The 51,425-nt window shown below is 45.5% G+C and overlaps 2 protein-coding genes, 1 non-coding gene and 6 pseudogenes across 3 annotated transcripts; 5 read left to right on the forward strand and 4 right to left on the reverse strand.

The window, feature by feature from the left end:
* Positions 1-4,563: 4,563 nt before the first annotated feature.
* LOC147962411 (BTB/POZ and MATH domain-containing protein 2 pseudogene) lies at positions 4,564-5,148 on the reverse strand (annotated as a pseudogene).
* A 6,498-nt stretch (positions 5,149-11,646) lies between these two features.
* LOC125519498 (BTB/POZ and MATH domain-containing protein 2-like) lies at positions 11,647-12,713 on the reverse strand (annotated as a pseudogene).
* Positions 12,714-12,876: 163 nt separating this feature from the next.
* On the forward strand, positions 12,877-14,568 carry LOC147962412 (BTB/POZ and MATH domain-containing protein 1-like; annotated as a pseudogene).
* A 3,636-nt stretch (positions 14,569-18,204) lies between these two features.
* On the forward strand, positions 18,205-19,284 carry LOC125519500 (BTB/POZ and MATH domain-containing protein 2-like). The gene has a single exon (XM_048684292.1). It carries the CDS (start codon positions 18,205-18,207, stop codon positions 19,282-19,284), a length of 1,080 nt encoding a protein of 359 aa, XP_048540249.1.
* A 5,821-nt stretch (positions 19,285-25,105) lies between these two features.
* On the forward strand, positions 25,106-26,188 carry LOC125519501 (BTB/POZ and MATH domain-containing protein 2-like). Its single transcript, XM_048684294.1, has one exon. It carries the CDS (start codon positions 25,106-25,108, stop codon positions 26,186-26,188), a length of 1,083 nt encoding a protein of 360 aa, XP_048540251.1.
* Positions 26,189-35,045: 8,857 nt separating this feature from the next.
* LOC125519502 (BTB/POZ and MATH domain-containing protein 1-like) lies at positions 35,046-41,630 on the forward strand (annotated as a pseudogene).
* TRNAH-GUG (transfer RNA histidin (anticodon GUG)) lies at positions 40,246-40,317 on the reverse strand. The gene has a single exon. It is a non-coding gene; the product is annotated as a tRNA-His (tRNA).
* A 5,134-nt stretch (positions 41,631-46,764) lies between the features above and the next one.
* Positions 46,765-47,831, reverse strand: LOC147962413 (BTB/POZ and MATH domain-containing protein 2-like; annotated as a pseudogene).
* Positions 47,832-47,994: 163 nt separating this feature from the next.
* LOC125519499 (BTB/POZ and MATH domain-containing protein 1-like) lies at positions 47,995-49,686 on the forward strand (annotated as a pseudogene).
* Positions 49,687-51,425: the final 1,739 nt, after the last annotated feature.

Consider the following 51,425-nt stretch of genomic DNA (forward strand, 5'->3'; position numbering starts at 1 on the left):
TCCCGCCCCGCTGCCCAACCCCACCAACCTCCAAGCTCCATCCTCCCTTCCGCATGTTCGCTAGCTCGTTCTTCCGGCAACGCCTTATGTCTCTTTTGACAGCAAGCATTGCTTCCCTTCCTGCAATGGTGGTTCCGACCTCCGACCCGACTTCCTCCTCCTCGACTATTGCTCCAGCGACATGGGATTGCTAAGACTCGGCTAGGGAGAAATCCTTGCTCGACCTTTTGATGCAGGCAGCGGTGACTCCTATGGGTGTCGTTTCCCTCCTTGGAGGCGCTGCCATGGTCGCTTTATGTGTCCTCGGCGGTAGTTTTGATGATGTTGGTCATCTTGTTGGTTTGGTTTGGGCTGTGTCCCAGGGTGGCGAGTTTAGCCATGTTACTTTTCTGTTTGGACGGCCGTCGAGGATCTCATCACGGAGCTCGCTGACATATTTTCTACCATGACGTGCATATTGTGTTATTGCTCTTCATGGCGCGCGGCGGCATCAGCGCGTGTGGTGGTGAAGATGACCTGACCCTCGGAGTCCTTCTAGGATGCATTGCACCGGACTCCTCGTTCATGATCAGAATGCCAGCCGCCCGCAACGTGTCCTCCCCCGCTGCCGCTGAAGCCACCTCTACTTTCCTTTGCCTCTCGCCGCTCCGGTCGGCGGTCGCATCGGGTGGGTGGCTCCGTTCGCTAGCGCCCATGGGGAAGCAGAGGAGGAGGAGCGGGCTGGCATGGCGATTTTTCAGGACAAAGATTGGTTTGGGGTGTTGATGTATGTGTGCGGGGATGCGGAGCGCTAGCACTGATTGGTAGACTATGGCGTCTGCTCGGCAGAACATCGATCCGAGAAATTGATTCAGGTGACAGACCATTAACTTAATATAGACGGTAGAATATGTTTTAACTGATTTGATCGGATGGTCCTGCTTATCTTGTGTGCATTTTGCTGCGTGGCTTTAGGAGAATTTATGTTTGCTTTTCTAATAGTAGGATAGACTTTCTATCGGATTTGTGTACCACACATGTCAACAGCCATCCAGCCATCGGTTTCATTCCATGGTTTGCAGCCATAGTTCACAGATTCGTACGAAAATCGGAAGCCAGGTTGTGGAAAGTGTAGCGATCTCTTGGCGTGACGCTTGAAGTGGAAGTGGATGCCATAAAAGTGGAGCAGTACACAAGTAGGCACCCGAGGAGACTTCCGATCACACAAGTAAATAAATTAATTAAGGGAAACTGAATCCTCGTCCTTGGAAGTGGAAGTGGAAATCATAAAAGCTGCATGCATGTAGCAGCTCTTCAAGTGATTGACTCTCGATCTCCTAACTAATTAAACGCGTGCGCGTACAGCTATCAACATATACGAGGAGAATCGAGGCGTTGCGCTCCTTCATTTCTTGGTGCTATATATATTCACTCGTGCTAGTATGCGACATATACTTGCAGTCACTTGCAGATTCATCCACCATGCACTTCGTGGGTGAATCCGTCATCACCGACGGCAAGCTGGTCTCATGGGTCATTCCCACTATCCCCACCAACGTCTACAACGCCGCCAGTGGGTACTACTTGCTCGCCCTCCAAAGCTTCTCAAGCTCGCTCTACTACGGGAACGGACCTGTCGAGTCTCGCCATTTCACGGTCCGAGGCCGTTCTTGGTGCATCTCCTACAACCCCAAGGCCACTGACGACTGCGTATCGCTTCGTCTTTTCCTCGCCGAGGATCCCACAGCAAAGCCCGTGACGGCGCACTTCCAGTTCAGTTTAGTCGACGAGACCGAGAAGTTCATCAGGTTCGGGCCGGTGGCACATCCCCATGGTGACAAAAAGTTCACGTTCCGAGGCTCCGATTGGGGCTGCGAAAAGCTCGTCACAAGACAGTTCATGAACCACAACCTCATCTACGACAGCTTAACCTTCCGGTGCGACCTCTTGGTGGCCCCGGGTGATGCGATCTAGGGCTGAAGAAGGCGTGCAATGGTTTCCTGCGTCGTCCTTTCCTTGCCATGCTGCCGTCTAAGTAGTAGCCCATGCTAATTCAATGGATCTTTATCTTTATATATTTCGTTAATCTTCTAGTAGTAGTACTATTTACTGTATGTCCTTGTTTACCGGATGCTTCATTGTATCCGTGTCGGGCTTGCAAATCCGCTGGTCAATTGGGATATATTCAGAAATGCTTCTGCGCCTATCGAGTTTGTTGCTGTGCAGCTATATCGATGTAGTAATCTGCAATAAAATCGTTTGAAACTTAGCAATTGTCGCTGCAAAAAAAGAGGAAGTACCGTGTATGTTCTAAAACATAGTAGCCGTCAACTGACTTGTCAGTAGGTTTATTATTGAAATAAACATATAGAAAAAGGGACGCATCTAGCGAGCGGCAGGCGCTCTGCAGCGGCTGTCACTTTTAGCAAGTTCATGTTTCCATCAAACAAAAAAGAAAAAATCTTTCTCATCATAAAAAAGAAAGGACATGCAACATGTTTTTAATTACGGATTGGAAAGCACCCAGATATGAACACATTAATTTAGAGTTCCTTTTCATTTTAAAAGCCATAACTTTTAAATCAAACATCGAAATTAAGATCCACTTTCACCATTGGAACCCTTACGACATGGTCTTCAAAACTAGATCCTGCATGGGTATGTTTCGATGAATTTTTTGTGTGCAATTTAGTACCTCGTTTTGTGCAACTGCCTAGTAGTCGTTATGCAACTAGCTGACCGTGGATGTGCAATTTCACGCCTACCCCGTGGACACACAATTTTCACTGATGTCACCTCCATCCCCTCAAACTACCCCTTCCAGTGAGATGAGCAATTTCGTCCGTTGCTCAGGCCAACTGCCTAATAATTGACGTGCAACTTTCCGCTTGCCTGTGGATGTTCTTTCACTATTTACTGCATCCGCCAACTTTCTAGTAGTGGTTGTGCAACTTCGGATACTGCCACGGCCAACTGGCTAACAGTGATTTGCAACTTTCTCCTATACCCCCATAGATGTGTAGTTTCCCTGCTAGCACACGGTCCAAACCACCCCTACTAGTGAGATTCGCAACTTTCGCACTCTGTCTATATGTAACTTTGCACAACCCTCATGAATGTTAATTTTTTACCATTCAACCGTCCTTGCTTGTGAGATGTGTAACTTCGTATGTTGCCCTGACCAACTACCTAGCAGAGTATGTGCAACTCTGTTTGCTACCCCCCAATTGAAAATACATGTCCACAAATAGGAAGGGGAAGGAGTGGCACATTGACTAATAGGCAGTTGGCTTGAACAATAGACTAAGTTGCACAAATCGCTTGCAGGGGAGGTGAGAGTAGGGTGTACCAACAGTGAAAAACTACGAATCCACGAGTAAGGAGGAGGATTGCACAACGACTACTTGGTAGTTGGTCGGGATAGTAGACTAGTTGCACATCAAAGTTGTCATGATTGCTACATTGCAACCTCATGAAAGTTGAATGATGCAGATCCAAAAATTGGTTTTGAAAAAAGTTGCACGATACAGTACTAAAGTTGCATAATATAGCACGAAAGTTGGCATCGAACAAAATTCGTCGAAACATGCCCATGCGTGATCTAGTTTTAAAGATCTCGTCACAAGGAATCCAACGGCGAAGACGGATCTGAATTTCGATGTGTGGTTTGAACGATATGACTTTTTAAAAAATTGAAAATCCGAAATAAATACATGTGGATATGTTTTTTCTATTCACATAATGCCATCAATCACATGCACTAAGAGACAAAACATGCCCATACATGCATTCGATAAGTGACGGAGCCAGCGTGATGTGCAGACAAGAGCCGACCGCTCGATTCGTCTAAGTAGTGCGTAAGCACTTTTTAGATTTCAGGTAGAAAAAAATACTCCATCCTTTCCGGTTTATAGGGCTCAATTCAACAATCTCACCAACCAAGATAGATGGTGAGTGGTGGAATATTTTTTGTAATTTGCAAAAGCACCCAATTAATGCTCTTGTTTTCTTCAAAAATTTATGTTTACCAATGTATTAATTGCAATGCATGCATACATAAAGTACATGCATTGGTCGATTTTCTCTTAATACTTGCATGCAATTATTTAATGCACCTTCGAATCTGAAATTGTGATGGGGAACAACCAAATTGAGCCTTATAAAATGGAAAAACTAAGATTTTGAGATAAACCCTATAGACCGGAAAGGAGGACGTAATAATCAAGGTTGTGCTGAAGCAAAACAAAGTATGGGAATATTGTGGAAGGAGTCCCAGTTGAAGACCATAGTTAGTGCCAACGTGCACATTGAAAGAGTGTATGGTTGAGAAAGCCTTTTTCGTTGAAGGGGTATATATATTGGTAGTAGCACCTAGGATAACCAACACAAACTAACCTAACCAGCTACAAAGTCCTAATCCTAGTACCATTGGGTAATTGTTTTGTGTACCAACCGGACACAAAAAGTCGTGGTTATGAAGTTTTCCTATGGATGAAAACTTGCGCACAAAATATACCAAGTCATGAGCCAAGGAATTAATCGCGAAGTTGCCTAGCTTTCCAACAATAAATTTATTAAGATTGGCTACTGAATTAGGCTAGGCGAGGGAAGCATGCTAATGCGAATTTCCTTCATAAGATGGGGGCAGATCCTCTTCAGATGATCAAACTCTTTTGTCTCTACGATAGCCCTCAGGTTCGCCAGATACTGGAGGTAATGGTAGCACACATTCTTCAGCCCGGGGCAGCTGTGCTGGTTGGCGAGTGTCAGGATGGTTGCCGTCGATCCAATGTTGATGTACCCACATAGGTTCTTCTCACACATCACCCTCAGCCGCCGGAGGTCATACCGATCCGCTGCGATGAGCAGGTGTTGCAGAAGTACGCCCTTGTTCTCATCCACCAGAGGAGCTGGCAGCGAGTAACTGTAGATGAACCCCAGCATCATGTGAATATCGCAGCGTGCATGTCGGTCGTCTATTTGCACGATCATGGCAGTGGACGATGTGCCTTCTTTCATGGGGCCGAAGAGCAATGTCCTGAAGAAAGTAGAGCGGGCGGCGAGAATGCACTTGTGGGCTTTGAACGTCTCGCCGCCCACCTCAAAGATGACGTTCGTGCCCTCAATATTGAGGAAAAGGTCCATAAAGTTTTGCTACATGTCGAGCGGTGGCACCGGGATCAAGGAAGAAGTTGCAGTAGGGAGCACATCCTCGTCAAGGACCATGATATCGCACCGGATGGGGAAACTGTTGTCCTGACGAATTTCTCCAAGAACTCTGTTTTGAGGACCTTCTTATGGTGGTCGTACTGGTCTGGGAACTCAAATAGTTTACTACCACCATGGATACGAGCCGGCTCTTGCTTGTTGGTCTCTTCGACGAAACTGAACTCGAAATGTGCCTTCACAGGATCTATAGTGCCCTGGACAAGGCAAAGTTGTGGAAGGTTTCGTAAAGCGTCTCAACTCCCGTAACATGGGAGCCTGCATGTATTTATATTGATATTGGCAAGGCCAGCTCTCACAGAGGCATGCATCGATAGATAGATTACATCGTTGGTTGAAACAACCGAAGAGATAAGAGGAGAATTACATTAAGAGATAAACAAGTACTAACAAACTAGATCCTCCTAACTACTCTACGTGATGCCCAAGTCATATGTAACGTGACATGTTTAACACTCCCCCATAATCACAACTGTACTAAGTTGAGATTACGCTTAAACTCTTCAAAACTTCTGGTAGGCAATGCTCTTGTGAATCCATCTGCAACCTGATCTTTAGAGGGTATAAATCTGATCTCAAGCTGTTTGTTGGCAACACGTTCTCTTACAAAATGAAAGTCTATTTCAATATGTTTTGTTCTAGCATGGAAAACTGGATTGGCAGACAAATAGGTAGCACCAAGATTATCACACCACAAGCAAGAAGATTTATCTTGTGCTATTCCAAGTTCTTTGAGCATGGACTGAACCCAAATGACTCCTGTTGTTGCATTTGCTAATGCCTTATATTCTACTTCTGTGCTTGACCTGGAAACAGTAGCTTGTTTTCTTGCACACCATGATATCAAATTAGACCCATAAAAGATAGCAAAACCACCTGTTGACCTTCTGTCATCTAGACAACTAGCCCAGTCTGCATCTGAGAAGGCACTGACAAGTGTGGAAGAAGACTTACTAAATGTAAGACCTGTGGTTATAGTATTCCTTATATACCTTAGGATCCGTTTTGCTGCTGTCCAGTGAGCTATGGTAGGTGCATGAAGGAACTGACACACCTTGTTAACTGCAAAGGAGATGTCAGGTCGAGTAAGAGTCAGGTATTGTAGACCACCAACTAAGATCCTGTAACTAGTAATATCCTCTTGGTTCACTGGCTCGCCTTCTGTCAGAGATAATGATTCTGAACTAGACAGTGGTGTTGGAGAAGGTTTATAGTTTTGCATGCCAATTCTACTTAACAGTTCAGCGGCATACTTTGCTTGAGATAGATGAATACCATTACCATGTTTCTTAACTTCAATACCCAAGAAGAAATGCAGATCTCCCAAATCCTTGAGAGCAAACTCAGAGCCTAGGTCCTTGAGCAGTGCTGTTACAGCTCCATCAGAAGAACTAGTAACAATAATATCATTAACATATATGAGAACAAATATGGATGTCTTATGTTTGTTATAGATAAATAGAGACGTGTCGGATTTTGATGAAACGAAACCAAGAGATTGAAGTTTCATGCTCAACCGTGAGTACCAGGCCCGAGGTGCTTGTTTCAATCCATACAGTGCTTTATCAAGCTTGCAGACATGAAAAGGTGCATTTTTGTCTTCAAACCCAGGAGGTTGTTTCATGAACGCTTCCTCTTCCAGAACACCATGAAGGAACGCGTTCTGTACGTCTAGCTGTCTGAGACTCCATCTCCTGGACACAGCTATTGATAGCACAAGGCGTATCGTTGCAGCTTTAACAACAAGACTAAATGTATCTTCATAATCTATGCCATACCTTTGCTTGAAACCCTTTGCTACAAGTCTTGCCTTGTACCGATCTACAGTGCCATCAGATTTTTTTCTTGATTCGATAGACCTACTTGCAATCAATTAAGTTTCTGCCTTGCTGAGGAGGAACAAAATGCCACGTCTTATTTTTCTTCAATGCCATGATTTCTTCATCCATGGCCAATTTCCACCTAGGATCACCAAGTGCTGTTATCAAATTGTTAGGTTCACCAGTTGTACAGGACATACCAAACTTAGAGAAATTTTTCTAATTTAAACGAGCTGTTATTACCTTTTGAAGTCTTGTACGCGTAGCCACAGGAGAAACTCCAGCGTGTGCAGGCGCAGAAGATCCCTCGGATGCATCAGCTTCAGGCGCTGTCGCCTCTAATCCCGAGGCAGATTGTGTCGCGCCTGCTGGAGACAACTGCGGCGTGGGCGACCGGGCCGGACTGGTGGGGCCTGGCGAATCTGGCGCGGGCCAATCCGGTAAGCCAGGCGCAACCGCCCGCCAAGCTGCATCTGGAGATTGGAGCGGGCCCGAGCCATCGTTGTCGCGCGCGGTAGTGCGCTCCAGGCCCAAGGCGGGGCCAGGTGCTATACGCCCAAGTCCCGGGGCGGATTCTGGCCCCTGCTGCGATGGAGATCCCGAGGTGGATACGCCTCGGTTTGCGCCTGTGTCTCTAGCTGGGGGGCACATAAAATGAAGGCTGTTTTCTTTGTGATTTGCACCATCTGAACAATCTGCAGCAGTAATCTCAGGCATAATATGATGATTAGGTACAAGTTGATCAGTACTATTATTTACTCCCCCATGATCAACGCCGGATAAGGATGAGGGCAGAAGAAGTATTTCTTTGCGAAGAAGGGCACCGACATTTGGGTGGAGTTTGGCAAAAGGAAAAACGGTTTCATCAAAGACGACATCCCTAGAGATATACACACGTCCAGTAGAAACATCAAGACATTTGACACCCTTGTGTTGTGCACTATAACCAAGGAAGACACATTGGGTTGATCTAAACATGAGTTTACGATTGTTGTAAGGGCGTAGATTCGGCCAACAAGCACAACCAAACACACAGAGTGAGGAGTAATCTGGTTTGGTGTGAAGAAGACGTTCAGTGGGTGTTTCATGATTGATGACACGGCTAGGCAGAATATTGATGAGATGGACGGCTGTGAGAAAGGCCTCATCCCAATACTTGAGTGGCATGGATGCGGCAGCAAGGAGGGAGAGACCTATGTCAACAATGTGCCTATGCTTACGTTCAACGGAACCGTTCTATTGATGAGCATGGGGGCAAGAAACGTGATGAGAAATTCCTATCCGTTGAAAGAAGGAGTTGAGTTTCTCATACTCACCACCCAGTCCGATTGCATAGCAAGTATTTTGCAATAAAATTTCCTTTCTACTAAAGCTTGAAAGTTAAGAAAAACTTGGAAAACATCGGAACGTTTCTTAAGAAGATATATCCACGTGTACTTGCTGAAATCATCAATGAAGCTCACATAATAGTTGTGCCTACCAACAGAGGAGGGAGTCGGTTCCCATACATCCGAAAAAATAAGTTGCAAGGGTTTTGTAGACACACTAGTGGAAATTGGGTATGGTAATTGGTGCCTTTTTGCTCTTTGACAAGAATCACAAATAGTTTCACGATCATGCTCATCAACAAAAGCGAGCTTATTTTTGCTAAGAATTTGATAGACAATAGAGAAAGACGGGTGGCCTAAACGATTGTGCCATCGTTCTGAAGACACCTTGAATGCTCCATAGGCTTGCTTATTTGACTTGGAAAACTTGGGAATCAACGGGTAGAGACCTTCCACACATCTACCGCGATAGAGGACCCTCCTCGTGACCTGATCCTTTATCAAGAAGAAAAAAGGGTGAAACTCTATGAAGACACCATTATCAAGAGTAATACGATGAACCGAAAGGAGATTTTTTTATGCATTGGGAATGTGTAGGACTTCATCTACAAGAATATCACGATGTGGGGTTTTAATAATAGACTTGCCAACATGACTTATCATCATACCTGGACCATTTTCTGCAGTGTGGACTTGCTCTTGGCCATGGTATTTCTCATGCATGGTCATTTTCTCTAGCTCGGAGGTGATGTTCTCATTTGCACCGGAGTCAAGATACCAGTTGGAATCTGCTCCATATGAGGCATCTGCTGCAGCTGCAACTCGTCTCCTCTGAGAGTTGTCGTGTGCATAGCGCCACTTACACTCCTTTGCAATGTGGTTAGTTTTTTTGCAAATCTGACACTTGTTTTCATATTCTTCATACCCGGTGAAACGGCCGCCTTGACGACCTTGATTGTTGTTGTAGTTATGGCGTGGGGGCCCATTGTTGTTGTAGTAGCCCCCGCCACCGCCGCCATTGTAGCCACCACCAGAGCCGCGGTAGCCACCACCGCCGCCCTGGTTGTAGCCGCCATCACCACCTCCGCTGCTGTTGCCGCGGTAGCCGCCGCCACCGTTGTTGTAATTGCTGTTGCCGCTGCCGTTTCCACCCTTGGGTGAGTTACGGTAGCCACCCTTGGGAGCGCCGCCGCGTCCCCGTGAGGCACTGTTGGCCGAGGACTTGAAAGCCCCGGCGCCTGTGCCCTGGAAAAGCTCCATGCGCTGATCAAAGTTCGCCACCATGCCGAAGAGATCATCAACAGATAGTGGTTCGGTGCGGACATCTAGGGCTGAGATAAGTGGTTCATAATCCATGTCAAGGCCAGCAACTATGAAGGAGATTAGTTCTTCCTCTAGGAGGGGTTTTCCTGCCATAGCAAGTTCATCTGACAGGGATCTCATGTGACCGAAGAAGGCAGCAGCAGATTGGGATCCCTTCTGGGCGTTGGTGAGGGCGGTGCAGCAGATGTTTATTTTCGATCTGGATTGGGCTGCAAACATGTTTGTGAGAGCGGACCAGATGGCTTGTGAGGTTTCCAGAGAGGCAACTTGCACTAGGACTTCCTTAGAAAGATTCCTGAGCAGATAGGCTACTAGTTGCTGATCTTGGATTAACCAAGCAGCATAGGCTGGGTTGGGAACGACCTGGTCCTTCCCTTTGGAGTTTTTTTGAGATGATTTTGGATGATGGTTCAGGGATGGTTCCATCAAGGTAACCAAAGAGACTTGCCCCAATGATTTGGGATCGGGCTTGGGCACGGCAAAGCACATAGTTGGTGCGGGTTAAGGGTTTAGAGATGGTGTTGTTGAGGCCGGCTGAGGGAGTTTGGCTTGGGGAAGCCATGGCGGGTAGGAGAGGAACGATGGAGGCTAGACGAGGTGGGAGAGGAGGCTGTGTATACCATGAAAGGTTTCGTAAAGTGTCTCAACTCACGTAACATGGGAACCCGCATGTATTTATATTGATATTGGTGAGGCCAGCTCTCGCAGAGGCATACATCGATAGATAGATTACATCGTTGGTTGAAACAACCGAAGAGATAAGAGGAGGATTACATTAAAAGATAAACAAGTACTAACAAACTAGATCCTCCTAACTACTCTATGTGATGCCCAAGTCATATGTAATGTGACATGTTTAACAAGTTGTACTGTTACGAGGCCGCCATAGGCATGGGGGCAGTAGTAGATGCAGCAACATTGACCGCCGATGATGAAAAAGCAAGAGCCGATGGATCCGCGGGTGTGCGAGACAAGCAAGTGGTATCCGTTTGCTGCCCCGGCGTCGATGCTAGCGGAAGCATTGTCCCCGAGGAGCTTGCTGTTGGAGATGACAGATTTACCCATGAACGACATGATGATCGATGAATTTGCTGTCAAAGCGCTTCTGCCCACCGGCCGTATCGTGATACAAAGAAGCCCAGGATATTTATTGCGTCCGAGCCCGAATTCAGTCCGCTGCAATTCAATTATTTGGTAACGAATTTACCCATATATTCAATTATCCGCTGGAGATTCAAGGAATACAACCGCATCTTAGCCTAGCCTCTCTTTCTCTCTCTCTCTCTCTCTGCAAATATGTCATCGCACGTCGCCATAGTCGTCGAAGCATATGCCTCGTAGCATCACTGAGGCCGTCGAAGCATGCTATACGCACCACCAAGATGGGGGCTAGGCGAGGAAAAACTTATTCCATAGTGTTGCCGCCGCCCGTCTTCCTAGGCACGACACAAATCGTAACAGAACTCAAAGAAACATCTTAAAATAAAGCCCTCCCACTCGTAAGGGCCTTGATCCATTGTGTTCCATGTTCCTAAGGCCACGAGAGGCAAAGTAACACTAATCTCCTTTTTGCGGGGAGGAGGAATATTGAACAATTTTTAATACGCAATGAACTTTATTAATTAAATGATGAAGATCTTTTAATATACGGAGAAATTTTCTTAATATACATTGAATATTGTTTGATAAAAGACATACTGGACAATCTCGAAAATATATTTTTTTCTATTTTTCATAGGCTCTTAAATATATAGCTCCTAAAATACGACAATGGGCCTGTTGTTGAAAAACCTACTAAGACACAATGTGAAACAAAAACAGCTCATGGGCAGAGTGGGCCGGCAAATTTGTGCTGGCTTCAGCAAACCTGTTCTGGGCGGCAAAAAAGAGCTCTTGATTTTCCTGGTATGTATCGGTGTGAGCATGTTAAGGATCGTAATACTTTCTAACAATCGATGTATTAAGATGAGCTACTGAATTAGGCTAGGCGAGGGAAGCATGTTAAGGATAATTTCCTTCGTAATACGGGGGCAGCTCCTCTGCAGATGATCAAACTCTTCGGTCTCCACAAAAGCCCTTAGGTTCGCCGGACAGTCGAGGAAATGGTAGCACGCCTTCTTCAGCCCATCGCAGCTGTGTTGGTCGGCGAGCGACAGGATGGTTGCTACCGAGCTAATGTCGATGTAGTCGCATAGCTTGTCCTCACACATTGCCCTCAGCCGCCTGAGGTCATACCGATCCGCCGCGACAAGCAGGTGTTGTAGAAGAACGCCCTCGTTCTCATCCACGGGAGGAGCTGGCAGCGAGTCTCCATAGATGAACCTTAGCATCATGCTGAATACCTCAGCGTGCATGTCGTCGATCTGCAGGATTGTGTTCGTCGACGCCGTGCCTTCTTTCATTGGGCCGAAGAGCTGCGCCCTGAAGAAGGCAGAGCGGGCCGCGAGAACGCACTTGTGGGCGGTGAACGTCTCGCCACCCACCGGAAGACGACGTCCGTGCCGTCGCCGGACAGGAGAAGATCCATAAAGTTCTGCTGCATGTCGGACGGTGGCACCGCGATGAAGGAAGAAGTCCTTGTTGTCGCGCCCTGCGCAAGGACCATGACGTCGCATCGAATGGTGAATCTGTCGTCTCTGATGAATTTCTCCCAGGTCTCCTTTTTGAGGACCTTTGTATGGTGGCTGAACCGGCCTCGGAACTCGAATATCTCACTACCATCATGGATACGTGCCCGCTCTTGCTCGTCGTTCTCTTCAACGAAACTGAACTCGAAATGTGCCTTCACGAGGTCTATAGTGCCGATGACAAGGCAAAGTTGTAGTGTTACCAGGCTGCCGTCGACGTGGGGGTCATAGTAGATGCGCCAGTGTTGGCCGCGGATGATGAAAGGAAGAGACCAGAAGAATTTGTTGGTGCGCGAGTGGCCGTCAACGACAAGCAAGTGGTACCCTCTGTCTGCGCCCGCGTTGATGATGGGGGAGGCCGCGCTGAGGAAATTGCCGCCGGAGTAGACAGATTCACCCGTGAACGTCATCATGATCGACGAAACAGCTCTAAAGTACCTGTACCTGCAGAAATCGTGGTACGCAGATTAGGGCCAAGTCTGTCAGGTACGTACGCTATATATACAAGGCAACGCCACATGATGGAGGAACGAATAAGAGACCTAAACTCAATCTGGTGCAAGATCGAATCGGATGGTGCCAGCATATATCTCTGAGAAAATTCCTTATCCCGAGTATGCTGAGGCCCCGGGTTTATACCATATAAACATGGATTTGCTGGAGATTGGTAAAGGAAACATCTCTTTCTCTTTTTTAGCGGGCAGGTAAAGAATAGAACATCTCATCTTTACCTAGTTAAAATTTCTCATAGTTTAGTTTTTGCCTTCGGCACAACAGACATCAACCCGTCTTTCCTTTTCTTTTACCATCTCTCTGTCCTCTATCTATATTTTTGGCCCCGAGTAATGATATTTTATTATTAATAACATATCATTTTATTATGAAGAGGACGTCAACTTTATTATTTAGAGGATGTCAACTTTATTATTACGAGGATGGCATTTTTAATTACAGAGGTTGATATTTTTATTATTGAGAGGATGAAATTTTTATTAATGATAGGATGTCATTGCTATTATTAAGAGAATGGCATTCTTTTTCTTTTTGACCATGACAATTGCTCTGTGTGATTTTTCTGCGTAGGGTTTCCTTTTGTCTCGAAGTTTTTTTCTCCCATGGGCCGCTGCACACAGGGAAAAAGAATCCGGACGAGCCTTCGCGCGACTTCTCTCCACAAAGAATCCGGAAAGAGAATTTTCACGCGCGCACGAGTTTCTTTGGCGCGATAGTGGGTTTCGCTGCCGCTGGAGGACTGGTCTGACCATTTTCTTGTGTGCTAGCCTCATGGGACAATTCATTTTTCTGTGAGGTATATACTAACCTATAGTAAAATGTGATATTTTCCTCGGTGCTTAAGTAAACCCGCCTGGAAAATTCATTATCCTGTGAGATGCTTCGGGCCCCACAGGAAAAATGATCACTGTGAGGAAAACTTCAGTTTCTGGTAGTGGTATCACTTGCCCTTTCCCTGCAGGATGAAGAGGAGCCCGCTGCAGTAGAGCCCGTGAAGGCGCTGGTCAAGTTCAGTTTTGTTGACGACACCGACAAGCAAATGCCGACATGTATTCCTGCTGGCAAAATATTCGAATTCCTAGGTAACTCCGCGAGAAGGGAGGGCATGGACATATCAAGTACCTCAAGGACGACAGCTTCACCTTCCGGTGTGACATAATGATCCTAAGTCACACATGCAACACCTGTGCCTTCATCATGGTGCCACCATGTGACATGCAACTGAACTTCAACGACCTTCTCCTGTCTGGGAACGGCTCTGACGTGGCATTCCAGGTCGGCGGCGAGAAGTTCGCCGCCCACCGGTGCATCCTCGCTGCCCGATCAGTTGTGTTCACAGCGGCGCTCTTTGGCGCCATGAAGGAAGGCACATCGATGGTGGTACAGGTAGATGACATGGACGCGGCCCTCTTCAAGGCGATGCTAGGGTTCATCTATGGCGGCTTGCTGCCTACACCGGGCACCGAAGAGAATGAAGGCATCCTTCTGCAGCACCTGCTCGTTGCAGCGGACATGTATGACCTCCCAAGACTCAGGGCAATGTGCGATAAGAAGCTGTCTGAGCACGGCAACGACCATCCTGACGCACGCCGAGTAGCACGGCTGCGATGGGCTGAAGAAGGCGTGCTGCGAGTCCTCCGGTGTCCGGACAACCTGAGGGCGGTGGTGTCCACTGATGGCTTCGATCATTTGTGCAGGAGCTGCCCCACTCTTATGAAGGACATGATCATTGGACTGCTGCCGGCTAACTAGGACTTCATCATCATATTGATGTATAGCTCTTGTGTTCACGTCAATTTCTCACATCCCTTGCTTACTGTATTTGTCATTGCAGAAGGAAAGGGGAATGAAGGCTCTTCGACTTTGATCTAGGAAGACTCTTGGAGGCAGCAACCGAGGTGTTTAACAGGTCGAGGGGTGGGTGCCATTTCTCACACTGGTTCAGTGATGGATGGCGTTTTCTAGCTTTGGACGAATTGCTATCTAAGTAGGATTGGGGCTGCGAAAAGTTCGTCACAAGAGAGTTCATGAACTACAACCTCATCAAGGGCAGCTTAACCTTCCGGTGCGACCTCTGGGTGGCCTCGGATGATGTGATCAAAACCACCACTTCGAAGGGATGAAGAAGGTGTGCAATGGTTTGCTGCGTCGTCCTTTCCTTGCCAAGCTGCCATCTAAGTAGTAGCTCATGCGAATTCAGTGGATCTTAATCTATATATTTCGTTAATCTTCTAGTAGGATTACTATTTACTGTATGTCCTTGTTTACCGGATGCTTCATCGTATCTGTGTCGGGCATGCAAATCCGCTGGTCAATTGCTATATATTCAGAAATGCTTCTACTCCTATCGAGTTTGTTGTCATGCAGCTATATTGATCTAGTAATCTGCAATAAAATTGTTTGAAACTTAGCAATTGTCGATGCAAAAAAAAGAGAAAGTACTATGTATCTGAAACATAGCAGCCGTGTTAAACTGACTTGTCTGTAGCTCTTCCCGCCCCAAAAAAATGACTTGTCTGTAGGTTTATTTTTAAAATAATCATACAGAAAAAGAATAATAATCTAGGTTGTGCTGAAGCAAAACAAAATATGGGAATATTGTGGAAGAAGTCCCAGTTGAAGACCATAGTCAGTGCCAACGTGCACATTGAAATAGTGCATGGTTGGCGAAAGCCTTTTTCGTTGAAGGGGTATATATATTGGTATCCAAGCACCTAGGATAACCAACACGAGCTAACCTAACCGGCTACAAAGTCCTAATCCTAGTACCATCGGGTAATTGTTTGTGTACCAACCGGACACAATGTACCAAGTCGTGGTTATCAAGTTTCCCCCAAAATGCTAGATTTACGTAGGACCTACGGGTTGTTACGTAACTTGCCTGAAGAAATCTCTTAGCCCCCCTGATTTCATCCGTGCGTGTAGTAAAATGCCCTGAAAGCATACTAGTTATCTAAGGATATATAACTGATGCGCCATTTCATCCAAAAAACCGATTCGATCAACCTGCATTGTGTGGGTATTGTAAAATGCAATCATGCATATGTAAGGATAGATGATACCAAAATATAGAAGAGCTAATCATGAGCCAAGGAATTAATCACAAAATTGCCTAACATTCCAACTATAAATTTATTAAGATGGGCTACTGAATTAGGCTAGACGAGGGAAGCATGCTAATGAGAATTTGCTGAGTTAGACTCAATGTTACTGTTGAAGTTAGGCCCCTCCCAATGCTCCACCTTGTACAGGTGCTAAGTCTGCCATGTAGGCAAAAAAATCTGATGTGGCAGGACAATTAAGAGAAGAGATATGGGTTTGGTGACCCCAGGAAGAACCAATGCCAAGCATGCAAACCTAGGCCAAACCTTAGCTCCGTCGGGCCGCGACCCCGCCTACCCCCCTCCCCTCTGCCGCCGTCGGCGAGCTCCGTCGGGCAAAGCCCGGTGGGCGCGGCGGCTATGCCCTTCTCCCCCTGTGCTCGTGGGACGCTGGCACGGGGCGGCCTCCTCGAGCGGTGGCGCTGGACATCGCGGGGTTCAGCAGCTCGCGGGCCGGCTGGCTGGTGGCGGCGCGCAGGCGCCCTGGATCTGGCGCGCGGCGGGGAGGCTGCGGCGCTCCCGTCTCGGGAGGTGGCGCGCAGTCGGCCTCCTGTTGTATCCGGCCGGATCGGGCGGTGGGGGTCGGTCGGCGGCACATGGCATCGGTGGTGCGTGCCCAGCAGCTCCGACGCTAGGAGCTCGCTGGGCGACGCGGGTAGGGCAGCGGCCGGGGGTGGATGTTGCTCCGGCCGTGGGCGGCGAATTGTGGAGGTCCGGCGATGGTGGACTCCCGGTGTCTTGGCAGCTTCATGGTGGCTTGGCGGATCTGCCTGCGGCGGCGACCGTCTTCTCCGTTGTCGACTTGTCTGTGATCTACCGTTTCGGCCTTCACCCATCTCCTCGGCTCCCGGTCGCTACTCCCTTCGAAGGGCTGGCCCTTTCCCAGCTGCGGTCCATCGCTCGTCCCGCACCCGGTGCAGCAGAACCGAGCTCGTCTCGCGCACGGTGCAGCAGGACTGACCTCGTCCCCCCCCCCCCACGGTGCTGCAGGACCGAACTCGTCTAACGCTCCGGGCTGCAGGATGGGTCGATGGATGCCAGTGCTGGCCGACCTATTGGTTCTCGACACTGGGAGTGGACCAGGGGTGCAAAGGCGGGTCCTCTTCCGCTCGTCTCTTTGGTTGGGGTACCGGCGGGTCTCGGGTGCGGTGGTGTCAAGGTCTTGGATGCCGGGGCGGCGGCCCTGGTGGCGGTAGCACGGTGCTCTTGGGCAGAGCCCGTGTCTTGGCGCTACTCGGTGACCATGGCCGTGTGGGCGGCGTGGTAGCCGGGGTGTAGCGTTCAGTGGCGGTGAGTGTTGGCCGGGGTGAAACCTGCTCTATCTTCGGACGGACCGGTGACGGCGAAGCTCGTTCCCGTCTTGAAGGCGTCGTCGCGGCTCTCACCACCCGTCGTGCGGCTCCAGGGGAAACTCTGATCCTCGGATCTGGCGGTGGCGGCGCTCCGGTGTCGTATCCTTCCTAAAGGCGCCGCTTTGGAGTCCATGGTTCGTTGTATGCAACTTCATCTCTTCGTGGTAGTGTGCTAGGGGTGGTGTTGCTGAGCTCAGCGCTTTTGTATCCTACCTTGGGTGTGTGGTGTTGGCGTGCGTTTTTTCTGGATGATGTTGGTCTTTGCTTTATATATAAAGCGGGGCGAAAGCCTTTTTCGGTAAAGAGTTTAGTAGCTAAGTCATTAAATGAAGGGAGCTTAGCAACAACAACTTAAACACCAATGCATTGGGGACTATACTTGCTAAACTATTTAATGTGCTTAGCACCTTATCTAAGCCCATACGTCGAACTTCCTGCTCAGATTAAATGATACATCCTTATTCGGATCACTAGTCAGCTTCTCTCGAGATAAGAAGAGGCATCACACAAAATTGGCTTCTATTCGTGTGTTTAATCTATTGTTACAATCTGCTTCCAGAAACAGACATTGTTGCCATCTTGTATTTGTGGTCACGGTCACGTTGCATGCACGGGTTGGAAGTTCAAAGGCGTTGGTTGCATTTGACAAAGTGCGATTAATTCCAGGGTAAGTGTAGCCACAGTTCTCGTACGATCCTTGTGATCTTGCCCATAGTTCGAGCACTAGGTTCAAGTTCAACAGCTTGGTCTCCCACACGGCCGGCCGGCCGGCGACATAAGGCGATCCTCCGTTGGTTAGTTCGTTTGCTGTTTCACCTCTCTCTCTCTCTCTCTCTCTCTCTCTCTCTCTCTCTCTCTCTCTCTCTCTCATATCTACTGGTGTGCGGCATCATAACGTTGCAAATTACTTGCAGTTGCCGATTCATCAATCAATCATGTCCTTCGCGGGTTTATCTGTCATCGCCGACGGCAAGATCCTGAGCAAAGCAGCCTCACCTGCCATAGCTGGCACTAGCGGGTACCATTTGCTTGTCGTCGAAGGCCTCTCGCGCACTCCAGCGGGCGAGCCCTTTTTGTCACGCTGCATCACAGTCGGAGGCACTCATTTGCATATCCTCTGCTACCCCAACGGCAATAACACTGACAACGCCGGCTTCATCTCACTTAGTATTTTCCTCCGAAAGGTAGCCACTGGAACCGAAGAGCCCGTGAAGGCGCAGGTCGAGTTCAGTTTCGTGGACGAGACGGAGAAGCAGGAGCCGGCACGCATCCATGCAAGCAGAGTACTCGAGTTCCAACTCTGGGAGGAGACAGAAGAATTCCACAAGTTCGTGCGAAGGGACGTCCTGGAGAAATCCAAACACTTCAAGGACGACAGCTTCACCATCCGCTGCGACATCGTAGTCGTAGATCCGATATGCGTCGACACTTTGGCCTCTATCGTAGTGCCGCCGTCGGACATGCAAAGAAACTTCAACGACCTTCTCATTGCAGGGGAGGGCGCCGATGTTACCTTCCAGGTCGGCGGTGAGACGTTTGCCGCACACCGCTGCGTCCTCGCTGCACGCTCTACCGTCTTCAAGGCAGCTCTCTTTGGCCACATGAAGGAAGGCACGTCGTCGGCCGTCGTGCAGATAGACGACATGGACGCGGCGGTGTTCAAGGCAATGCTCGGGTTCATCTACGGAGACTCGCTGCCCGTGCCAAGGACGGATGAGAACGAGGGCGAGGGGGTCCTGCTGCAACACCTGCTCGTCGCGGCGGACAGGTACGACCTCCGAAGGCTTAGAGCGATGTGCGAGAAGAAACTCCACATCGAAGTGGGCACGCTGACCACCATCCTGGCACTCGCCGAGCAACACGGCTGTGTCTGGCTGAAGAAGGCAAGCTATGAGTTTCTCCGTAGCCCGCCGAACCTGAGGGCTGTCGTAGAGACAGAAGGGTTTGAACATCTCTGCAGCAGCTGCCCCACTCTTATGAAGGACATGCTCCTTGGCGTGCTGCCGCCTAATTAGTAGAAGTTCATCTTAATGCAATTGCTTGCTCTCTTATATATTTTGTAATCTTCTGTTTATGTCCTTGATTTGGAGGTGGTTCATCCAATATCTGCTGGGAATGCAATCCGCGAAGTTCTATTGAAATATGCAATTTCCCTCTCAGGAGTGGTTAAAACGAAGTTGTACTGCGTCCACAGTGTGATGAAAATTCTAATAGCTAGTTGCGCTATGCCGTTGAACATCTTTGTTTTTTTTTAAAAAAGAACATCTTTGTTGTTAAAATCTATCTATCTTCTATCCATCCATCCATCCATTTTTATACATCCCAGGTGCTAGAATCAAGCCTGCCTAAATAAACCGATTATACAAGTTTGTCACGTGCATTGTTTACCAAAGGTAGACAATGTGAGTCCGTAAAGGACACACAAAAAAAGATACAAACCGGCACCAAGCCAACACAAGCACGTAGGTTCCCAGAAACTTATAAAAGAAAAGCACGTAGATGTTTTGCAGCACGTAGGTGTTTAAAAAAACACGTAGGTTCAGAGAAAAGCAAATACGTACGAAGCATATGTCCACCTACAGACTTCCGTGAAGGACTCAAATTTGTAAATGCGTGCATCCATGTAGAGCGTGCTACAAATTAATATTACTGAATTTTCAAAGTATAACCCTATTTTACAAATGATATTCTTAATATAAAATACCAAAAAAATTACAGTACTGGTATGAATCCATGAAAAGCTAAAGATTGAAACAAATTGTACAGAGATATTATGTAATGATGGATACCCACTAAAAAGATAACACGCTAAAAATAGTTTAGTGTATCAAACATAGATTTAGCTATAAGATTTATATATAAGAAGATATTTATAGTTGAGATAAGTTTACGGGAAAATATTTATAGTATAGATTAAATCCAAGTTGGTTGGTGTCGACAGAGAACAAATTGATCAATTGCAATGTTCAAGACAAATGGAGTTTACGGAGAAGTTTTACACGGGGAAGGATCAAAATTTTAAAAAGTGTGTTACAAGGCATGCATGAAATCGAGAAGAGGGATGACATATCAATAAATATGTGCGATGTGTGCAAGTGAGCATATTGTATGAGCCAAGAAAAATGGTGTTGTTGCGGCAAAATAAAGTCTGAAGCAACAAATCATACCAATGTGCAAAAGCATATAAGTTTGTACAAAGCAACATGCATGGATACAATCTATGTCGAGACCATGCAAGGGATACATGTTTCAACAATTGTTGGTCGACATACACACCCTACAAGGGCAAGCGACATATATAGTTCAAAGAAGAATATAGATGCATCATAGCATGTAGAGACATATCAGTGCACACACACACACACACACACACACACACACACACACACACACACACACACACACACACACACACACACACAACAAAACAAAACAAATGCTTTAGGGCTACCAGAGGAAGGAGGAAGAGGAATGCAAAGTTAAGTATGAGTCATATATTTCAATTTAAGAAAATAGGGGTGAGGAGGTTGACACTAAAGGGTGAGGTGTGCAAGACATAACCTACAAATTAGTTTGAAAGTTCCTGATTTTGCACCATAGATAAAAAACCATTGACCTTTCGGGTCACAGAATAATGGATTTATTTGGCCCACGAACCAACATTTGCATAGTAAAATTGAATGGCAGTGCATGTCTGCGGAAGTAATATTAGCATAAGATACCAAAAATTTTAAGTGCTTTGGCTATTGGGTTTGCTCTAATGAGATATGTCTATATATCTAATAGCACATCAACGTCTAGCCGCGCAATTGCGCGGGTCACCCAGCTAGTTACAACTTATTTTATAAGCTTAAAATAGCAACCATAATTTAGTGATACGAAGTTATAAATCTTATGTAAAAAATCAGAAACGCTTTTATCCTGCTCGCGATGCAGCCACATTGAGACTTAGGAACTTAGCAATTATGCATGATAAAAATCATTTTTTTAAAGACCACTCTAAAAAGAAATAAATGAATTTGTACACTTTGAATAGAATGTCGAGGTTAGTATTTCAGTTTTCTGTAACATGCATGCAAGCAAAGTGATCGGTGTGGTCATCTATATGGAATTGTTGTACGAAGGCCCATTTCAATAAGTCATAGCAAGCATAGCAGTTTACAACCTCTGTAGCACATGGGCCCACACACATGTGGGTAACTAATTCATAAAGATATAATTTCGAAGATATTAGGGAAGACAATTTGATTTTAAAAAAAATCTAGCCCACCATATCAAAAAGAAAGGGAGTATCAATAAGAATGGCATGATATTACAATATTCTTTGAGTAAATTTGGAAGTTAATTTGTGTCACTGGCTTTACTTCTTAGTATCCGATCCATACTTCAAATAGAAAATTTGTTTGCATTTCAATTATAAACCGTTTTGTATGTCCTTCGCATTCAAAATTTATTGGTCATTGTTCATTGATAATAAGGTCTTATTGACCTTTCTTTTGGATTCGTATCCTATTGTGTTGGAAATGTGCCCTAGAGGCCATCCTGTGATGATCTATGTATCAATGAACTTATCTATATAGTCCTTGAACATTATCGATGATATATATCAATAAGTATGTGACTTGTTTGTGAGACTATGTGGTGTATGATAATTGTTCTACTCGTTTCTAGTCGTCAAGGTTGTGGACTCACATTATTTAAGTAGCATGCAACATAGTGGATGCCTCTATCTCACAAACAATGTAGCATTGGATGCTAGCATGGTATTTGTGGACTCGAATCCGACTGAGATGGGTAACCGAAATGGAATGAACCTTGTCGGCCGGTCCACCTCTCTGGCCGCCTTCCAGACATTGCCAGACGTCCGCAACCCCCACCCACGTGCCTGCCCCATTTGACTACATCGTCGTCCACGCCGAATCCACTCGTAGTCACGTACCCTCTCTCCCAGCCGACGCCATCCATGGCAGACATCATGCCCGACAAGTATTCGGTCAAATGTCATTGAGCTTTTATTTTACCTTCTCTTTGTTTCCTAGAGTAAGCACGATGGCGGGGTACACAGTAGTGGAGGATGAGTTGTTGTGTGATGCATGGAAGGTTGTATCTGCTCACTTTTGTAGGCATGAGGCAATGGGGCTCAACCTTTTGACAGCACATGCATTCTTTGTTTCATTAGCAAAAGCACTTTGCACCCTACGACTTGCATGTGATCCCGTGACACAGTGTGAACTCACTAGCCCATTGGTGATACATCATCTTCAACTCATTGATTCACTCAATGTTGCAACGTGATAATCATCATGTTGTATATCCCGAAGTGCTGCAGTTTTGTACCACAGAACCGAGGGCAGGCCATTTACATTCATACATTGTTGGATGAAGCTCAAGGAGTACAGTGCATACGGATTCTGACTCGAGTATTGTTGAATTTGCAATCAATGAATATTGTGCCGGTGTGCCCATTTTAGAGGTCTGTGTTTGAGATGCCCTAAACACTTGGAAACAACATATGCATGCCAAAAATGCGCAAGGGAAAATAAGTGCGGGGAACACAGCATTTGAAATGCCTCTTGTGGTCTATATGCGACGTGACCCGTCCATATGTTTGGACATAAAATGAATGAAAAATGGATGTAAATTCTTTAAGTTTCTGAATACAGGGCAGTATACATGTTTATTTTATACGTCCGCGGATCCTTGCTATACGCCCGTGACCGCGGACATTAATATTTGCGGGGCACAGAGGAAGACACCTCATCTTCTTTCTAGCTCATGTTTCCCAATCTTCTTCTTCCATTCTACTCTCATCATCTAGATCTGCTCTATTGACATTTCTAACGGACGTTTGGGGGCGCGCTTCTAGGATGTCAACGGTGACAATCGTCAATGAGGACGACGAGGTCCGGCATTGCTTATGGATGTTGCCTGTGACGACGGGTGAGATGATAAAGTACCGTCTCCGTCGCCTCGACTGTTAGATGGCCAAGTATGGCGAAAAGTGGTCTCTCAGCGAGATCGCCGTCACCAGTGCCGCCTCCTCTTAGGCTCGCTGCCCTTTCCCCCTGCCCACGTCTTTGGTGGCTGTGCCCGCACTGCACATGACGCACGAGGAAGCCGAGCGGATCATCTGCGAGTGTCAGGTTGCAGCCGGAAAACCCTGCCGCGACGCCGCACCCTTCCACCGCCCGAAGACCAACGACGACGACAACAATAGCTCCGACGATGATGATGAGGGAGCAGCTGGCCAGCCCAACATGGCCTATGAGGTCACCGGTAAGTATAGGGTAGTGTAGGATTAAATTTTTGTAGGTTTTTGGTTTTGTCCGGTTTAATGTAAAAACTATGAAATTTTAAATTAATATCGTCCGATTTGTTTGAGTTTGCATCGCTTTCATTGAAATTCGTTTAAAATGTAAATGAACATGTGCGGCTATCTTTTTTTGCGAGAAAACTTTTGATATATTCATCTCCAATGATGACAATACAACGAACACTAGAAATAATAATTACGTCCGGATTCATAGACGACCTAGCGACAATTAAAACAATTGAAGCGAACCGTAGGCGCGCTGCCGTCATCGCCTCTCCCTCGTCGGAGCCGAGTAAAACTTATTGGAGTAGACAGTCTGAAGGTCGTTGTGCAAAGGCACCATAGGATCAACACACCAGAACCGCAACCATCGCCGATGAAAAGTAGCGTAGATCGAAAGGATCCAACCTGAAGACACATGAACATAGGCGAACGACGAACAAATCCATCAAAAATAGATCCGTCGGAGACACATCTCCACACGCCCACAGGCGGTGCTAGGGGCACCACCGAAGCAAGGGCTAGGCTGGAAGAATTCTATTCCATCTTCAGGAAGCCGCCACCATCTTGCCTTCCTGAGTAGGACACAAACCTTAATAGAACTTAAAGTAACATCTAGAAACGGAGCCCTCCCACCGACAAGGGTTGGGATCCACCGCGGCTCCATGACCCTAAGGCCACTAGGGACGAGGCAGACATGCGGCAACGCCGGCAGGGGGCGGAGAAAATCTAAACTCGGGACAGGAGGCGGTTTGCTATATGCGGTTATCGTTGGATGGCCGGCTCCTGCATCCGTGACCGTGGACTAATGCTTCCTGTCCGCAGACGGATGCCGGAGCAAATTTGCAAGTCAGCGCGTGCATCTTTTTTTTTAGAACTGCGTGCATCTTTTTATAAGCACAAGAACGAGGACAAGTCTCACCGGTGTGCCACAGTTTTTTTCCCACCCCAGAGGCAGACCCAGAAGGGGTTTTCGGAAGGATGGGCCACACCATGAGAAATTGGCCCAACACCATATATATCAGAAAAAAGTGCCGAGTAACCTTTGAGGCCCAGCAGGCCAGCCCAGTCAGCATTCCACGCTGGCAACACTGCAGGACAAGATCGACCGCACGACTCGTGACCAATCCAATCGTAGTAGTATTAGCCCTAGGACCTTACGGTGGCGGCGCTACAGCGGACCAGCAGACCGCGGCATTAGCGCAACGGCGACAGGCACGCAAGACAGGACGGCAACCGGCAAGGCGATAGTTCGGCGGTGCAGCATCCAGCAAGCACGGCGCTGATCTGGGCACTGCAGGACAGGTGCTAGCTACTTGCACTTCCTCTCTCCAATACTCAAAATTTTGAACCTATCTTAGCACTGTAAAATATGAAATTGGCTTGTTAGTGAATTGTTCACCTGTGCATTTGCAATTTTATATTTTGTTGGATTTGTTAGTGAATTGCCATCTCTCTCGCAGGATCGTATATGTGCGTCGTCATAGCTTCATCCCTTGTTGTTGCAGGTTCATCAATCTATCATGTCCTTCGCCGGTGTATCTGTCAGCGCCAATGGCAAACTCCTGGGCTCTCCCACCTCCCCTACCACCGCCAGCGACAGCACTATAGGATACCACTTGCTCGTCGTGGAAGGCTACTCCCGCATCAACAGATCCATCGCCATCAATTCTCGCTATTTCACAGTGGCGGGCCGCCACTGGAGTATCTTGTACCACCCCAATGGCCGCAAAAACCATGACATGGATGGCCCGGGATCACTTTGTCTTTACCTCGCCGAGGAAGGTGGAAAGCCTGTGAAGGCGCAATTCGAGTTCAGTTTCATTGATGGGAGTGACCAGCCGGCGACGACATGCAACCATGCGCATGCTCAGGAATTATTTGAGTTCCAAGACTGGAACCACATCCCGCACGAAAAGCTCATCAAAAGAGAGGCCTTGGAGAAACACCTCAAGGGCGATAGTTTCACAGTTCGGTGTGATGTCATTGTTGTGGCGGGGGATGTGATCCCCACCACCACTTCTCCCTTCATCACGGTGCCGCCCTCCGACATGCAACAGAATTTCACCGACCTTCTCGTGGCTGGAGAGGGTACAGATGTGGTCTTCCAGGTCGGTAACGAGGCTTTGGCCGCCCACCAGTGCATCCTTGCGGCCCGCTCTACCGTCTTCAGGGCGGCCCTCTTCGGCCCCATGAAGAAAGGCACATCTCCGACGGTGGTTCAGGTAGATGACATGAATGGGACGGTGTTTAAGGCGATGCTAGGTTTCATCTATGGTGACACGCTACCTTTCCCTGCGGCAGACGAAAACGAAGGCGTCCTGCTGCAGCACCTACTCGTGGCGGCGGACAGGTACGACCTCCGGAGGCTGAGATTGATGTGCGAGAAGAAGCTGTGCGAGCACATCCGTGTGGGCACAGCGACGACCATTCTGGCCCTTGCGGACCTGCACCACTGTGACGGGCTGAAGAAGGCGTGCTATGAGTTTCTCCGATATCCGGCGAACCTGAGGGCGGTTGTGGAGACGGAAGGTTTTGAACATCTCTGCAGCAGCTGCCCCACTCTTATGAAGGACATGCTCCTTGGCGTGCTGCCGCCTAATTAGTAGAAGTTCATCTTAATGCAATTGCTTGCTCTCTTCCATATTTTGTAATCGTCTGTTTATGTCCTTGATGATTAGGAGATGATTTGTCCAATATATGGTTCTGGTTGGCATGCATGTAATCCGCTGTTCAACTGAAATATGCACTTCCCCTTTCAAAATAATTTGAAACGGGCTGCTGTAAAACAGCTGCATCTATTAGCTAGGTAGTTAAATTATGTGTGTATTGATATGTACCTTTCCATCAAATATGAGAAATGCTTCTATCCTGTTTGCCATGCAGCCACATTGATATAAGTTCAATTTAACAAACCACTGAGACTTAGGCACTTAACAATCATTGATGCTAAAAAAAACATCTTTCTTTTTCAAGAAGACGCAAGAACTTTCACTAGTAGAAAAAGGGTCAAATGTGAAGCACATTAGTGCCGGTTTGAATTTGAGCCGGCACTAATGTGACCATTAGTGCCGGTTCCAACGGCTAGGCGGGCGGGCATCATTAGTACCGGTTCGTGGGCAACCTTTAGTACCGGTTCATGCCACGAACCGGTACTAATGAGGTTGTGTCAGGCTATGGTCAGGCTGGGGCCCCCACGAAGACCTTTAGTACCAGTTCATGCCATGAACCGGTACTAAAGTTTCTTTGTAAGCTTATTTTTAGTCCCACCTCGTCAAGAGAGAGGCAGTATGAGCGGTTTATAAGCCGTGAGTGCACAGACAATGACGAAGAGTTGCAATGCTCACCTGCATGTTGATTAGCTTCAAGCCCTGCGGAATAGCATAGATTGCACTGAGCTATGTGCAGTGCAGTCTACACTATTCCGAATGGCTTGAAGCAAATTAACCAGCATTGCACCTCTTTTTTATTTTTAATAACTTATTTGAACTCCGGACTTCTTTTGTATTCAGTATGCAGCATTCAAAGCGACGTCATCAATTTCCAACATGTTCTAACATCATTTGTTGTTTTTCGGTCATTTACCTAATTCTTTAGAGAGCTAAATGACCGTGAAATTGAAAATCACTACAAAATGAATCCTGAAAATGTTGAAACTTGGCATGGTATCATCATATCACCCGCATAGCATGGGCGAAAGAATAGAGAGGGTCACGGCAAAAACTAGACGCACTTCGTGTACAAACTGGACAAACTCTTTCGGAGTATCAGGGTTTCGGACGAGAACTCATCTGTTACACGGCCACTTCAATGTTTTTTAAACTTATTTAAACTCCGGGCTTTTTTTGTGTTCAGTATGCAACATTCAAAGCGACGTCATCAATTTCCAACATGTTCTGACATCATTTGTTGTTTTTCGGTCATTTACCTAATTGTTTAGAGAGCTAAATGACCGTGAAATTGAAAATCACTACAAAATGAATTATGAAAATGTTGAAACTTGGCATGGTATCATCATTTCACCCGCATAGCATGTGTGAAAGAGTAGAGAGGATGACGGCAAAAACTGGACGCACTTCGTGTACAAACTGGAAATAGAAGAAAATAAATAGAAGAAAAGAAATAATGCAGAAAAGAAAAAAAAACTATACAAAAAAATTACTCAAAAATAAATAGAAGAAAATAAATAATGCAGAAAAGAAAAAACTATATAAAAAATTACTCAAAAATAAATAGAAAAAAATAAATAATGCAGAAAAGAAAAAACTATATAAAAAATTTGTTGACGCGCTGCCCAGTGGGCCTGCCAGACCTAGGGTGTGCAAATGCAGGCCCAGAAGGGCCAGCAGGCTCACAGGGCAGCGCGCCCTTGTTAATTAGGCCCAGAAGTCTGCTATATAGAGAAGCTTGAAGGAGCAGCCGCGGCTGGGTTTATAAATCAGTGCGGCTGCCCTTCGCTCGGCGAGGTGGGACTAAACATTGTGCACCGCCGGTGGCAGCGCACAACCTTTAGTACCGGTTAGTGGCTCCAACCGGTACTAAAGGGGGGGGGGGGGTCTTTAGTACCGGTTCGTGGCACGAACCGGTACTAAAGGGGCCGTTTCCCGCCCCTTGGCCTGGCGAAAATTGGCCTTTAGTATCGGTTGGTGGCTCCAACTGGCACTAAAGACCCTTCCTATATATATGGAACCTACGAAAAAATCAGTTCATCGACCACCAGTAGTTCTTGTCGATCCAAACTTCTTCGCCGCGCCCGTCGCCCCATCGCGCGCCGCCCTCGCCGCCCCCGCCGCCCGTCGCCGTCACCGCCCGGCCCGTCGCCCCCGCCGCGCCTGTACATCGCCGCCACCTCTCGCCCGCCGCGCCCGCCCCCCGTCGTCGCCCGCCGCCGCCCCCCGATCGTACGTACACACACAAACACACAGAGACACACACACACACACCACACACACACGCACACACAGAGACACACACACACACACACCACACACACACATACACACACATTGTTTTTACTTATTTTCTATTTTCTGTTATTTAGATTAATGTTAGATAAATTACGTAGATAATAATGTTAGAATGTTAATGATTAGATGAATTATATGAAAAAGATGTTAAATATTAATGTCAAATATATTTTACATGAATTAGAACAAGTTGAACTAGTTGAATTAGTATAGCTAAATATTAATTAGGTATATATATGAGATTATTTGAACTAGTTGAATTAATATAACTAGTTTATTTTTAGTATGAAAATTAATAGAACAAGTTTATTTTTAGTAAGAAAATTTAGGTATATGAGATTTGATGATCTAATCAAAATATTACTATATAGAACTACCTACTTTATTTTAGTAAGAAATTAATAGAACTAGTTTATTTTTAGTAAATGCTTAGTTGAATTAATAGAACTAGTTTATCTAGTTGAATTAGTAGAACTAGTAAGTGTTTAATGTTTCACCTATATATGAACATATATGTTAGATATTAGATATAAATTATATGTTAGATATATATTTAATTTAGTTATATGAGATTTCATTATCTAATTAATTAGTTGAACTAGTTAGTTGAATTAGTTCAATTAATTAGGTATATTCTTCGTAAGTGCTTAGTTGAACTAGTTGAATTAACAGAATTAGTTGACTTAATAGAACTAATAAGTGTTTAATGTTTCACCTATGAACATAGGAATGTCGTCTGACGACGAACACAATTTCATTATGTGCGAATACTGCGAAGACCAGCGCGACCTGTGCGGCCAAAATTTTCTAGTTGATGATAGACGCTTCAGCATCAAGCTAGATGAGAACTTTGAAGTGGATACAGTAAGTCACAACGACAAGTCTTTTTTCGTAATTAAGCATGACTTATGCTTCATTTTGCTTCACCTTTTAATTTTAATTTTTCACTATTCTACTAGCGTATCCCCTGCCATGCAAGAACTTTGTCTTGGATAAGATAGGTTTCAATCCTAACGAAACTATGGAGGTAAAAAGAGTTTACTTGAAGACCGAGCATGGTTATACCTTCAACGTCAAATTATACAATGCAGACACATACACCTATTTTGAATGCAAAACTTGGCAAGCACTATGCAAGGCTTATGCATTTGAGCCTGATATGGTTATCACCTTTGATATTCGTCCGGAAGATGATATTGAAGGTAATAGAGACATCTGGGTCGATGTGCAGACGCCTCCAGTTCTACCATTATGTGAGTTTCTCAACCATATTTATGTCTTCGATATGAGATTATTTGAACCAGTTGAGTAATTAATAGATCTCAATTAATATTGACATCTTACTTCCAATCAAGCAAACATGTCCGGCACTTGGTAGACAAGACCATCCACTGTCCCGGGGCTGAACTAAACTGCGAGGAGACAAGTCATTATGTTTCATGGCTTGAGGATCTTGATGCTGTCAAGACAAATTTCTTTCCTGCACTTAGAAATGTTAGTACTCAAAACGTGCGACCAATAGTGTTTGTACTGAACTACGGTCACATATATTTAGGAAAGATGGTAAGATTTCTACTATTTCTCCTCAGTGCATCTTTTGCATACATTATTTTTTTAAGCTAAACTTCATTGCTAAGTATGTTACTATACGATGTTCTTCAACAGGGACTCCCGATGAATGTTGTGCCTGATTGGATCGAGACTAAAGGTACCATGAATATTGTTAGCTTACGGCCAAGATATCCTACAATGCACTTTAGTGCATTCAGGATTTCTAATAGCGAGGAATGCTTAATAGTAAAAGACTGGAGCAAAATTGTGAACGATCACAGAGAAGTACTAGGGGGCAGCAATCAGAAGCGCAACCCACGATTAGGAGATAGGTTCATCTGCATGCTCCAATATGATGAATCAGCAAAGCTATACATGTTCTATGCTATTTTACCCGAGAGAGAGAGCAGCAGGAGTGATTAATTAGCTAGTTCATGCTCTTAGTACTTGTCCTCTCATGTCCATGTTCTTCGTCCTGAACTTAATCTCAAAGAGTGATTTGCTTTTGTGGTGTTATGAACGCTTATAATATCATTACCATGTTGAACTCGATGATATCTTTGCTATGAAAACCGTTGGTGATGATATATATGATGCAAGAGTTTTTATATTAATTAATATGATGATGATGATGATGAGTTATTATATCATTTATGAAAGAAATTGCATATTAGTTTCAATTGGATGGATTCTAGCTAAGTGATCAAGTATATATATGCCATATCCATATTACCTCGATCACTTAAGTAGGTGATCAAGTATATATAATATGGATATGACATATACTTGATGACTTAGCTAGGATCCACACGCATCCAGTCAAACTAATCACCGAATGATTTAACGACTCATTATAATATAAAACAATCACTAAATTAAATTGAAAACACAAAATTAAAGTAAAAATAAAAAATAAAACCAAAACACACCAAAACATTTAGTACCGGTTGGTGTTACCAACCGGTACTAATGTCCTACGCGCCCACGGAGCTGGCTCGTGCCACGTGTTTGCCCTTTAGCACCGGTTCGTGCTGAACCGGTACTAAGGGGGGGGGGGGGGCTTTAGTGCCTACAATTTAGTGTCGGTTACCGAACCGGCACTAAAGCCCCTCACGAACCGGTGCTATTGCCCGGTTCTGCACTAGTGTTTGCGCACCTTTTGTATTGGGAAGAGAGGAATCGAGTCTACAGAAAAGATTTACATTGGTGGCAATCACAGACGATCACAAACGACTGCACACCATCCTAAAGTGGTCACACTCTCAGCCACTTTCCACCTAGCGAACTCCACCCTTAATCTTGGCTATCACTGAAGTAGGAAGCAAAGCCACCATATATAAAAAATCCTAGAGTATTTAACCGAAAACTAGCACAACTCAACCAACCATGGCAAAAAAGTTCACATTACGAACTTTGACAAAAAAAACTACCACTTTAGCTCTAATTTATACCGTTGAACATATTTGTACTTAAAATAAAAGCCTTTTATATTATTAAAATAACAACTACTCCCTATGTATCAAAATATAATAGTACGTTTTTTGACACTAAGATAGTGTAAAAAAACATCTCATATTTTGATACGGAGGGAGTATAATTAATTGATATATACCTTATGTAAACAATTAGAAATGCTTCTATCATATTTGCGATGCAGGCAAGCAGCCACATTGATATAAGTTGGACACAACAAATTGAGAATTAGGAACTCAGCAGTTTTCAATGATAAAAATCATTGAAAAAAGACAACTCTCTGAAAAAGAAAATAAATGATTTGTATATTTGAATTGAATGTGGAGGTAAATATTTTACTTTCAGAAACATGCAAGCAACGTGATCAGCATGGTCATCTATGGTATTGTTGTACCAAGGGCCATTTCAATAAGTCATGCCATGTTTATGATTTGTACAACGGCCCACACACATCTGCAGACAACTAATTTATAAATATATGATTTAGAAGATATTAGGGAGAAATGAGGTGGTACTACTGCATCCACAGTTCCACACAGTGTGATGAAACTACCCTTGAGCGATTTGTAATCGAGATATTCTCTCGTTCGCACTATTCTACTAAGCGTCGTCATCGTCAGGCCGAGCGGTCACCGGCAATGCCGCGACATCCATAGCTGGCATGGTGCCCGCCATCAATGCAAGCATCTCCTACGTATACGTCGTCTTCAACTAAGTCTCTCGGATGTCCCAACTTGGATCCTGTTCGTTTCTATATAAAACACAGCGTTGCTTTGCAGTCCGATTGTGCCAAGAAGTCCACGTGGAACCCATCGTCGGTGTCAACAGTCATCCTCGCAGCCGGAGACGTAACGATGAGGGCCAACGTAGCAAAGGTCATCAACATGCTTACCTTGAAGTTTTTTCATTTTAATTTTATACTATTACTTGAAGAACGCGAAACATTTTGTAATTATGAACAATTCTTGAAAAATGAACATTTTCTTATAAAAAGCTAACTTTATCCGTAAAAACCAACATTTACATTTTTCGAAAAACGAATTTTTTTTAAGAAACTACAAATCAGTTTTGGAAGTTTTTTTTTCGAATTTCCTAAAAGTTTTTATAAATTTCTGATAAATTTCTCATTTTAAAATAAATTTACATATTTGAAAAAAATATGAACAATTTTCAAATTTTTTTTTTGAAAATGTAAACATTTTATAGAAAATCGAACAATTTTTCAAATTCCAAACTGTTCTGACAAAGCCAACAATTTTTTAAATTCTGTATAATTTTTGAATATACTGAACATTTTTGCAATTTTGAAGTTTATAAAAAAATAAAACAGATAAGAAAAGAAGAAAATGAATAATGGAAAACCAGGAAGAAAACCAAATAAAAAAATGAAAAATCAGTAAAGAAACAACAGGAAAATAATGACTCAAAACCATGCAGATTCCTCCAGAACATTCCTAAAATCAGAAATTTTCTACCATTAAAGAGTCTGCCCACTCTTCTCGCGCCTGTTCGATACACCAGAAATTTGTCGCACCGTGCATCATATTGGAAATTCACATCAACATTACCAAGGTCATTCACGTGTGTTTCCTGTTTAGTGCACTACTCGTGGCCAGCGCACACAGCAGATAGCCGCTTCAGGCCGTGTGGTTAATTTTGGTTTGGGAACATACTAGAATCCTCTTCTGCCGACTGTATTTTCATTTTCCTGTTCTAAATCTGCTGGTACACTGGTTTTTCCTTCTTTTTACATTCAAAATTCTCAATAAGTTTTCCAATTTCATAAATATTTTTTTGAAAATGAAAAAATTGAACATTATTTTGGAATACATGAACATTTTCCAAATCTATTAAGAAATTCGGGAATACCAGAACATTTTTTTAAAAATTATGAACTTTTTGTAAATTCGTTAACTTTATTCAAATTGAGGAGTAGTTTTCTTTGGTGCAAATTCAGGGGTTCTGAGCATCGAAAAATTATTAATGGCAACAAAATGTTTTGTTTGGAAGTTTTTTCAGGTGCAACAAAATGTTCTGGCACCAACTATAGTAAGTCATCGATTGGTTTGATGGTTAGGAAGGTAGTTTTGTACCTTCGGGCCACCAGAGATCAAACTCCAGATTCGAGGGCATGTGTATATTGTTAATGCATATCATTCTTTCAATATAAGGCGACGTTTACGTCGCATGTGGTGACCTTAATGACTTTGTCAATGTGTGTGTGTGTGCGCGCGCGTGTGTGTGTGCGCGTGCGTGCGTGCGTGCGTGTGTGTGTGTGTGTGTGTGTGTGTGTGTGTGGGTGAAGGGGGGTGTTGTAAATATTGGCAACTCGTATTTAATAAATAAATTATAATACTAACCTACGCATTCTAATTCGCATGTCCTCTTACATGACTATTCACGCCCCCTAAAAGTTGACCTGGGACACCCATTTGAAATTATCACCAGTCCATACAATTGCATACTAATTCATTCTAAGGGCAGACATATAGTCACTCTCGAATCTTCTATTGAGATATTTAATGATAATTCTAGTAAACTAAACTTTGGCGAATATATATTATTCCGTCATGATAAAGTTCAAGGCCAACGATAGCAACAAAAACTAAAAATGTTTCTTTTATAATTATAACTTGCACACATATGTATGTGTAAGACACTACTCAACCTATATAGAAAACATAATAATAATCTTATTGGGAAAACTAATATACTTGACATTTGAACTTCCCTTATTCTTTTACTTAATTTTCTATTATAATAATTATATTGTATTTTGCAACCATTAAATGGCTTTGAATAGTCAAAATCATAGCATACGTATTGTATGAGTTATGATTCATTAGAATAATTCGTTAGTCCGTGTAGCCACCACTAGGTTCAAGTTACCCCGGTGACTTGTTATGTCCTAAATTTGTTCAAAGTTTGATTTAAAGATAATTTGTGATTTGGAAGGGGTATGTAGCGGGCCCCGTCTAGAGGTATCATGACATTCACAACCATGATAGTTTCTGCAACCATGGTATTCTAAGTCTTGGATCTGAAATAATTTGACTTGGATGAAATTCTGGTATAGGTTGCGTTGGTTGGTTTGTACTCTAATCAATTGTGGTCTGATTCCTCTCAACATTTGGGGGTTCATCTGTTGGTTCATGTGTGGGTTCAGCGGGGATTGTGCTCACAGCAATTAAGCGGAGGGGGTTTGTAGTCACATTGGTAGGGTCAAGTTCAGGTTCGACATCAGTAGGGATTGGAGCAGGCCTTTGGGGAGGGGTTGAACTGCTTGCAAACAAACTATGCATATCCATAGTCTTTCTCTTCATTTTCAAATCTGCAAACAAATTGTAACTGGCACTAAATAAATTAACAGTTCATGAACTTGCAGACAAACTGTAATTGACACTAGACTAACTAATAGAGAAATCAACAGAAGCCAACAATTTAGAAATTAAACATCTGGATGCAGCGAGCAATGGGTCGCAACCTCCTCGGAGCAGGGCGTGGCGCCGTTGGCTGCCGGCGCCTCCGCTTCTCCAGCCAAGAGCCAACGGTGAGGTCGCCAACGCCCGACGTGCTTGATGCTATGGGACGGACTGCTGCTGCTTGCTGGATGCGCTCCGCGCGCATTGTGGAGCCGCCTGCAAGAGGTGGGCGCGTCGTCGCCGGATGGCGAGGCGGGGATGGCTGGAGGATGGGATGAGCAGAGGCTGCCGCTACGTGGTTAGGCGGCGGCGCGTCAGGTTCGCTCGAACCAGGAGCACGGAAGAACGAGAGGGGAAGGAACGGCGCATACAGAGCTGGTCGCTAGGTTTCCTCATGGGCTCTTGCCTAAGCGGTGGAGAAGTTGGGTCGGGCCGATGCAAACTAGTAGTAATTTTTTTTTGCTTTTTCTGGAGGGCAGGCTTCAGCTTGTTGAAGCCTGCCCACTGGACTTGCCCGTGGGCCAAGCCTCGGCCTCATAATTGCAAAGGATGTTTCGAAAATTTAGTGGATACTAATATGCTCCTCATCTCAGAATTTAGGATCACAATTAAATGAAGCTAAATTTAAACTTAAACTTGGCAAAAACTAACCTAAAGTCAGATCAAAATAACTATAGTTTCTGTTAATGAGATTTCAGTGACATCTGTATTAATTCATGTGTGTGATTTTATTTTCTTTTCGGTATGGGTGTGTGATTTTCTTTGCCACTGTATGCTTGTCTTGTTATCATGGGAGTTTAGGCTTCTTCCATTTATATGAAATCTATAGAAATTCTACGATGTTCCCGTAGAGAATTAATTCTTGTCCTCGATATTTCTAAGGGAAGTAAACATTAACTCAGATTCAATGTAAAAACATTTTTATCATATGAGCCAAATGATATCTCTTTTCCTTCGTACCTCCTCCCCCAACCTCCATGTCACTACGTGGTGAGCATCTACGTGTACCAGCTCCCCCAAGAGACATTTGATGGGCCGTAACCTGTGAAACACATGCTGCACAATTGTGTTTGTGTGTCTTTTATTTTTTGATTTAGTGCAAATTTAAATCAAAGACAGTTATTTTGGGACTAAGGGAGTACTTGCATGTGTCATGTTTTAGCTAGGTTGGTCATGGCCACGTTGCATGCATTTGGTTTATCAAGTGCAATTTGGTCTCCTGCATGCATCCATTGGCTATTCTTTTTTAAAATATGCACGATCATGCGTATCATATATTCATAAAAGGAGTAGCCAAAATGATCGATACAATGCCTTTCAGCAAAGTGCTACATCGAGAGGTTAACACCCACATCCACCAACACAACATCGGCACACAACTTGCCTTGCCTAAACTGAAGCCAAACAATGGCGAAGAGGACGGACACGGAGCAGAATAGGCCGCGTCCAACCGAGCCGAACACCTCATAGCACGACAAAAACACCAAAGCAATCTAAATCAATGTGCTCGATATTTTCGTTATGGGTGTGTGATTTTCTTTGCCACTGTATGCTTGTCTTGTTATCATGGGAGTTTAGGCTTCTTCCATTTATATGAAATCTATAGAAATTCTACGATGTTCCCGTAGAGAATTAATTCTTGTCCTCGATATTTCTAAGGGAAGTAAACATTAACTCAGATTCAATGTAAAAACATTTTTATCATATGAGCCAAATGATATCTCTTTTCCTTCGTACCTCCTCCCCCAACCTCCATGTCACTACGTGGTGAGCATCTACGTGTACCAGCTCCCCCAAGAGACATTCGATGGGCCGTAACCTGTGAAACACATGCTGCACAATTGTGTTTGTGTGTCTTCTATTTTTTGATTTAGTGCAAATTTAAATCAAAGACAGTTATTTTGGGACTAAGGGAGTACTTGCATGTGTCATGTTTTAGCTAGGTTGGTCATGGCCACGTTGCATGCATTTGGTTTATCAAGTGCAATTTGGTCTCCTGCATGCATCCATTGGCTATTCTTTTTTAAAATATGCACGATCATGCGTATCATATATTCATAAAAGGAGTAGCCAAAATGATCGATACAATGCCTTTCAGCAAAGTGCTACATCGAGAGGTTAACACCCACATCCACCAACACAACATCGGCACACAACTTGCCTTGCCTAAACTGAAGCCAAACAATGGCGAAGAGGACGGACACGGAGCAGAATAGGCCGCGTCCAACCGAGCCGAACACCTCATAGCACGACAAAAACACCAAAGCAATCTAAATCAATGTGCTCTCCACTCATGGCGCCTATTAGATGGTCAAGTGGAAAGCAGGGACTACCCTAGCTCGATGAAGAAAAAAAGAAAAGAAATGATCGATACAATGCCTTTCAGCAAAGTGCTACATCGAGAGGTCAACACCCACATCCACCAACACAACATCGGCACACAACTTGCCTTGCCTAAACTGAAGCCAAACAATGGCGAAGAGGACGGACACGGAGCAGAATAGGCCGCGTCCAACCGAGCCGAACACCTCATAGCACGACAAAAACACCAAAGCAATCTAAATCAATGTGCTCTCCACTCATGGCGCCTATTAGATGGTCAAGTGGAAAGCAGGGACTACCCTAGCTCGATGAAGAAAAAAAGAAAAGAAATGATCGATACAATGCCTTTCAGCAAAGTGCTACATCGAGAGGTCAACACCCACATCCACCAACACAACATCGGCACACAACTTGCCTTGCCTAAACTGAAGCCAAACAATGGCGAAGAGGACGGACACGGAGCAGAATAGGCCGCGTCCAACCGAGCCGAACACCTCATAGCACGACAAAAACACCAAAGCAATCTAAATCAATGTGCTCTCCACTCATGGCGCCTATTAGATGGTCAAGTGGAAAGCAGGGACTACCCTAGCTCGATGAAGAAAAAAAGAAAAGAAATGATCGATACAATGCCTTTCAGCAAAGTGCTACATCGAGAGGTCAACACCCACATCCACCAACACAACATCGGCACACAACTTGCCTTGCCTAAACTGAAGCCAAACAATGGCGAAGAGGACGGACACGGAGCAGAATAGGCCGCGTCCAACCGAGCCGAACACCTCATAGCACGACAAAAACACCAAAGCAATCTAAATCAATGTGCTCTCCACTCATGGCGCCTATTAGATGGTCAAGTGGAAAGCAGGGACTACCCTAGCTCGATGAAGAAAAAAAGAAAAGAAATGATCGATACAATGCCTTTCAGCAAAGTGCTACATCGAGAGGTCAACACCCACATCCACCAACACAACATCGGCACACAACTTGCCTTGCCTAAACTGAAGCCAAACAATGGCGAAGAGGACGGACACGGAGCAGAATAGGCCGCGTCCAACCGAGCCGAACACCTCATAGCACGACAAAAACACCAAAGCAATCTAAATCAATGTGCTCTCCACTCATGGCGCCTATTAGATGGTCAAGTGGAAAGCAGGGACTACCCTAGCTCGATGAAGAAAAAAAGAAAAGAAATGATCGATACAATGCCTTTCAGCAAAGTGCTACATCGAGAGGTCAACACCCACATCCACCAACACAACATCGGCACACAACTTGCCTTGCCTAAACTGAAGCCAAACAATGGCGAAGAGGACGGACACGGAGCAGAATAGGCCGCGTCCAACCGAGCCGAACACCTCATAGCACGACAAAAACACCAAAGCAATCTAAATCAATGTGCTCTCCACTCATGGCGCCTATTAGATGGTCAAGTGGAAAGCAGGGACTACCCTAGCTCGATGAAGAAAAAAAGAAAAGAAATGATCGATACAATGCCTTTCAGCAAAGTGCTACATCGAGAGGTCAACACCCACATCCACCAACACAACATCGGCACACAACTTGCCTTGCCTAAACTGAAGCCAAACAATGGCGAAGAGGACGGACACGGAGCAGAATAGGCCGCGTCCAACCGAGCCGAACACCTCATAGCACGACAAAAACACCAAAGCAATCTAAATCAATGTGCTCTCCACTCATGGCGCCTATTAGATGGTCAAGTGGAAAGCAGGGACTACCCTAGCTCGATGAAGAAAAAAAGAAAAGAAATGATCGATACAATGCCTTTCAGCAAAGTGCTACATCGAGAGGTCAACACCCACATCCACCAACACAACATCGGCACACAACTTGCCTTGCCTAAACTGAAGCCAAACAATGGCGAAGAGGACGGACACGGAGCAGAATAGGCCGCGTCCAACCGAGCCGAACACCTCATAGCACGACAAAAACACCAAAGCAATCTAAATCAATGTGCTCTCCACTCATGGCGCCTATTAGATGGTCAAGTGGAAAGCAGGGACTACCCTAGCTCGATGAAGAAAAAAAGAAAAGAAATGATCGATACAATGCCTTTCAGCAAAGTGCTACATCGAGAGGTCAACACCCACATCCACCAACACAACATCGGCACACAACTTGCCTTGCCTAAACTGAAGCCAAACAATGGCGAAGAGGACGGACACGGAGCAGAATAGGCCGCGTCCAACCGAGCCGAACACCTCATAGCACGACAAAAACACCAAAGCAATCTAAATCAATGTGCTCTCCACTCATGGCGCCTATTAGATGGTCAAGTGGAAAGCAGGGACTACCCTAGCTCGATGAAGAAAAAAAGAAAAGAAATGATCGATACAATGCCTTTCAGCAAAGTGCTACATCGAGAGGTCAACACCCACATCCACCAACACAACATCGGCACACAACTTGCCTTGCCTAAACTGAAGCCAAACAATGGCGAAGAGGACGGACACGGAGCAGAATAGGCCGCGTCCAACCGAGCCGAACACCTCATAGCACGACAAAAACACCAAAGCAATCTAAATCAATGTGCTCTCCACTCATGGCGCCTATTAGATGGTCAAGTGGAAAGCAGGGACTACCCTAGCTCGATGAAGAAAAAAAGAAAAGAAATGATCGATACAATGCCTTTCAGCAAAGTGCTACATCGAGAGGTCAACACCCACATCCACCAACACAACATCGGCACACAACTTGCCTTGCCTAAACTGAAGCCAAACAATGGCGAAGAGGACGGACACGGAGCAGAATAGGCCGCGTCCAACCGAGCCGAACACCTCATAGCACGACAAAAACACCAAAGCAATCTAAATCAATGTGCTCTCCACTCATGGCGCCTATTAGATGGTCAAGTGGAAAGCAGGGACTACCCTAGCTCGATGAAGAAAAAAAGAAAAGAAAAATTAGTGTGGCTGCTGGGATTTGAGCCCAGGTCTCCACGGCCACAACGTGGAATTCTCACCACTAAACTACAGCCACAATGTGGAATTCTCACCAGCATGCATCCATAGGTGAGCATCTCAACTTGATTCAAGGCTCGTGGACAACCGCGTTGAGTACTATGCCATTGTGGCACATGTCCTCGTATGATTTCATCATCTCTGTATAAGACGCCAGTGTGGTTGAACTTCCGGCGTAAGTGTAGGTATAGCCATGGTTTGCGTACGCCCTTCCGTTCTTGGCCGTCACCGTCAATTGTAGGTTCGTGTGTGAGGTTTTTCTTTTCTGAAGAACACAGGAGGTGCCATCTGCCATCGCCAGCAGCAAGCTCCTGGGATCTGACACCTGTCCCATCTTCAACGTCCGCGCAGCCAGTGGATACCACTTGCTTGTCGTCCAGGGTTACTCAATAAACCACGTACCCATCGGGTCTCACTCCTTCATCATCGGCGGCCAACGGTGGCGCATCCACTTCTTCCCAAAAAGTGGGGACAATGTTCGCATCGTCACACTTGTTCTTACCCTCATCGAGAGCACTAAAGAGCCTGTGATGGCGCAGTTCGAGTTCAGTTTCGTTGACGAGACCGACAAGCAAGATCCGACATGTATCCACGACAGTGAAATATTCGATTTCCGAACTTGTAAGGTCAAGGTCATGAAAAGAGAGGCCTTGGAGAAACACCTGAAGGACGACAGTTTCACCATCCGGTGCGACATCGTGGTCCTAAATCCAACATGCGGCACTTCTCGATTTGTTGCGGTGCCACCATCCGACATGCAACAGAACTTTGCTGACCTTCTCATGGCCGGGCAGGGCACATACGTGGTCTTCTGTGTTGGTGGCAAGACGATCGCTGCTCACCGCTCCGTCCTGGCAGCCCACTCTACTGTCTTCAGGGCGTCACTCTTCGGTCCAATGCAGGCACCTCGTCGTCGGTCGTGCAGATAGACGACATGGACGCGACGGTGTTCAAGGCAATGCTAGGGTTCATCTACGGTGACACGTTGTGCGCAGTGAAGGAGGAGACCAATGACGAGGACATGGTATTGCTGCGGCACCTGCTCGTGGCAGCGGACAGGTACAATATCCATAGGCTGAGGTTGATGTGCGAGAAGAAGCTCTGCGAGCACATCGGTGTGGGTACGGTGACGAGCATCCTGGCGCTTGCCAGGCAGCACAGTTGTCATGGACTGAAGAAGGCGTGCCACGAGTTCCTCCGGTGTCCGGACAACCTGAGGGCGGTGGTGGACACGGACGGCTTTGATCACTTGTGCAGGAGCTGCACCCCCCCCCCCCCCCCCCACCCCCTCTTATGAAGGATATGATCCTTGGCGTGCTACCGGCAAAGTAAGACTTCTTCATAATAATGCTAGTTCATCGTATTGGGGCTATATTTTCACTTCTCTTGCTTACAGTGTTTGTCATTGCAGAAGGAAAAGGGAATGATGGCTCCTGGACCTAGATCTAGAGGACTCTTGGACGCAGCAGCCGAGGTGTTTAACAATGACATTGTCTTGTTTGCGAGGAATTGCTATATCTTCAGTTTCGTTTCTCCCTTGCTGGCTACGGGGTAGCATGTGTCCTTGTGGGCGGATGTTTCATATAGTTAAGTTTCCGGCAAGATGTCTTTTTGGGTGGATGTTCCATATTGCTATCTTTGTATCCTCCAGGATGTTGCTACTTCTTTACATGCTATACTTTTTGGAACTCTGTGCATAATTCTAGTTATTTCCTTGATTAAACTGGGAGAGAAATCCCTTTTATTAAAAGTAGTCGAAGAAAAGTTGTTGTCATTTCGTCTTTGTCTCTTGCCAATGTTTGTAAGTTCATTGCAAGCGTACTGTAGTTCCAACGGTATGAGTTCCTTAATCCTTATGCAAGTTCGCTGGACAATAGCAATATGCAATTTCCTTTAAACGGATTGTTTGAGATGAGTAGCTAACGATCAGACTTGGAGTGAAGTATGCCTGCCGTTGTTCATTTTGGTAATTGAAGCAAAGTAAAAGCTAGGATATCTTGATATATATGCCGTCCATACAAATCTCATATATACTTCAAACACTGATCCAAACACAAGAAATCCATTCAAACTTAACAATTGATCATGTGGTGATGGAGTGTTTCATCTTCTGTGCTGGAATGCCCCCACTTATAAAGGACATGATCATTGTCCTGCTGGACCCAAAGTAGTTTATCTTAATGCATCCATGGCTAGGTCTCCTTTGTTTCTTTATCTTCTATCCTTGATTTGGAGATGGTTCATGGAATCTCTGCTCCCGTATGCAAGTCTTCTGGTTAATTACAATTTGCAGGTGAGAGAAGTCCATATCACTATCTCCATGATATTTTTTTTGAAATAATCTATCTCCATGAACTTGTTGCCAAGTTTAACTCAAAAAAAGAACAAATAACTTACAGCTAATTTAATTTTCGTCTAGAATTCTAGATTTCTCATCTCATCTCTCAGTAGCATTTAATATCCAAGATAGACTAATCTCGATTGTCCACACTCCAGAGTCATTTCTCGCCATGTCAGCTTGATTGGTCAAATTTTACTGGTTATGTCTCCGTGCAAACAATTCAGGCTAAAACTAAAATCTAGTTTATTCCAACTACCTGTAAAAACTACATGTATTGATCTATTTAATGAGTAGAGTGTGTTTTTAGTCCCTCCAGTTTAATGAGTCACTAGTTACATACATTTGGTCGAACGGGTCTCAATCTAAAACCAAAGATTGGCTAAAACTAACTTTGATGCAGTAGATTTGCTTGTATTAATCTCACTTGCGCTCATTTCAACAGCAGAAGAAATATATCATTGAATTATGAAAACCAGCGCGTGTAAATAACGATTGTTGTAAGGGCGTAGATTCGGCCAACAAGCACAACCAAACACACAGAGTGAGGAGTAATCTGGTTTGGTGTGAAGAAGACGTTCAGTGGGTGTTTCATGATTGATGACACGGCTAGGCAGAATATTGATGAGATGGACGGCTGTGAGAAAGGCCTCATCCCAATACTTGAGTGGCATGGATGCGGCAGCAAGGAGGGAGAGACCTATGTCAACAATGTGCCTATGCTTACGTTCAACGGAACCGTTCTATTGATGAGCATGGGGGCAAGAAACGTGATGAGAAATTCCTATCCGTTGAAAGAAGGAGTTGAGTTTCTCATACTCACCACCCAGTCCGATTGCATAGCAAGTATTTTGCAATAAAATTTCCTTTCTACTAAAGCTTGAAAGTTAAGAAAAACTTGGAAAACATCGGAACGTTTCTTAAGAAGATATATCCACGTGTACTTGCTGAAATCATCAATGAAGCTCACATAATAGTTGTGCCTACCAACAGAGGAGGGAGTCGGTTCCCATACATCCGAAAAAATAAGTTGCAAGGGTTTTGTAGACACACTAGTGGAAATTGGGTATGGTAATTGGTGCCTTTTTGCTCTTTGACAAGAATCACAAATAGTTTCACGATCATGCTCATCAACAAAAGCGAGCTTATTTTTGCTAAGAATTTGATAGACAATAGAGAAAGACGGGTGGCCTAAACGATTGTGCCATCGTTCTGAAGACACCTTGAATGCTCCATAGGCTTGCTTATTTGACTTGGAAAACTTGGGAATCAACGGGTAGAGACCTTCCACACATCTACCGCGATAGAGGACCCTCCTCGTGACCTGATCCTTTATCAAGAAGAAAAAAGGGTGAAACTCTATGAAGACACCATTATCAAGAGTAATACGATGAACCGAAAGGAGATTTTTTTATGCATTGGGAATGTGTAGGACTTCATCTACAAGAATATCACGATGTGGGGTTTTAATAATAGACTTGCCAACATGACTTATCATCATACCTGGACCATTTTCTGCAGTGTGGACTTGCTCTTGGCCATGGTATTTCTCATGCATGGTCATTTTCTCTAGCTCGGAGGTGATGTTCTCATTTGCACCGGAGTCAAGATACCAGTTGGAATCTGCTCCATATGAGGCATCTGCTGCAGCTGCAACTCGTCTCCTCTGAGAGTTGTCGTGTGCATAGCGCCACTTACACTCCTTTGCAATGTGGTTAGTTTTTTTGCAAATCTGACACTTGTTTTCATATTCTTCATACCCGGTGAAACGGCCGCCTTGACGACCTTGATTGTTGTTGTAGTTATGGCGTGGGGGCCCATTGTTGTTGTAGTAGCCCCCGCCACCGCCGCCATTGTAGCCACCACCAGAGCCGCGGTAGCCACCACCGCCGCCCTGGTTGTAGCCGCCATCACCACCTCCGCTGCTGTTGCCGCGGTAGCCGCCGCCACCGTTGTTGTAATTGCTGTTGCCGCTGCCGTTTCCACCCTTGGGTGAGTTACGGTAGCCACCCTTGGGAGCGCCGCCGCGTCCCCGTGAGGCACTGTTGGCCGAGGACTTGAAAGCCCCGGCGCCTGTGCCCTGGAAAAGCTCCATGCGCTGATCAAAGTTCGCCACCATGCCGAAGAGATCATCAACAGATAGTGGTTCGGTGCGGACATCTAGGGCTGAGATAAGTGGTTCATAATCCATGTCAAGGCCAGCAACTATGAAGGAGATTAGTTCTTCCTCTAGGAGGGGTTTTCCTGCCATAGCAAGTTCATCTGACAGGGATCTCATGTGACCGAAGAAGGCAGCAGCAGATTGGGATCCCTTCTGGGCGTTGGTGAGGGCGGTGCAGCAGATGTTTATTTTCGATCTGGATTGGGCTGCAAACATGTTTGTGAGAGCGGACCAGATGGCTTGTGAGGTTTCCAGAGAGGCAACTTGCACTAGGACTTCCTTAGAAAGATTCCTGAGCAGATAGGCTACTAGTTGCTGATCTTGGATTAACCAAGCAGCATAGGCTGGGTTGGGAACGACCTGGTCCTTCCCTTTGGAGTTTTTTTGAGATGATTTTGGATGATGGTTCAGGGATGGTTCCATCAAGGTAACCAAAGAGACTTGCCCCAATGATTTGGGATCGGGCTTGGGCACGGCAAAGCACATAGTTGGTGCGGGTTAAGGGTTTAGAGATGGTGTTGTTGAGGCCGGCTGAGGGAGTTTGGCTTGGGGAAGCCATGGCGGGTAGGAGAGGAACGATGGAGGCTAGACGAGGTGGGAGAGGAGGCTGTGTATACCATGAAAGGTTTCGTAAAGTGTCTCAACTCACGTAACATGGGAACCCGCATGTATTTATATTGATATTGGTGAGGCCAGCTCTCGCAGAGGCATACATCGATAGATAGATTACATCGTTGGTTGAAACAACCGAAGAGATAAGAGGAGGATTACATTAAAAGATAAACAAGTACTAACAAACTAGATCCTCCTAACTACTCTATGTGATGCCCAAGTCATATGTAATGTGACATGTTTAACAAGTTGTACTGTTACGAGGCCGCCATAGGCATGGGGGCAGTAGTAGATGCAGCAACATTGACCGCCGATGATGAAAAAGCAAGAGCCGATGGATCCGCGGGTGTGCGAGACAAGCAAGTGGTATCCGTTTGCTGCCCCGGCGTCGATGCTAGCGGAAGCATTGTCCCCGAGGAGCTTGCTGTTGGAGATGACAGATTTACCCATGAACGACATGATGATCGATGAATTTGCTGTCAAAGCGCTTCTGCCCACCGGCCGTATCGTGATACAAAGAAGCCCAGGATATTTATTGCGTCCGAGCCCGAATTCAGTCCGCTGCAATTCAATTATTTGGTAACGAATTTACCCATATATTCAATTATCCGCTGGAGATTCAAGGAATACAACCGCATCTTAGCCTAGCCTCTCTTTCTCTCTCTCTCTCTCTCTGCAAATATGTCATCGCACGTCGCCATAGTCGTCGAAGCATATGCCTCGTAGCATCACTGAGGCCGTCGAAGCATGCTATACGCACCACCAAGATGGGGGCTAGGCGAGGAAAAACTTATTCCATAGTGTTGCCGCCGCCCGTCTTCCTAGGCACGACACAAATCGTAACAGAACTCAAAGAAACATCTTAAAATAAAGCCCTCCCACTCGTAAGGGCCTTGATCCATTGTGTTCCATGTTCCTAAGGCCACGAGAGGCAAAGTAACACTAATCTCCTTTTTGCGGGGAGGAGGAATATTGAACAATTTTTAATACGCAATGAACTTTATTAATTAAATGATGAAGATCTTTTAATATACGGAGAAATTTTCTTAATATACATTGAATATTGTTTGATAAAAGACATACTGGACAATCTCGAAAATATATTTTTTTCTATTTTTCATAGGCTCTTAAATATATAGCTCCTAAAATACGACAATGGGCCTGTTGTTGAAAAACCTACTAAGACACAATGTGAAACAAAAACAGCTCATGGGCAGAGTGGGCCGGCAAATTTGTGCTGGCTTCAGCAAACCTGTTCTGGGCGGCAAAAAAGAGCTCTTGATTTTCCTGGTATGTATCGGTGTGAGCATGTTAAGGATCGTAATACTTTCTAACAATCGATGTATTAAGATGAGCTACTGAATTAGGCTAGGCGAGGGAAGCATGTTAAGGATAATTTCCTTCGTAATACGGGGGCAGCTCCTCTGCAGATGATCAAACTCTTCGGTCTCCACAAAAGCCCTTAGGTTCGCCGGACAGTCGAGGAAATGGTAGCACGCCTTCTTCAGCCCATCGCAGCTGTGTTGGTCGGCGAGCGACAGGATGGTTGCTACCGAGCTAATGTCGATGTAGTCGCATAGCTTGTCCTCACACATTGCCCTCAGCCGCCTGAGGTCATACCGATCCGCCGCGACAAGCAGGTGTTGTAGAAGAACGCCCTCGTTCTCATCCACGGGAGGAGCTGGCAGCGAGTCTCCATAGATGAACCTTAGCATCATGCTGAATACCTCAGCGTGCATGTCGTCGATCTGCAGGATTGTGTTCGTCGACGCCGTGCCTTCTTTCATTGGGCCGAAGAGCTGCGCCCTGAAGAAGGCAGAGCGGGCCGCGAGAACGCACTTGTGGGCGGTGAACGTCTCGCCACCCACCGGAAGACGACGTCCGTGCCGTCGCCGGACAGGAGAAGATCCATAAAGTTCTGCTGCATGTCGGACGGTGGCACCGCGATGAAGGAAGAAGTCCTTGTTGTCGCGCCCTGCGCAAGGACCATGACGTCGCATCGAATGGTGAATCTGTCGTCTCTGATGAATTTCTCCCAGGTCTCCTTTTTGAGGACCTTTGTATGGTGGCTGAACCGGCCTCGGAACTCGAATATCTCACTACCATCATGGATACGTGCCCGCTCTTGCTCGTCGTTCTCTTCAACGAAACTGAACTCGAAATGTGCCTTCACGAGGTCTATAGTGCCGATGACAAGGCAAAGTTGTAGTGTTACCAGGCTGCCGTCGACGTGGGGGTCATAGTAGATGCGCCAGTGTTGGCCGCGGATGATGAAAGGAAGAGACCAGAAGAATTTGTTGGTGCGCGAGTGGCCGTCAACGACAAGCAAGTGGTACCCTCTGTCTGCGCCCGCGTTGATGATGGGGGAGGCCGCGCTGAGGAAATTGCCGCCGGAGTAGACAGATTCACCCGTGAACGTCATCATGATCGACGAAACAGCTCTAAAGTACCTGTACCTGCAGAAATCGTGGTACGCAGATTAGGGCCAAGTCTGTCAGGTACGTACGCTATATATACAAGGCAACGCCACATGATGGAGGAACGAATAAGAGACCTAAACTCAATCTGGTGCAAGATCGAATCGGATGGTGCCAGCATATATCTCTGAGAAAATTCCTTATCCCGAGTATGCTGAGGCCCCGGGTTTATACCATATAAACATGGATTTGCTGGAGATTGGTAAAGGAAACATCTCTTTCTCTTTTTTAGCGGGCAGGTAAAGAATAGAACATCTCATCTTTACCTAGTTAAAATTTCTCATAGTTTAGTTTTTGCCTTCGGCACAACAGACATCAACCCGTCTTTCCTTTTCTTTTACCATCTCTCTGTCCTCTATCTATATTTTTGGCCCCGAGTAATGATATTTTATTATTAATAACATATCATTTTATTATGAAGAGGACGTCAACTTTATTATTTAGAGGATGTCAACTTTATTATTACGAGGATGGCATTTTTAATTACAGAGGTTGATATTTTTATTATTGAGAGGATGAAATTTTTATTAATGATAGGATGTCATTGCTATTATTAAGAGAATGGCATTCTTTTTCTTTTTGACCATGACAATTGCTCTGTGTGATTTTTCTGCGTAGGGTTTCCTTTTGTCTCGAAGTTTTTTTCTCCCATGGGCCGCTGCACACAGGGAAAAAGAATCCGGACGAGCCTTCGCGCGACTTCTCTCCACAAAGAATCCGGAAAGAGAATTTTCACGCGCGCACGAGTTTCTTTGGCGCGATAGTGGGTTTCGCTGCCGCTGGAGGACTGGTCTGACCATTTTCTTGTGTGCTAGCCTCATGGGACAATTCATTTTTCTGTGAGGTATATACTAACCTATAGTAAAATGTGATATTTTCCTCGGTGCTTAAGTAAACCCGCCTGGAAAATTCATTATCCTGTGAGATGCTTCGGGCCCCACAGGAAAAATGATCACTGTGAGGAAAACTTCAGTTTCTGGTAGTGGTATCACTTGCCCTTTCCCTGCAGGATGAAGAGGAGCCCGCTGCAGTAGAGCCCGTGAAGGCGCTGGTCAAGTTCAGTTTTGTTGACGACACCGACAAGCAAATGCCGACATGTATTCCTGCTGGCAAAATATTCGAATTCCTAGGTAACTCCGCGAGAAGGGAGGGCATGGACATATCAAGTACCTCAAGGACGACAGCTTCACCTTCCGGTGTGACATAATGATCCTAAGTCACACATGCAACACCTGTGCCTTCATCATGGTGCCACCATGTGACATGCAACTGAACTTCAACGACCTTCTCCTGTCTGGGAACGGCTCTGACGTGGCATTCCAGGTCGGCGGCGAGAAGTTCGCCGCCCACCGGTGCATCCTCGCTGCCCGATCAGTTGTGTTCACAGCGGCGCTCTTTGGCGCCATGAAGGAAGGCACATCGATGGTGGTACAGGTAGATGACATGGACGCGGCCCTCTTCAAGGCGATGCTAGGGTTCATCTATGGCGGCTTGCTGCCTACACCGGGCACCGAAGAGAATGAAGGCATCCTTCTGCAGCACCTGCTCGTTGCAGCGGACATGTATGACCTCCCAAGACTCAGGGCAATGTGCGATAAGAAGCTGTCTGAGCACGGCAACGACCATCCTGACGCACGCCGAGTAGCACGGCTGCGATGGGCTGAAGAAGGCGTGCTGCGAGTCCTCCGGTGTCCGGACAACCTGAGGGCGGTGGTGTCCACTGATGGCTTCGATCATTTGTGCAGGAGCTGCCCCACTCTTATGAAGGACATGATCATTGGACTGCTGCCGGCTAACTAGGACTTCATCATCATATTGATGTATAGCTCTTGTGTTCACGTCAATTTCTCACATCCCTTGCTTACTGTATTTGTCATTGCAGAAGGAAAGGGGAATGAAGGCTCTTCGACTTTGATCTAGGAAGACTCTTGGAGGCAGCAACCGAGGTGTTTAACAGGTCGAGGGGTGGGTGCCATTTCTCACACTGGTTCAGTGATGGATGGCGTTTTCTAGCTTTGGACGAATTGCTATCTAAGTAGGATTGGGGCTGCGAAAAGTTCGTCACAAGAGAGTTCATGAACTACAACCTCATCAAGGGCAGCTTAACCTTCCGGTGCGACCTCTGGGTGGCCTCGGATGATGTGATCAAAACCACCACTTCGAAGGGATGAAGAAGGTGTGCAATGGTTTGCTGCGTCGTCCTTTCCTTGCCAAGCTGCCATCTAAGTAGTAGCTCATGCGAATTCAGTGGATCTTAATCTATATATTTCGTTAATCTTCTAGTAGGATTACTATTTACTGTATGTCCTTGTTTACCGGATGCTTCATCGTATCTGTGTCGGGCATGCAAATCCGCTGGTCAATTGCTATATATTCAGAAATGCTTCTACTCCTATCGAGTTTGTTGTCATGCAGCTATATTGATCTAGTAATCTGCAATAAAATTGTTTGAAACTTAGCAATTGTCGATGCAAAAAAAAGAGAAAGTACTATGTATCTGAAACATAGCAGCCGTGTTAAACTGACTTGTCTGTAGCTCTTCCCGCCCCAAAAAAATGACTTGTCTGTAGGTTTATTTTTAAAATAATCATACAGAAAAAGAATAATAATCTAGGTTGTGCTGAAGCAAAACAAAATATGGGAATATTGTGGAAGAAGTCCCAGTTGAAGACCATAGTCAGTGCCAACGTGCACATTGAAATAGTGCATGGTTGGCGAAAGCCTTTTTCGTTGAAGGGGTATATATATTGGTATCCAAGCACCTAGGATAACCAACACGAGCTAACCTAACCGGCTACAAAGTCCTAATCCTAGTACCATCGGGTAATTGTTTGTGTACCAACCGGACACAATGTACCAAGTCGTGGTTATCAAGTTTCCCCCAAAATGCTAGATTTACGTAGGACCTACGGGTTGTTACGTAACTTGCCTGAAGAAATCTCTTAGCCCCCCTGATTTCATCCGTGCGTGTAGTAAAATGCCCTGAAAGCATACTAGTTATCTAAGGATATATAACTGATGCGCCATTTCATCCAAAAAACCGATTCGATCAACCTGCATTGTGTGGGTATTGTAAAATGCAATCATGCATATGTAAGGATAGATGATACCAAAATATAGAAGAGCTAATCATGAGCCAAGGAATTAATCACAAAATTGCCTAACATTCCAACTATAAATTTATTAAGATGGGCTACTGAATTAGGCTAGACGAGGGAAGCATGCTAATGAGAATTTGCTGAGTTAGACTCAATGTTACTGTTGAAGTTAGGCCCCTCCCAATGCTCCACCTTGTACAGGTGCTAAGTCTGCCATGTAGGCAAAAAAATCTGATGTGGCAGGACAATTAAGAGAAGAGATATGGGTTTGGTGACCCCAGGAAGAACCAATGCCAAGCATGCAAACCTAGGCCAAACCTTAGCTCCGTCGGGCCGCGACCCCGCCTACCCCCCTCCCCTCTGCCGCCGTCGGCGAGCTCCGTCGGGCAAAGCCCGGTGGGCGCGGCGGCTATGCCCTTCTCCCCCTGTGCTCGTGGGACG

Source organism: Triticum urartu, chromosome 7A (genome assembly GCF_056163025.1).
Source record: "Triticum urartu cultivar PI428250 chromosome 7A, HENAU_Tu73, whole genome shotgun sequence".
NCBI classification, from domain to species: Eukaryota; Viridiplantae; Streptophyta; class Magnoliopsida; order Poales; family Poaceae; genus Triticum; species Triticum urartu.

What these genes read in the sequence shown, in the direction of transcription:
- LOC125519500 (XM_048684292.1), top strand. Translation starts at nt 18,205, where the DNA reads ATGTCCTTCGCGGGTTTATCTGTCATCGCCGACGGCAAGATCCTGAGC.
- LOC125519501 (XM_048684294.1), top strand. Translation starts at nt 25,106, where the DNA reads ATGTCCTTCGCCGGTGTATCTGTCAGCGCCAATGGCAAACTCCTGGGC.